At 45.0% G+C, this 72089-nt stretch overlaps 2 protein-coding genes and 1 long non-coding RNA gene across 10 annotated transcripts; 1 reads left to right on the top strand and 2 right to left on the bottom strand.

Annotated features, from left to right (window-relative positions):
- Positions 1-21247: 21247 nt before the first annotated feature.
- LOC109777271 (uncharacterized) lies at positions 21248-25583 on the bottom strand. Of its 2 annotated transcripts, XM_020335918.4 has the most exons (8): positions 25150-25528; positions 24512-24983; positions 24237-24475; positions 23665-23739; positions 22751-22964; positions 22409-22613; positions 22184-22312; positions 21248-21577 (listed from the first exon to the last, which is right to left on the bottom strand). In XM_020335918.4, exons 1-7 carry the CDS (start codon positions 25179-25181, stop codon positions 22191-22193), a joined length of 1359 nt encoding a protein of 452 aa, XP_020191507.3. In that variant the 5' UTR covers positions 25182-25528; the 3' UTR covers positions 21248-21577; positions 22184-22190. The 2 variants fall into 2 exon arrangements, with proteins under 2 accessions (XP_020191507.3, XP_020191506.3); XM_020335917.4 differs by having other exon boundaries at positions 24237-24983; positions 25150-25583.
- Positions 25584-26757: 1174 nt separating this feature from the next.
- Positions 26758-33972, top strand: LOC120976593 (uncharacterized). 2 transcript variants are annotated; one of them, XM_073510229.1, is made up of 3 exons: positions 26758-29661; positions 31022-31179; positions 33524-33972. In XM_073510229.1, the coding sequence occupies exon 1, from the start codon at positions 26992-26994 to the stop codon at positions 28147-28149; it is 1158 nt and encodes a 385-aa protein (XP_073366330.1). In that variant the 5' UTR covers positions 26758-26991; the 3' UTR covers positions 28150-29661; positions 31022-31179; positions 33524-33972. The 2 variants fall into 2 exon arrangements, with proteins under 2 accessions (XP_073366330.1, XP_073366331.1); XM_073510230.1 differs by lacking the exon at positions 31022-31179.
- A 7453-nt stretch (positions 33973-41425) lies between these two features.
- On the bottom strand, positions 41426-48446 carry LOC123497837 (uncharacterized). 6 transcript variants are annotated; one of them, XR_012204620.1, is made up of 5 exons: positions 48171-48426; positions 47951-48050; positions 45101-45250; positions 41937-44729; positions 41426-41807 (listed from the first exon to the last, which is right to left on the bottom strand). It is a non-coding gene; the product is annotated as an uncharacterized lncRNA (long non-coding RNA). The 6 variants fall into 6 exon arrangements; XR_012204617.1 differs by lacking the exon at positions 41426-41807 and having other exon boundaries at positions 41994-42370; positions 42464-44729; positions 48171-48429; XR_012204619.1 differs by lacking the exon at positions 41426-41807 and having other exon boundaries at positions 41994-44729; positions 47951-48044; positions 48171-48439.
- Between the last annotated feature and the right edge of the window lie 23643 nt (positions 48447-72089).

The following is a 72089-nucleotide window of genomic DNA, read 5'->3' as shown; positions in this document are numbered from 1 at the left end:
TATGGAGCGGAAGCGGTCCTTCCTAGCGACATCCGTCATGACTAGCCTCGAGTGGCGGCTTATGTTGAGGCGGATAATGAGCGGGCGCGCCAAGATGCTCTTGACTTGTTGGATGAACAACGTGATGTGGCAGCAGCTCGCTCGGCGATTTACCAACAAGACCTGCGCCGCTATCATAGCCGCCTGGTTAAATCCAGGGTCTTCCAAGAAGGTGATCTGGTGCTCCGGCTCATCCTAGATCAAACAGATGCACACAAGTTATCCCCGCCTTGGGAAGGGCCCTTTGTGGTCAGCAAGAACTTGTACAACGGGTCATACTACCTTATCGATGTTCGGGAGCACAAAGATTCACGTAAGTCGGAGGAAGAGACCCGTCGGCCGTGGAACATAGCTCAGCTTCGGCCTTATTACACTTGAGCCGTCGGCTCTCATAATGTACATATTTCTATAGCCATGTATATATTATGATAAATAATAAAGCAGGACCTCTGTCCTTTTCTCCTCCAAAGGTAAATGTGTTATTTCCATTACAACGTTACATGGTCACTTGGAGGTGGATCCGGCTTACGATCGTATTCGAATCTAGCCGTTAACAACATGATCACTTGGGGGCTTCCTGTTCAAACATAGGTCGTATTCGAACCAAAGAGAACATAGCTGTCGATACCCACTTGATTGGCAAATTGCCGAGCTCATTGGGGAGTTTTTCTTGATCATATTTGAATCATAGCTCAACCCCCTTTGGGGACCGACGTGGATCGTATTCGAATCAGCGTCGTTAAACAACTCTTAAGGTCATTTGGGGGCTTCCTATTCAAACATGGGTCGTATTCGAACCTAAGAGAACATAGCTGTCGGTACCCTCTTGATAGGCAACGCCAACGCCACTGGGGGCTATATGATCGCATTCGAATCTTAGCTTAACCCCTTTGGGACGGTTCTCTGGTCGTATTCGAATCAGAAGCCCTTAAGTTTTGATCTTTTGGTTTGCAACAAGTTGTTTTGATCATATCAACAGTGTGCAAGGGCGGCTCTTGCTCTGCCGGCTTAACTTTGATTAACAATGTTGATAGCACACAATAAGCATTATCGATGCTGGTGAACCGGAGTTGAGTTCTCAACCTCATTATTTGGGTTACATAAACCGGAAGTATACTTGAAGGCTTGTAAGTATGCTATTATGGTTACATCGAGGATATAATTGAGGGCCAGACTTTGGTTCATATTCCGGGTTATATATAAAGTATATGACTCTCAGTGCGGTAAGCCGCCCAGAGACTTGTGATTTGTTTTCTATGCATGACGATTAAAAATAGTTCTTTAACTTAAGGAAAGTAGATGGTCGAACATAACCCGGAGGAATATAAAGAAGCAGCTTCAATGGAGTTAAGCATTCAACACGTGCACGATGGCACGACAAAATTAAGTGTTTGTCCTACTCTATCACAAGACTCCCCGAGTCCAAAAGGTGAGGCATTGTTTTTAAGGTGTAACCATGAGCCGCCTAAAAAATCAAGGTGCTTGTTGGGTCGAAGCTTCCGGCTCATCCCTCTCCGCTCCTCCGGCTGTTCCCATGACCTGGAAGGTTGATGATTTCCAGTCAATGCCGCTCAAAGCTTCAAATTGAGCCTCATCATCAATTAACCCGGCCGGGTCAACTTCTGGGGCGAAGGTGTGCTTACGAGTCGGCGGGATCAGGCTGACTGCTTCATAGCGTGGAGTTGGGATCCTCTGATTCTCCGCGTCATAGCCCGGCTGATACTTGGTAAGATTTGTGTCATTCCCAATCAAGGTAGGCACCGGGCGCACGCTCTTCACACAGGCGGCAAAGTCTTTCTGGTCAAAGGGGGTGTCGTCTTCCTTCAGGCTGGGGTATCCAAGAGCGATGTCGGCCGGGTCTAGCTCCGGGAGAAAAGCCTTGGCCCGGCTCAGAGCAGCTATAGCTCCGGCTCTTGCAGAAGCCCGTCTCAGCTCTTGGAAGCGTTGAGGAAGAACGGCAAGCCGCCTGAGTACGTCCGCCAGGTGAGTCGGAACCTCGTTGGACAGAGCCACAACGGCTAAAGCACGCTGTGACCCGGTGTAGAGTTGCTCCACCAAGGTATAAACAGCCTTCAGCTTGGTCAGAACATTCTGATTAAGATTGGAGCTTCTGGGACCTGTATAACAAAGTCAGGTGAGCTGATGGAAATGGTGGGACTTATGAGACATAAAGAATGTAAACTTGTTAAAAGCTTGCAGAATGACTTACCGAAGATTGCGGAGACCATCTGTGACACATGGCGTTTTAAACCGGAGAGTTCGGAGGTTCTCTCAGTCAGAGCAGCCTCCGCTTGTTCGGCCCGGCTGAGCAAGGCAGTCTTCTCCTCGTCCCAAGTCTTTCTTTCTGTTTCAAATTTCTTCTTCAGTTTTTCTTGTGCAGCAACACTGAATTCAAATTTGGCATTGGCCTTCCGGGTCTCAGTTTCCTGAGTCTTCAGGCGGTTCTTCAGCTCAGAGATTTCAGATTCAAATTTCTTGCAGGCAGCCTGTACAAATTCCAGGTTACAGTTTGAGTAATTATCATGCAATATTAAAGTCCCAAGCACTTTGCAAGCAAAGACACTTGGCACTTGGGGGCTAATGTATGCTGAAAGATTCTATTTATAATTGCCGGTTTATGAAGGTAAGCCGGAAGTTAAGTCTACAACATATTCTATCATAAGTAATAGACTTGGGGGCTAGCATGGTAAGGATGCCTATGGAGTAAGCAAGAGAGTTGTACCTCAGATTTTTGCTGTATCTGCTTTACCATGTCAATCTCCAGGTCCCGGCTGTTGTGCACTTGACCAATGTAACCAGAAACAATGTCTCCAATGCTCAAGTTAGCATAGTGTAACACTCTGAGAATCATGCTATAGTAACCCCCTGTGATTAAGCTAATCACGTTGCTAAACAGGGCTTGATCACATTGGAATCACCTTTCTTTCAAACTCCTAATTCAAACTTCAAATATAATTAAAGTGAAAAATAAAAGTTTTCAAAAGTTTAAACAAAATTGTTCCATGGGTGCCAAATAATACACTGGTAATTATTGTGGAGAAAACTCCTTTTTAGAAAATGCCTAAGTATTTTAAAATGGGTTAAAAGGGTGAAAGAAAACAAATAAAAGAAAATGCAAAACAAAACAGAAAACAGAACAAAAAAAAAGGGAACAAAAGCCCCCCCCCACTGGACATGGCCCAACTGGGCCACCCCAGGCCCAGCCGGCCGGCCCAACCCCCCTCACCTTATCCCCTCCTCCCCCACCGACAGCCTACCCACTCGCTCTCCCCCCCCCCCCCCGAAATATCTCACCTCCCTCCCCTGCCCCCCCCCCCGATCTGGATCGAGGAGGAGGCCGTCGCCGTCGCCGTCGCGCTCGACCCCGCGCCCTCGCCTCGCCGGAGCACTGCATCGCCGGCCTGCCTCCTCCTCCTCGCCGGCCTGCGCCTCGACACCGCATCGCCGTCGCCCCCGTCTCCCCCTCGACCCCCACTGCCGTGACCCTGCATCCCACGGTGAGGCCACCGGCCTCCGTCGCCCGCCCCTCTCCCCTCGGTCACCGCCGCCCCGCTCGCGCTCCGGCGCGCCCAGACGCGCCCCGCCGCGCCTGGCCACGCACGCGCGCCCGCACGGCCTTCGCCCGCGCGCGCCCCGACCGCGCGCCAGCATCGGCCACGCCCCGCCTGCCCCCCTCGTCCTCGCGCCCTCGCCGTCGCGGGCAGGCCCATAGCCTCGACCGCGCCCCCCCCCCTCGCAGCTTCTTCCCCACGCCCGACGCGCGCCCGCGTGAGCCGCGCCGCCGTTGCCTCCCACCGGCGTTGGCCTCTGGCTTCGCCCCGCACCTCGCCCCCGTACGCGCCCGTGGCCGCGCGTGGCCGCCTCTGCCCGTCCCCTGCTGCGGCGCTGCTCCGGCCGGCGAGCCTCGCCCGCGCGCGCCCCGACGGCCTTCGTCCGCCGCGCCCCCTCGCCGTCCCGTTCGGGCGGACGCTCGACGCCGTTACGCCGTTGCGCCCGTAGCCGCAGTGCCCTCTGGGCCACTGCCAGTGGGCCTCGCCCCTCTGGGCCACCGCCAGGTGGGCCTAGCCCCACCTGAGCTACTGGCCACTGGGCCCGACCCCCTGGCCCAATGACAAACGGGCCCCCAGCGCCAGAACGTTTACTAATAAAAATAAATAAATAAAATTAAAATATAAATAAATAAATAATAGTAATAATAATAATAATGATAATAATAAAACAAAAAAAACTAATTAATAAATAATTAAAATAAATAAAATATTAATAATAAGAAAAATAATACTAAATTAATTAATAAAAATTAATAAAGAAATAAATAAAGAAATAAAAATAATTTTAATTAATTCATTAATTAAATAAATAAATTAATTAAGTTAATTAATCCTGTTTAATTTAATTAAATAATAATTAATTAGCTAAACCCTAATTAACCTAAATAGTGAATGACAGGTGGGTCCCACTGGACCCACCTGTCTGGTTTGACTGGTCAGCCGACCTGTTGACTTGCTGACGTCAGCATTGCCTCATGCTGACGTCATAATTCATTTTTGCTTAATATAAATAATTCCAGAAATTCAAATAAACTTTGAAAATTCATATCTTTTAAACCGTAACTCGGATGAAAATGTTTTCTATATGAAAGTTGCTCAGAACGACGAGACGAATCCGACTACGCAGTCCGTTCATCCACCGCACCTCCCTAACCTATCGAACTAGCAACTTTCCCCCTCCGATCCGTCTGTCCGAAAACGCGGAACATCGGGCATACCTCCCGGATGCCCCCCCCCCTTCACCGGTACCACCTACTGTCGCGTTAGGACACCCCTAGCACCGCTCATTGTCATGTCACGCATCGTCATGCTTATGTTTGCCTTGTATTTACTGTTTCTTCCCCCTCTTCTCTCCGGTAGACTATGAGACCGACACTGCTGCTGCCCAGTTCGACTACGGAGTCGACGACCCCTCCTACTTGCCAGAGCAACCAGGCAAGCCCCCCCCTTGATCACCAGATATCGCCTACTCTCCTCTATACTGCTTGCATTAGAGTAGTGTAGCATGTTACTGCTTTTCGATATCCTATTCTGATGCATAGCCTATCCTTGCTACTACTGTTGATACCTTTACCTGCAATCCTACATGCTTAGTATAGGATGCTAGATTTCCATCAGTGGCCCTACATTCTTGTCCGTCTGCTGTGCTACACTATCGGGCCATGATCACCTTGGCGGTGATCACGGGTATATACTTATACACTATATACCTGACACATGTGATGACTAAAGTCGGGTCGGCTCGTAGGAGTACCCGCAAGTGGATCTTTGTGGCGGAGCGACAGGGCAGGTTGAGACCGCCTAGGTAAGAGGTGGGCCTGGCCCTGGTCGGCGTTCGCGGATACTTAACACGCTTAACGAGATCTTGGTATTTGATCTGAGTCTGGCCATTTGGTCTATACGCACTAGCCATCTACGCGGGAGTAGTTATGGGTATCCCGGCGTCGTGGTATCAGCCGAAGCCTTCGTGACGTCAGCGACTGAGTGGCGCGCGCCGTGTTGGACCGCTTTGACGTAACCGCCGTGATCGTGTGGGTTGCTAGGTCTGCTCGCGGCCGCGTTCGCAACGTGCAGGTGTGCATAGGGCGATGGGCCCAGACCCCTGCGCGCATAGGTTTAGACCGGCGTGCTGACCTCTCTGTTGAGCCTAGGTGGGGCTGCGACGCGTTGATCTTACGAGGCCGGGCATGACCCAGAAAAGTGTGTCCGGCCAATTGGGATCGAGCGTGTTGGGTTATGTGGTGCACCCCTGCAGGGAAGTTTATCTATTCGAATAGCCGTGTCCCTCGGTAAAAGGACGACCCGGAGTTGTACCTTGAGCTTATGACAACTAGAACTGGATACTGAATAAAATACACCCTTCCAAGTGCCAGATACAACCCGGTGATCGCTCTCTAACAGGGCGACGAGGAGGGGATTACCGGGTAGGATTATGCTATGCGATGCTACTTGGAGGACTTCACTCTATTCTCTTCTATATGCTGCAAGATGGAGATGACCAGAAGCGTAGTCTTCGACAGGACTAGCTATCCCCCTTTTAATTCTGGCATTCTGCAGTTCAGTCCACTGATATGCCCCTTTACACATATACCCATGCATATGTAGTGTAGCTCCTTGCTTGCGAGTACTTTGGATGAGTACTCACGGTTGCTTCTCTCCCTCTTTTTCCCCCTTTCCTTTCTATCTGGTTGTCGCAACCAGATGTTGGAGTCCAGGAGCCAGACGCCACCGTCGACGACGACTCCCACGGCACTGGAGGTGCCTACTACTACGTGCAGGCCGCTGACGACGACCAGGAGTAGTTAGGAGGTCCCAGGCAGGAGGCCTTGCCTTTTCGATCGTTGCTACTTTTGTGCTAGCCTTCTTAAGGCAAAACTTGTTTAACTTATGTCTGTACTCAGATATTGTTGCTTCCGCTGACTCGTCTGTGATCGAGCACTTGTATTCGAGCCCTCGAGGCCCCTGGCTTGTATTATGATGCTTGTATGACTTATTTATGTTGTAGAGTTGTGTTGTGATATCTTCCCGTGAGTCCCTGATCGTGATCGTACACATTTGCGTGCATGATTAGTGTACGGTCAAATCGGGGGCGTCACACATAGTCAGCGATCTCCAGTCTGGTCCTGCGGCGCTCCAGCAGTTCTTCTTTGGCAGAGCATCTGGCCAGCACAGTGGGTCTTCCCGGCTCAACATATTCGGTCCGGGTAATCACCACATCCGGGTCATCGGCCGGTTGAGCTGAGCTGGGAATCTCCGGGTTGTCAGAACCCGCCATGGTTTGTTCTTCAGTTGAAGCGGCGGTTTCCGGAGCTGGTGCAGATGGCGGCTCAGAGGCAGAGATGTTGGGTTCAGTTAAGTCCGGCTCTTCGACCAGTTTACTTTTCTTTGCCCTCTTGCTGAGCTTGGCTTGGGCACTGAAAGTCAAAAGGTTAGTGCAAAAGACATAAATAAGATAAGCACAAAATGAGATGATCATCATTACCCTAGGGCAGTCTTAAAAGCCGGCAAGTTAGATTGCATGGAGTCACCGGAGGAAGGTGAAGTTTCCTGATAGTTTGAATCAGAAGAATTGAGTGGTTGCCGAGTGATGCCCGCCAAAGGATGAAAAGGATATAAGTTGGAGATAACCTCGGTCCGGCGCTTTCTTGATGCTTCGGGTAAGCCGGAGGAGAGGTCTGCATCCTTGCTGGCCCGGGTTTGCCTCCGGCTCTCATGAATCTGTTGCTTCAAAAGAAATTGAGGATCTTGATAAGCTAAAGGATGCGAAAATCTTACTTTCCGGGTTACTCTTCGGACTTTCAGCCTTGGCAAGGGGTCCGAGTCGGAGGAAAGTATAGTTACCTCTTCAATCACCGGGTTACTCGCTCCGGTGTCCTCCTGCTGATAATCAATGTCAATAAGGTGGTTAAGAACAAACAAAAAACAAGAGAAAAGCGTAAGAATGAAGGGTTACCTCTGACTCGGAGGAGTCATCCAGCTGAAGCAGCTCTGAGGCGCTAGGCTTACTCCCCTTCTTGCGGGGAGCGGCTCTCCTGGCGGCTTTCTTAACCTTCCTGGCTTTCTTAGCAGCCTCATGGTCATACCTGACCTTCCAGAACTTATCATCAGCCTGAAAAATACAACAAAGGTTTCTTGAGGTTAAGATGAAAATTGATAAATTGGAAAGTAAGGTGCTCAGATCAGTAGCTTACCGCCGGAGCCGGGTTAGCCTTGCGGAAGGGACTTAAGCCTGTCCTCCCATAGTCTGCTAAGCTCTCGTTCAAAAGGGACTTGGTCATGTCGTCAACGACGTCCTCAGGTAGGTCGTTGGGGCTGTGCCGCAGAGGATCATCCTTCCGGCCCGTGTAATCACACATTAAGCCGGGGCGGCGGCTCAAGGGAATCACCCGCCAAGCAATCCAGACCCGGACCAGATCAACACCGTTAAGGCCGTTTCAAGAGCCTTGATCTTGTTGATGGTGGGGATAAGCGGTTGTCGCTCAGCTTGAGATAGCTTGTCTGGCAGGGGGTGATTTGACTCCAGACGTAGGGCGCGAAAGCCGGGCAGAGGGTTCTCATCAGCCGGAGAAGTATCCTGGCAGTAGAACCATGTCTGGTTCCAGTCCTTTGGGTGGCTTGGCGGTTCAGCATAAGGAAAGAGGCAATCTCTCCGTCGTTGGATTGAAATTCCACCAAGTTCCAAGCTAGGCCCGTTGGCGCACTCGTTCTGGCGGTTCAGATAAAACAACTCCCTAAAGAGCAGTAGGCTAGGCTCTTCTCCAAGGAATACTTCGCAGAACACTTGAAAGTTACAAATGTTTGACACGGAATTGGGTCCAATGTCTTGAGGTCGCAGATCGAAGAAGTTCAGAACGTCTCTAAAGAATTTTGAGCCGGGAGGTGCAAAACCCCGGCTCATGTGATCAGCAAATATCACAACCTCTCCATCTCTTGGTTGAGGTCTTTCCGATGGGTCAGGGGCACGATAGGACATGACCTCCTTCTTAGGCAGGTAACCCATCTTCACGAAATCATCTAAAGCATCATCAGTAACATTGGATCTCATCCAGTTGCACGTAATGGGTGCCTTGGGAGCCTTGGGCGGCATTGTGAAAGACGAAAGCCTATGACAAAAGGAAATGTCCGGTTCAAATATAAGCCGGAGGATGATTACAGTTCAGTATTCAAGATGGCGGCTTATGAAGGGGCCTAATGATATATGGCTAATTGTGTCGGGTTATCTAAGCCGCTGTGGGCATCATGAGTAATTCAAGTTGTTTAAAACTCTATCATAAATGAGCCGGAAATTTCACAGCGCATGGCCTCTTTCAAGCCGGAGATATGAGCCGCCATAGCTAACAGATGCAATTTTTGACTAAGTGAGGCACAAACAAGTTTCACAGATCGCAGTAATTATTTTGGATCAAACGATCGTCTAGAAAGGAAAAATTTCTAGATCTAGAAAGCTGATACAAAGAACTTCATGAGCTCAGAACGAGGTCTTTCTGCGGACAAAAGGGATCTACTAGCATAAAAATGAGTGCGAAACCACTACCGCAGGAGTTCTACCCTGTTTTCCGATCAAAAGGGGTCGCGGTGGCGGAACTGTGAAGAACTTGAGATGAACTACGAAGAACAGGGGAAGAACGACAGAACCCTAATGCGAATCTACTGTAGGGAGGTGCAAGGACTTACTGGCGCTGATGAGATGCGGAGGTCGCCGCCGTTTCTCTGGACCAGTTCAGGGTGATGCAGCGGCCTAGGTTGAGGAAGACAAGGGGCGCGGCGGCGGCGGCGGAGCTCGAGCTCTCGGGCGTCAGAGGAGGAAGACGATGGAGGAGAGGAGTGAATGAAGGCTTACGGGCCGGGCCTATTTATAAGCGTGGCTGATAAATGGGTGCGAGAAACGAGGAGGCCAAGACGTGATTATCTCGCCATAGAAACGCCTCGATTTTCGGGATGGCAATTAAAGATAAGATCCGTTGGGATATGACAGAATAAAAAATGAATTTAATGGAAGATGACGTCATGGCGGGTTACCAGGAATCCAGAAGATGACGTCACGGCGGGTTATAACTTTCGCACAAGCAGAAGCCGGAAGATTTTCTTTCAAAGGGATTGAAGATTGACATGAACCGGTTCAAATCAATCTGGGGCCTAATGTTGAGGATATAACCATTAGAGTCACCCGCCCAGGAGGGGCCGGGTTACATTATAATGATCATCACGTGAAGCCCAGTACCAGGCTAGAGGACGGCGCATCAATAGTGGGCTTAAGACCCGGAGGCGGCTTAAGGCCCGTAGTGATAAACCGCCGTTATGGCAAGACTTGTAATGTAAGGCAAGAGTAGTTAAGAGTCCGAGCCGGATACTATTATAAGCCGGCCGGGACTCTGAGAGCCGCGGGGCGTCAACCTCTCTATGTAAAGGGACGACCCGGCGGCGGTTCAGGACGAGAGACAATAGATCGAGAGCCGGGCATAGCGATTAAGCTCCCTGGTCATCGAAACCCTAAGTAATACCACCTCAACTGGACGTAGGCTTTTACCTTCACCGTAAGGGGCCGAACCAGTATAACCCTCGTGTTCCTTGTCCCGTTTAACCCCTTTAAGCTTCCTAGCGGCGATGGCTCCACGACTAAGTCCTTGCATGAGGACATCTGCCGTGACAATTCCACGACACTTCCTATGTTTGTTGTTGGACTAGCACCTAGGCGCAAGAGGAAACAAACATCAGGGATAATGCTCGATAGGTTAACTAAATCTAGAGGAGGAAGAATGGAGATCCGTTTTGAGGCAGGTTTAAAAAGGCCACGTGATGCTACAGAGTCAGCCAAGTTAGTATCAGAGGCAGCGGTTGCTGTTAGGTGTCATGTACGTATCCTCCCAACATGGATTCAGTACAGGAATGACAAAGACGAAACCCAGTTCAACACCTTCCTCGACCATTTATCTGTAAGTATGGTTATGTATGGAAACTAGTAATATCGTCTTGCTCTGTCCAATACTTTCTAGGTTGCTGATAATGAGACTCCCATAATTTTCAACAGATGAGGTTCAAGTTGGATAGCCAAGATGATGCAACCAGACAAGCTTGCACCCATGTTTTCAAGTCTGCTCTGCGACAGTATCGGTATAACTTGAGGAAAACTCACTTTGAAGGCAAGGCTAACGGTGAACTTGCCCAAACATCTCCAGTGGAAAATATATCTGATGAAGACTGGAGAGGCCTCGTTAAACACTGGTCCAATCCGAAGTATCAGGTACATTATATATATGTCATCAGATCACATGTTGAAGTCCTATTTACGCATGTGCCACACAAATCTATCTTCTTGTAGGTGAACTATTCAAAGAACAAGGCTAACCGTACGAAAGTGAAATTCCAACACACGGCAGGATCTCGTAGCTATATTGCACACTGCGAGGCTCTTGTAATTAGCTGCTGTTTCACTCTTTTCATTGTACCATATTATCAGATCTATATTGACTTGTTCCAAATGCAGAAGAAAGCCCGCAAGGACCAGAAAGTACCTGAACCAAATGATGTGGAAATCTTCAAGGACTGTCACACCAGCAAGAAGAAGGGCATGACTACACCAGTCAAAGCCGCTGTTGTAAGTCCTTAATCCTCATGCCTTTTAACTACTACTTACTCTGACTTGTGCCTTGAACTGCATGGTTTGCAGCCAATGTCTATTACTCTTTTCAATTTTATACACAATTGTCTTAGCGTATCATTGCACCTTACAAGGTTTAAAAGAGAGGAGTGATGTTCCTTTGATCTTGACCTGTAATCTAGTTCTGTGCTGGACTTGCCCACACAACGTTACAATTGCTTGTTTGTCTGTTCTCAGTTGTTTTGTGATATGAATGATGTCATACTATGCTTACCGTATTATAAACTTCGTCTCTTTATCCTTAGCCCTCAATACAATGTGAAGAAATAGACAATACATTAGCGATGGTACATGGTCATATGTTTGGAACCTGGTTTTATTATGTACTTTGCAATAAAATACAACTATTATTTTACATGGGTTCACCAGAATAAGTTCTGTATATAGACCAAAGCTATTTTGTTTGGTTTTGCTGCCTCCTTAATATCTTCTGTTCTGGTACTACTAATGTAAAACCACAACTTTTCAGTGAGCTATGGAAAAAATGGTGGAACCGCCACCTTCTGAAGGTGGCGAGGCAACTATAACCGCAGTGTTAGCTCTTGCTGCAGTGGGTCAGTACCTGTCCACTAACAGCGCCAAAAGCACGTTCATGCGTAATACTGGGTTGGTTGTTAAGGCAATCTCGTCCAAACTGCCTCATGGTCAAGATATGCAAGCTCAAAACAATGTTGTATCTGCGCTCCAGACACAAGTCCATTCCCTAACAAAGACCCTTTGTGAAACAAGGAGAGACATTGTTCGATGTTGCCAAGATATGCATGGTTTTGAAACCAGACTATCAGACATTTGCTATGTTGTTTAGGAGTCTAGGAGAACTGAAGGCGAAGGTTATGGTGCTCCATCGGACAATACAACATGCAAACGTAACAGTCAGGTCAAATGAACCGAGCTTCTGAACTTCTGGTGGTGCATTTATCTGCTAGACGGTTAACTTTTATGCCAACCTTCCTTTTGTTTTATAGTTGTAATTTGTTTTGGTGCGATACAAAATTTGTTCTTAACGTGCAGCCACCGGCTGAAGAAAACAGCAAGCCATTTTTGTATAGTGTAGGGTGTTCCCTATATTTAAACTGGTGGCGAACTTTGATGCCCACCGGCTGTAGTTAACATCGGCCTCCTACGGGCTGTAGAAACATGGGCCTTCTAAGGGCCATAGAAACAATGGCCTTCTACGTGGCGTAGAAACAATGGGCCTTATACGGGCCGTAGACACAATGGGCCTTCTATGGGCCGTATCATCAATGGGCCTTCTACGGGATTATGATCGGTTGGCCAAATATGGGCCAATAAAAGCCCACATTATGGTCGTAAATGGGCTAGAGTTGAAATCGTCCGTTCATGGGCCGTCGTTAATCGACTGTATTTTGATGACGCTATGAAAACGGCCCAACATATTAACGGGCCACAAACGGGCCGACTGTAACCACAGGCTGAATTCGGCCCACAAGCAGAAAATGACAGTAACGGGCCGTAAGTAAACGAATGTGGAAATGAGCCCAAGAATAAATGGGCCCCGAGAAGGCCGAAAGATAACATGGGCTGGAAACGGCCCAACTGAATAATGGGCCGTTAATGGGTATAAAGCGATACAATGTTCATTATGGGCCTGTTTCACCACGGGCCGTTAATGGGTATAAAGTGATACACTGTTCATTACGGGCCAGTTTTACCACGGGCCGTTAATGGGCCGAGAGTAATAAGGGCCTCATATGGGCCGAAAGACGTCATGGGCCATACATGGGCCGGAAGTTAAAACGGGCTGGAATTATATTGGACGGCCCAGATGACGCTACTGGGCCTAATTCGGTTAGGCCGTAAACGGGCCCTGGGTTAGCGGGCTGTAAATGGGCTATATGCGAACAGGCTGTTAGCAGGCTTGCCGTGGGCCGGCCCGCCACCTTTTGACCAAGTCAAACGGGCCGGCCTTTTCACATGAATGGGCCTCTGTTGGGTCGTGCCACGTGTCGACGTATCATAGGCGCTTTGTGTCCAATGAGTGGATGACATCTGTCCCAACGGTGAGCCGACACGTGTTTCCTCCAGCCAATGATGATTTTACACGTGGAAAATCCCCATTGGTCGGGGCTGTTAACGGGTTATCGGATCCAAAACCGGACCCGATAGCTTAACGGCGTTCCATTACGGTGGATGCCACGTGTCGGTCACCCTTGACGAAAGCACTTCTGTGACGCGTGATTTATCGTCATGGAAGTGGACACTTCCGTGATGATAATTTTGGTAATGTCATGGAACACTTCTACGACAGCACAGGTATGACTATCTTGATTCTGTCATAAATTTGTCATGGATGTACATGCATGAAAAAAAACGCGACCTACTGTGACAAACATGTATCATCACGGAAGTGTATTTTTTTTGTAGTGATGCATAAAGGATAAACATCACAAGCAATCAATATAAGTGATATGATATGGCCATCATCATCTTGTGCTTGTGATCTCCATCTCTGAAGCACCGTCATGATCACCATCGTCATCGGCGCGACACCTTGATCTCCATCGTAGCATCGTTGTCGTCTCGCCAACTATTGCTTCTACGACTATTGCTACCGCTTAGTGATAAAGTAAAGCAATTACAGGGCGATTGCATTGCATACAATAAAGCGACAACCATATGGCTCCTGCCAGTTGCCGATAACTCCGTTACAAAACATGATCATCTCATACAATAAAATATAGCATCATGTCTTGACCATATCACATCACAACATGCCCTGCAAAAACAAGTTAGACATCCTCTACTTTGTTGTTGCAAGTTTTACGTGGCTACTACGGGCTGAGCAAGAACCGTTCTTACCTACGCATGAAAACCACAACGATAGTTCGTCAAGTTAGTGTTGTTTTAACCTTCACAAGGACCGGGCGTAGCCACACTCGGTTCAACTAAAGTTGGAGAAACTAACACCCGCCAGCCACCTGTGTGCAAAGCATGTCGATAGAACCAGTCTCGCGTAAGCGTATGCGTAATGTTGGTCCGGGCCGCTTCATCCAACAATACCGCTGAACCAAAGTATGACATGCTGGTAAGCAGTATGACTTGTATTGCCCACAACTCACTTGTGTTCTACTCGTGCATATAACATCTATGCATAAACCTGGCTCGGATGCCACTGTTGGGGAACGCAGTAATTTCAAAAAAATTCCTACGCACACGCAGGATCATGGTGATGCATAGCAACGAGAGGGGAGAGTCTGTCCACGTACCCTCGTAGACCGAAAGCGGAAGCGTTAGCACAACGCGGTTGATGTAGTCGTACGTCTTCACGATCTGACCGGTCCAAGTACCGAACGCACGGCACCTCTGAGTTCAGCACACGTTCAACTCGATGACGTCCCACGAGCTCCGATCCAGCAGAGTTTCGCCGGAGAGTTTCGTCAGCACGACGGCGTGATGACGATGATGATGTTGCTACCGACGTAGGGCTTCGCCTAAGCACTGCTACGATATGATCGAGGTGGATTATGGTGGAGGGGGGCACCGCACATGGTTGGGAGAGATCAACTTGTGTGTCTAGAGGCGCCCCCCTGCCCCCGTATATAAAGGAGCAAGGGGGAGGCCGGCCGGCCCTCTATGGCGCGCCAGGAGGAGGAGTCCTCCTCCTAGTAGGAGTAGGACTCCCCTCTTTCCTACTCCTACTAGGAGGGGGAAAGGAAGGGGGAGAGGGAGAAGGAAAGGGAGGCGCCGCCCTCCCCCCCTCTCCTAGTCCAATTCGGACCAGAGGGGGAGGGGCGCGTGGCCTTCCCTAGGCCAGCCCTCTCTCTCTCCACTAAGGCCCATTATTTCTCCCGGGGGGTTCCAGTAACCCTCTGCACTCCTGTTTTCTCCGAAACCACCCGGAATACTTCCGGTGTCCGAATATAGTCGTCCAATATATCCAATATATCGATCTTTACGTCTCGACCATTTCGAGACTCCTCGTCATGTCTGTGATCATATCCGGGACTCCGAACTACCTTCGGTACATCAAAACACAAAAACTCATAATACCGACCGTCACCGAACTTTAAGCGTGCAGACCCTACGGGTTCGAGAACTATGTAGACATGACCGAGACACGTCTCCGGTCAATAACCAATAGCGGAACCTGGATGCTCATATTGGCTCCCACATATTCTACGAAGATCTTTACCGGTCAAACCGCATAACAACATACGTTGTTCCCTTTGTCATCGGTATGTTACTTGCCCGAGATTCGGTTGTCGGCATCCCAATACCTAGTTCAATCTCGTTACCGGCAAGTCTCTTTACTCGTTCCGTAATACATCATTCCGCAACTAACTCATTAGTTACAATGCTTGCAAGACTTATAGTGATGTGTATTACCGAGTGGGCCCAGAGATACCTCTCCGACAATCGGAGTGACAAATCCTAATCTCGATATATGCCAACTCAACAAGTACCTTCGGAGACACCTGTAGAGCACCTTTATAATCACCCATTTACGTTGTGACGTTTGGTAGCACACAAAGTGTTCCTCCTGTAAACGGGAGTTGCATAATCTCATAGTCATAGGAACATGTATAAGTCATGAAGAAAGCAATAGCAACATACTAAACGATCAAGTGCTAAGCTAACGGAATGGGTCAAGTTAATCACATCATTCTCCTAATGATGTGATCCCGTTAATCAAATGACAACTCATGTCTATGGTTAGGAAACATAACCATCTTTAATTAACGAGCTAGTCAAGTAGAGGCATACTAGTGACACTCTGTTTGTCCATGTATTCACACATGTACTCAGTTTCCGGTTAATACAATTCTAGCATGAATAATAAACATTTATCATGAAATAAGGAAATAAATAATAACTTTATTATTGCCTCTAGGGCATATTTCCTTCAGCTAGAAGGGGAGACTGACTCCTTTTGAGTTTATTCAAGTGAGAGTGAGCGATTTATATGCGCATGTGAAGCCTTATATGGACTAGGGGTCCTTGACAAATGACCAAGGCTACCATTGAAGTAAGGTGGTGTGAGGGTAGAACTAGGTAATTCCGTCCTTGGCCCACGTGGCTCTAGTTGGGTCGGGTGGTGGGTTGAAGCTCACAAAGGAGGAATCCTTACACCATAGGGAGATTTCCTAACTCGGGCTTGGGAATCTTTACTCTCTCACCTTCATCTTTGACTTATTCTTTTATGTGATCTTCTTTCTTTGACTTGTTGACCATGTAGCCTTACTTAGGCTTTTTGAAAGAACATTTCTCTCCCTAAGTGATTTTGGTGTTGATTACAACACAATTTGCATTCTAATAGTATGATTTAGCTACACAGGCATATTCGGAAGTGGCATAAGACGGTTAGGTTCCCCTCTGAAAGGAAAAGAACGAAGACGGTGTTTCCAGCAATTTTACTTCTTTGGGTCATAGGAAAACCGTACTATTAAGTATTATGAGCAGGTATGCGTTGGAAGGTATGGGTGGAATCAAAACATATACACAAAATAAATATTGCACCCACATTACCTTCCTATGTTTCGAGGAGATATCCAGATTCTACCAATTTGCATGTTCTTGTACGCCATGTAGTAACGCGGTGGTAGGCGCTTGTCCCGCTCCCCTTGTGGGAACAATACTTATGATGACTGTTCTAGGCTGACCGCGTACTAGGCCGGTAGTACCGCTCCTCTGTTGGAGTGGCACTACCGAGCCAAGTACCGCACCTACTACTACAGTGCGATAATTCCCCACTGCTTTGGCAACGATACTAGACCGGAAGTACCACGAAAGTACCAACTATTGTATTTTAGCTCGTACTACTAATGTCCTAAGCGGTTGTACCGCTTGGGGCATATGTACTACAGCTCTACCAGTGGGCTGGTAGTACCGTCCCTTTGACCAAAAGTATGACTCCCTTGTTGGAGCGAAACTACCGGGTTAAGTACCGGAAAACTATCACAGTGGGCTAATTCCCCATTGCTTTGCGCACGACACGATGGCGGTACTACTATGGTAGTACCTACTATTTTTAATAGCCGATACTACCAGGTTTCTAAGCGGTAATACCGCTTAGGCATTCGTAGTGCTATCTGAAAGGGACCAAGTGGGAGTACCGCTCTCCCTAGCGAAAGTACCGCTTAGTGCAAAAAATTGCATGACAGTTGGATTTGGGATGGACTATAAATAGAGGGACTTCTTCCCCAAGTTGACTCACCTCTTTGCTCTCTCTCCTTCATTGTTTCCCAAAGCTTAATCTTGCCCGATCTCCCTCCCTAGCCACTCAAAGTTGTTGATCTTCTTGGATTTTAGGGAGACGACCTAGATCTACACTTCCAACATAAAAATTTGATTCCCCCTACTTTCTCTTGTGGATCTTGTTACTCTTGGGTGTTGTGGCACTCTAGACGGAAGAGGTCATCTCGAAGCCACAATTCATTGTGGTTAAGCTTCTCCAATTAAGTTGTGGAGATTGCCCCAACTTTGTTTGTGAAGGTTTCGGCTGCCACCTCCAAGGACACCACACAGTGAAATCGTGGCACATTGCATCGTGCGAGGACATGAGAAGAATAAGCTGATCACGGTAGCGCTTGGTGAGCATCGTGCCTTCACACCTCTCCAATGAAGACGTACCTCCCCCCAAAAGGAGGGATACATCGTCGTCACCACTTGCGGTTTATTCTTGCCACCACTTATTTGTTGCAAGCTTACTTTAAGTGTTAGTCTTTCTAGCATGTTGTTGTTGTTGAGCTTAGCATATATTTTGTCCATCTAGCTTCATGTCAAGATAACCTATATTCTTGTTGTTTCCTTTCAAATTTCAAAAGAAGTTAAAAAAATAGTCGCCTATTCACCCCCTGTAGTCGACCATACCAATCCTTTCGCCTTTGTTGACCAGGGTGGCTTGCTTGCAATCCTACGTCTCCTACGCTCCAGCTACCTCCTCCTCCGCCGACAAAGCCATTGCAGATGGATTCATCTATACTCCCTCGACCGACGGTGCCAAAGCAAAGGCTTCATCGTCCAAGCATCTTGATCGAGCTTAGTCTTGAGAGTCTTCATCAACGTGGATGTAAGATAGCGCCAACTATCCGAACCACGGAAAAAAGAATTCAACGAACCAACCCGTGTTTGCGCATCTCTAATTCTACTTGTTTACTTTCACCTTCATGTCATTACTTTCCGGTGTTCACACTCTTATAGACTTGCATGCGTAGGATTCTTGATAGATTGATTAAAAAGCCTAAAACTGCCAAGAAAACTAAAATTTGAGAAAATAGTCCATCTTTTGGCTTAGTAGTTTCTTCACCCATCCTCTAGACATACTTATCGATCCTACAAGCATGAAGTTGTTGAACTATACTTATCGATCCTACAAGTACGAAGTTGTTGAACTACCAGATAGATTAGCAACCTGCAGAACCATTAGGTTCTTTTTTTTAAGCTGCTACGGCGGGCAAAAGCCGGCCTGAACCATTTTCATTTTCATCATAAAAAAGAACAAGATACAACGCAACGACTACAAGATGTAGCACACAACACCCACCAGAAGGAACAAGGGAACAGAGAGAGAACCGAAACGAACTATGCCTTAGCAGTACAAGCCTTGAACCTGGCACCCAACAGAACTGGAACAAACCGAGAAGAGAAGGGAGGAGTCTTGTTGGATCAATCGAACAAATACCCGACATCGAGACGATGTAGAGGAAAAAGTCCCCGGCCTTCCCAGCGATCACTCTTGAACTTGAAGACCTAGGAGAGTCGCAACGCCGTCGAAGGGCATCCCATCACCGAGGTGACATCACGGAACGGAAGTCGTTGATGGCACCGAAGGGCAATGTTCCACTGAGACGAGCAGTGCCCCTCCTCTTAGCGTCACATCGACCACCATCACTAAATGAGCAAACCTGGGCACCATGCCAAGCAAAAGAGCCTGCAACATCTTCGAAGGACGTCGAAGACCGAGACCTCACCGCCGCCACGAACATCCCTGAGAGGAGGTCAACCAGAGCTAGAGAGGGAACCAGAACTTAGCATGTCCCGAATCAGCAAAGCACTTCCACCGCCACCACCATGTACAGAACACATGCCCCCGCCGGCCACCCATGAACCCAACCTCCCCTTTCAGCCAGCCGCATCGTGACAGCCCTCCACAAGAACTCCACAAATGACGTCTCCAAGGAGAAAGTGATGGAGAACCAACACAGTCATCCGATCTGGCAACGCACGATCTAAGGTTTTCACCCGGAGTCTGAAGAAATGAGCCGTGGGGTTGCAACAGGCTCCTCAACGGCACCCCCAAGAAGGGAAGCGACGCCCACATACGCCGTTGCGGCCAGCATCGACAAGGTCTTTGCAAGATTTTCATCCGGATCTGTGCAACCCACCCCATCAGCTCCCAATGCAGCCGACGCCACCAAGAGAAGGCCGGAGCAGTCCGGTTCGCAAAGCCACACCAAGTCGGGGCGGGCATTACCAAACCGTGCTGCACATGCTGCAAGGAAATGCAGGCATCTCGCAGAACTCGCCGAAGGGAAGAGCACCACCCACCGCCGCCTACCTCCACCACCAGAGCCGGACGTGAGCAGAACACCCCCGCCGCCGCCACCTGCCCGCCGGGCCCAGATCCAGCCCGCTCAGACCGCGGGACGATGCCCTACCGCCGTCCGCTCTCCACTCCACCACCTCGCGCCCTCCACCGCAGGGGAATCGCGCAGGCTGCAGGCGCCGCCTGCCTTCGCCAGATCCACCGCCCGGCCCGCGCCAGGGTCACGCAGCCACCCCTAGAACTTCCACGCCCCGATGACAAGCGCTGGAAGGGACAGCCCCGCCGCCACCGTCCGCTGGAAGGGGCTTTGCCCGCCTTGCATCCTCCGGCGGCGGCGAGGGAGCGACGAGAAGGAGGGCTCTCGGGTGGCGGCTAGGGTTTCGCCACCCTCTACAACACCGTGAAAGATGAAGCCCGCTTGCTATTCAAATGCAGATTCAAAACGAGAATTTGGTCGATGGTGAAGAGTAGGCTTGGTTTAGCTGACATTCACCCGGAGGTCCGGCAAAACGACAGAGGTAGAAGATTGGTGGGTTAATCTAGTTTGTCCTTGGGGCTCACGCCGACTAGGTCTTGAATCTCTTGCCATTCTCATTTCGTGGCAAGTCTAGAATGAAAGAAACTCGAGGATGTTTTGGCACGTCAAGACCCTGCCGATGGCCATCTTCATGGAGATAAAAGAGGAAGCTAATTGTTGAAGGATAAGTTACTTCAGAATAATTTGTCAAGACACAATAGCCAAATAGGCCGGGCTATCAACGGCCACTGTGTCAAAAAAAAGGCCGTCCCTCTTGAACTTAAACAAGAAAACATAAAGATACTTGCACCCCAATCTCTAGTTAATGGAGTATAAAACCAAGGGCCAAATAGCCGCCTGCGCATAGCCAAAACCCCTCTCATCGATCACATGACCTGATTAGCAGCATGACTCCACCTGCCAAGTTGTGACACGCTCAATTTTACCGTTTCCAGTTTTGTCAATGAGCCGATTACATCTTCAAATTGTGTCACTAAAGTGAGCATACGCGCTAAGTTGTTGCACTGATGGTGCAATTTACTCATTATTTAACCTGATGGGTCCTAACATAATCGCAAACATTAGGTTGTTGCAGATCAAATTTGATGAAACTGCGAAGAATAATTGACATCCGTGCAGCCAGAGAAGCTTTGATGCAAAACTGTAGTCGAAAGAAAACATCTGCAGAATAATCCCGCAATTGAGTAAACATCAGCAGCATGTGGCACCTAGGAAATGAATCGTGAAGTAATAAATAATCATGGGAAATGGCAAAAAACCAAACAGTACAACACGACGCTCGCCGAGCTTTCTTCTGATTGACTCCCAAGTCAGTTTCTTCATATTAACACTTCACACAACATACTATGAGCTCGACCATCAATCCACCATTCATTATACAACACGAGACTCGCTATAGCAGACATGTAGAAATCACTAGCACCACTCTTCTGACATATAGAAACACACATAGGATATAGTCGCAATTAACAACAATACTGCATCCATTGGATGTAATTAGTCCATAATAACTATAAGATGAATCTAGATGTCCTAAAATCCAAGCATAAGGTTCCACAAATCCACAAGATACAAGGGTAGGCTAGATGACCGCTCGGCATGGGCGTTAAGCTATCTCAAATCCAATCAACAAAGGTAGGCTAGATGATTTAGTAAATCAGACGACTACATAATACTTAGATTAAGTCAACTAAAACCTCATGTAAATCTTCCTAAAAAGAACTCATGTGAATCATCTTGCATCAGATTAATTTCAGTGGAGACGCCCACGCGATCGAGGAAATCCACTGCAAAATAACATAATATCAACGTCATTGTCTTGGAATTATCCCATCATGTGCACAAGAGTAGATTGCACAAAAACAATATTTGGAGCAAGTCAAACATGAAACCATACTTTTTTTTTCGACAGAAGGATAAAAAAACTATTGGACTGATCTTTCAAACTTAGGAGCCTGGACTTAACAGCACATCTCACATGTACGGAATATAGCTCTGGCAATAAAATACAAATAAGATGACAAATTTGCACATAGCCTTTGAAACACTTCGCTATCTTATCAGCCAAACAAAAGCTTGGTTTCCAAAACGTAACATATTATCCATGAAAAGCTTCGACAGAGAACAAATCGGAACACAATAAATCAAGCCAATATAAAGTACTAATAAGAGTAAAAGTAAGAACAAATCCCTCCGTTTTCCCCTAATAGTGGTGCATGAATTCAAAGTTTGTAACTTTGACCATTAATGTACAGACATTATTTGGATTTGTCAACAAAGGTTCCATGCAGTTACTTTTTGAATATATTTTCATAACAAGTAGAAAAGTTAATGATCAACCCAGCATATTATAGACCACGCTGAGGAGCATGGGTAACACAACAACACATTACCTAGTAGTCAGTCAGCACTCTCACTATCAGTGTCAAATGGAAATCCAGGGCCTGAATTACCCTTCTCATAGCCGCCACTCTCGGGATGTCTAAGAGAAACGCCAACCTTCCGGCATCCAAAGCAATGACCTTTCAGAAGAGTTCAAAAGTATTTAATAATGGCATATAAATTTAAGAAAGGACATTAAGAAAAGAAAGACAGTGATAGTAGAAAGAGATAAGTACCATGCTCACTAGGCTGCAGCGGGATGCAAAAGTACTGCGTTTTACCCTCCATGGATTTGGCTTCAGCAAAGAATTGCTGGTAGTTCCAATGCTTTGACCGAGACTGTCTTGTCCTCATTGTAAAATTGTAGTGATGGTATGATTTTGAGAAGGTGTCAAATATGAGACACTGGGAGTGAATCATCACAACCTCGTACTCAAGATTCTGAAACATCAATCATTTTATTAGAAGCATTCTCAAATTCATAAATAGGGTTACGAAAAGTTGATGATTTGCTAAAAGGCAAAAAGTCATATGACAATAGTTGTTCATTGGAATTTTAGAGGGAACATTGGACATACTTTATCTGCTGATTTATAGTTTTCAAATGCTCGAAGAACCTCCTTTTTCATCCATTTCATTCCATTTTTTCTTGCTTCTTTCTCCTCCATAAGTCTTTCAAAGCGATAGCATGCTTCCAGGATACCCGGATCATCAGTAGTTGTTGGTTTTAATTTCTCTCTAGCACTAGCCATCAAACTTTTCTCTATAGGTTGTTTAGCGGCCTTGTTATCCCTGCATCACAACATGGTATATAACTAGTAGAAAACATTTGCATTATTGATATCAGTGGTCGCTAACACGTATACATAACCAAAGTTTGAACATGGTGTAAAACGTCAATAACTAACAGGTTATTTCATATATAGATATACACAATGAAAAGTTCGTCTATTTGTATAAGACATACTACTTTATATGTACATACTATAAAATAGAAAAAGCATTGACTCCATTTTACTGCTCCCTCCGTCCCATAATATAAGAACGTTTTTTACACTAGTGGCTCTTGTATTATGGGACGGAGGGCATAGCTTTTATCATGTAGTTTTTGGGGCTTGCTTCGCATTTAACAAATGTAATTAATAGGGAAGAATATGTACCAATATATAGCTAATTTCATTTATGTAGTTACCAATGATTAGTAGTCGCGGCTAGTGGAGAGAATAATTTAGCATTAGGCACATCCCACACTAGCCTAAGCAGAGCGTCCATGTAGCTGGGTTGCACAAAGACACCCACATTATGCCAGTGAGGGACACTAGTGGTGAAACAAAAATGGGATTCATTTGCATACACGGGTCAGAATTTCAGTGGGCATGGTCCTAACAATCATAGGTTATAGGTAGATATATGTTGCATAATCGAAGTCCAATCAATGAGAAAGAAATATTAGACTTTTAATTGGACGTGAAATTAAGGAGAAATTTCTTACTTTTTAGGGTGATTCTTCATCATAGCCAATGTTGCCTTCACAGATCGTAAGCATTCATCAGGGTCAAGCTGAGACCTGCAATGGTCCTTCAAAATATTAGCGATGTCTGTTACTCTCATGATCTGTTTCAGAGAGAGAAAATATATCGCTGGAACTTCTACTTACTTAGATGTATCATATATGTTTGCAAAAGATTATAAATGAAGAACTTTTAACTGTGTTGGAAGGGGATGCACCCCGGAACGTAGAATAACACGGAACCCCACGCAAGACCTAATGTAGTTGTAGACAGTTGGCATGGTGCAGGGGCCATGAGCATGGCACCGCGATCCAGCAGTCCTCCAAATCCCTAGAAGTGCTATATTTCTAAACTTTCGCAAATATATGTGGACTTAGGCATGACAATAATAAATGAATAAATAGTAATACAAAACTGTGATACAATTATACTACAAACGAGCCTTATATTAAGACTTCAACTATTAGAAACAAGTTGTACCATATGACCACCAGAAAGCATGAAAATAAATATAATTTGCGGTAAAATTAATGTCAAAGGCAAGTTTTCTTACAGATATAGCTTGAGTTGGCGACCTTTCTCTCGTTCCTCTGCTCTCCAGTCATAAGTTAGTGAATTAGAAGCCTCAGCAGCAGCCGGCGAAGCAAGGGAAGCCTCCTCGGCAGCAGACGGCGAAGCAAGGGAAGCCTCCTCGGCAGCAGGCGGCGAAGCAAGGGAAGGCTCCGTGGCGGCAGCAGCCGGCGAAGCAACGGAAGCCTCCGCGGCGGCAGCAGCCGGCGAAGCAACGGAAGCCTCCGCGGCGGCAGCAGCCGGCGAAGCAACGGAAACCTCAACAGCAGGTGGTGGATCAAGGGAAGCCTCAACAGCAGGTGGTTGATCAAGGGAAGCCTCAACAGCAGGTGGTTGATCAAGGGAAGCCTCCTTGGGAAAAGGCGGCAGAGCGGGAAAAGGCGGCAGAGCAAAGTAATCCTGAATAGCAGGTTGTGGATCAAGGGAAGCCTCCTCGGCAGAAGGCGGTCGAGCGAGGGAAGCCTCAACAGCAGGTTGCGGATCAGGGGAAGGCTCGGCAGCAGGCGCCGCGGCAAGTGAAGGCTCTGCAGCAGGCGGCGGAGCAGGGGAAGCCTCGGCAACAGGCAGCAGAGCAAGGGAGGCCTGGGCAGCAGGCGGCGGAGCAAGGGAAGCCCGATGGCGCTCAATCGCAGCGACAGCTTCACCTAGGCCTCGAAAAGGCCCGCCAATGTGAGGAGGATAGACATGAAAGAAGCCACCCTTCAAGGCCATATGATACTTCCAACCGGACCTGCATCAATCGATACGAACAGAAAGTGGAATTAATAATAAATAAATATATGGAAGTAGCATTTCTTAAACTTAAATGAATCCCATCAATCGATCAGAGCAAAAGCGGAAATTGAATCCACAGCAAGCATGAAAATTAACAGAACAAATTCTAAAATTATTTTTACCATGGTGTGCAAAACAGCAGGCTTTCCCCCATCAGCGGGAATACTTGCCCGTACGCCTCAGCGCTATGGAAACGGAGCAGTCCAGGCAGGCTCGATTTTGGCCTGGGCGCATACTCTCTGAGCGCGGCCAGTGCCTCGGCGAGGCTCCGGAACGGACCGCGGTCTGGACCGTGGCAATCATGGTGGAATAACCCCTTCGTATCCGTGGTGATGTCCCTCAAGACGGCGGGACAACCGATCCATGGTGCGGCCGGCCGGCACGTCGTCCGGGCGGAGAGGAAGGCGCCGGCGGGAGAAAATGGAGCTGCTAGGGTTCAGTCACCGGCACAGGAGGTGCAGTCGGTGCTTCCTGGAGTAGTAGAGTTGGGGAGAGACAGGGGAAGCGTAGCTTTTGGTCCAGGCCCAATGGGTGAAGAAAACCACACACCGCCACCGCTTGATCGGAAGGGCAAAGGGGCCACGTCGTGTCGTACGTGACCGGACCGGGCTGTGCAACTCCTCCGTCTCTTTTTCACTTCCTCTTTTGCGATTAAGACATAGTGAATCTATTCATTGTAGTACTCCATAGTACTGTACAAAGTTACGCTTAACCAAAGACACTTATTCTAAGATGAAAGGAGTACAAAGCCACGATGGCAATGCTCCGGACGTGTCCACCGCACGACAGACAACACCCTATATTACACCTCAATTAGCACATCTCAAATCCTTGCAACGGGCCCAGTAGAGTGGAGTGGAGTGACCAGTGTTTGGTCTGAAGACCGGATGGCGACGAATATATTAGGGGTCAAGTGGCCCGGCGTGGTCCGGATCCGACGTGGCGGACGCACCCGTTTGCAGCCGGGCAATCATATCTACCTCATATTTGGATTGGATATGAGAGGCGTCGGTCTGCTCGAGCGTTTGAAGTCAATTTAAGACGTTTAAGTCGGGTTTTTTTTTTACCGATCAGTGACCGGATTGTCTGTCCGTTTAAGATTGATTTGGGGCGTCTAATTTTTTTTACCGGTCAATAATTAGGTTCGTCCGTCCGGGCGATTTAGGAGGTTATGGGGTGCCCGGGCTGTAGATGGTCTTATTCTAGAGTTGTACTAGTAATGTGTTTCTCAAATCAAAGTATAAAACGGAACTGAAGGTGATGCTAATAAGTCAAGATGGATAGATGGATGCAAGACAAGAAGACGAAGGAAACGAGAATTGTACTAATAACTGGGACAAAGGAAAGTGAGGGAACAAAAAGTCTTACGGGATCGGGAGCTCCATGCTTGCTACCTAGTCGACCGGAACCGATGGACAATCACGCCGAGAAAAAGTAGGGTATCAACAAGATGCGCGCTGGCTGGATCAAGGATGAATATGTTGCGTGGAAAGGTACACGGTAGATATATATGGGAGGCGCGGTGGATCGAGGTTACAGAGAAACGACGGAATCGAAGGGGACTCAAAATCGTATTCTCATTCCGTTCAGGACTTTGTTAGGTCGGGGGGGGGGGGGGGGGGGGGGGGGGGGGGCTTTATCTCTTTTTTGTTTTGCGGAAACAACAACTCACCGGCAGTTATTGATTCTGAATACAATTACTAGGCCAGAAAAAACCAAAGAAAACTGACCAACCCCACGCTCCCCAACCACGGCGACTGCACGCCTCCCGCTCGCCATTGCCCCCACCGCAGATCTCGCCGCGCTGACCTCGCGGCATGCCTCCACGGCGATGAAGATCGGAGCCCGCGGCCGAGGCCGCTCCCCCTCCCCCTCCCCCTTCCCCCACTCGTTTCCCTCCCCAAGTTCAGGAAGCTTTTGTGGAGTTGGTGAGACTGGTCTCACCGCTCCCGCAGGCGATATCCATGGCGACGGGCGATCGGAGTTGGGTGGAACCGGCGACAAGGATTCACGACGCTACTGCGGCGTGGATCCGGCGAGTCCAGGATTGGAAGGCGGCAGATCAGGTGGTGGCAGTGGCGAGAGATCCAGATACGCGAGCCGCGGCGAGCAGATATGCAGAGACTTGCCGTCTACGAGCAGAGGGAGAACAGAGGATCCTGGCGAAGCGGATCTACGACAAGGCTATGGTGGTGGAGAGACAAAGGATGCCTGCACTCCCCGTTGACCGAGTTCGTGAAGTGGGCGAGGGCAGAGGCGAAATCCGAAGATCCCCGCAGGGCGCTGAGATGGGAGGGCATGCTTGGAGTGATTCCATCGGGTGCGCCGCTGCAAAACATCTCGTGCTGGCCGCCGTCGTCGATTCGGGATTGAGCTCGGCTGGAGTTCAAGTCGCCACGCCCCCAGGCTCACCCATGGCGTACAGAAGAGGCAGTGATGCCAGGAGTAGGCGTGCTTCGCCGTCGCCGATGTCGTTCAGTTCGCCGGTGAGGAGAGCCGTGGGTCGAAGAGTCACTGCCAGGAGGGCCCTGCAGGTCAGTGAGCAGCTAGCGGCGGACCCCACTTGCCCCGTCCTCATACCTTTAGCGGGAGTGGTGGTTGCGACCCTTCAAAAGGCGTCTCCCCCCTCAGATCCGCACCAGGAGGGCCCGGGTCGGGGGCAAGCTAGGGTTCGTCCTATACATAGCAGGTTCAGCAAATCCAATCTGGTGTGGGTTCGAAAGGACAAATTCATTTCTGGAGAATTCACTGAAGCGGATTGCCACCCAGTCGGTAATTCAGATCGTTTGACAGCTCCAAAATTCTTCTCCTTCTCTCAAGATTACTGGGCAAGGAAATCGGGCAAGATCCCGTTCGCTTCCATTGTCAAGATGGCTGGAGGAGGAAGAGATGCTAGCAACCGTGGAGGGAGATATGGCTCGGGGAGGGACCGTAATGGTCGCCCCCTGCTCCCACTCCGTCGGGGCAGGATAGGACCGCTCCGCCGCCGCTGGTTCCTCAGGCGCCTCAAGTTGCACCGCCGTAGATGTCGATCTACGCCAAGCCCCCATTGTTTTCCAGTTGGTTATGCTCAATCTATGATGCAGGCAGGAGGGCGGATGTATGGATATCAAGGGGGCTAGAATCCTCAGATGCAGCAGTTGCAGCAGATGCCACAATGGGCGAATCAGCAGCAGTTCCCCTTCCAGTATCTGCCTCCTACTCAGATTTTTCCCCAACAATTCAGCCCTCAGATGCAGCAGGTCCAGTTTGGAGGAAGTGGATCATCTACTGGAGGAAGTGTGCAGAACATCCAGCCGGAGTCTAGCAAGAATAAGAAAAAGAAGAACCAAAAGATCGAGCAGGCAGCTGCTACTACTGCTAGTGATGAATCCTCCTCCATTAATGTTGATCCTAAGTTCATTGGGGCAATTTGCTACAATTGTGGTCTCCCAGGTCACTTTGTGGGCACGTGCCCCATCCCAAAAGTGTGTTTCATCTGCAAGACCCCTGGCCACCACATGGATACATGTCCTACTTGGTACAAACCCTACCCTGCTGCCATGTACTGGGGGAGGCTAATAATGGTCTAGGATTTTTTTTCATATTGAAACTGGTGGCAAGGAGGACTGCGAGTGGCTAAACTTTGGAAATGTTGGCCTAGTCTTAATTGAAAAAGGAGAGATCACTGAGAAAGAGCTGGGGCTATGTTTCTCTGATAGTGGAACACTAACTGGCCCTGGCAGATCAGAAGATATGATGAGAAAAAATTCATTGTCAGGTTTCCCCCCACCAAGAAGATCAAAGATCTGGTGGAATATCCTTCCATTAACCTGAAGAAAGAAGGAGTGACTATATCTTTCAGTGATTGGAATGGAGAAATGCCATCCTATGACACTCTGGAGGAAACTTGGATTGTGATTGAAGGACTGCCTCCCAAATGGATATCCTGGAGCATTATCTCTCAAATATCTACTATGCTGGGGGTCCTTGTTAATGTTGATTGGCACACTATCTTCAGGAGCTTCTATGAGAAGGTGAGGATCCAGGTAGCTGTCAGAGACCCTGCTAAGATTCCCAGAGACAGGATGGTGGAGATACACCATGAACTATATTTGCTGCAGTTTACCGTGGAGTCTGAGGCTGTGAGTGGTCATGAGTCAGATAATCCTCCAGGCCCTGATGATAACAATCCCTCTTAGAACAAGCATACTGAAGAAGAATTTGATTCCAGTGGTGATGACTTACTTGGAGAAGATATGGATACTGGAAATAGCAACAACAATGCCAAAGACAAGCATCAAACCACTGGATCCAATGGAGCCAGGACTATGCAGAAGTGCTCTACACCTGCTCCCAGAGCTAATGAAGAAAATGTAGTCTCCTCCAAATTCCTGGGTGCACCTATGACCAAAAGCTACCTTGAGGCAGTGAAGAAGAGACACAATGATACGATGGGCACCCCCTCCTGGATCAATGTGAAGCTGCTGCTGACAAGCCTGTTTCTCAGAAGTGCACTAGTACTCAGCAGAAGTGGGGCCCTGTGGTGGCCTCCAGAGTTAGCACCAGGAACAAGAGAGATAACAGACCAGCTCTTCAAAAAGCTCAGGAGTTAAAGCAAATTAAAAACCTGGAAAAACCTACTATAAGAAAAGGTACATATAACTCTTTCGCTTGCTTAGATGATTCTCTTCTTATTAAAACTGCAGAGTGCTCAGGTATTAACTTGGGTGATAGCAGGGATAATATCAGAGATAATATCTGCAATATTAAGCAGATTGAGTTAGATAGACTTGCTAAATTTAATTCTGAAAATCCTGATGTATTTTTACCTACAAGTATAGATATTACTGGTGAGGAATTTAGTGATATTGTTGCTAATCCTGGGATTAATGTTGAGTCAGAAGAGGGGACACATATGAATGTGCTCCCTACTTCAGACTCCCCTTGGATTGAGGTCAATAGGAAATTCAACTCCTGTAGAGGGAGAAGGAAAATTAACTTTATTGTTAAAATGATAGGTATTTTTTGGAACATTAGAGGGTTGAATGGCCCCATTAAAGTTGACAAACTGAAAGAGCTCATTAGAGCCAATAGCCCTGATTTTATTTGTATTTCTGAGACCAAGAAAGAAGAATTTACTCTTCTACAGCTTGAAGCTTTTGATCCCAGATCTGATTTCCAATGGAAATGGCTCCCTGCAATTAACACTGCGGGAGGGATTTTGATTGGATGTAAGGTGGATCTGTTTGAATTAGTCCAATGTGATTTACACAATTTCAGTATTTCTTGCTTGCTTAAAAACAAACAGGATCTCTCTATTTGGAGACTTATTGCTGTTTATGGTTCTGCCTATGACCAGTTTAAAATGGATTTCATTAATGAACTCCACTCCTTGTCAACTGACTGGTCAGGGCCCACTCTGGTTGGGGGTGATTTCAATCTTATTAGAGAGGCTAGTGATAAAAACACTGGTGTTATTAATCAACATTGGGCTGACCTCTTTAATGACTGGGTTAATAGATTTGGCTTATTAGAGCTCAAGATCAATGGGCGGAAGTTCACTTGGGGCAATAACCAGGACAATTTAGTGTTGGCCACCATAGATAGAGTGTTCATGTCCACTGATTGGGCCTCTGCTTACCCTGGTGTGCACCTTAAAGCACTATCTAGATTAGGGAGTGATCACACTCCACTGGTAATTAATACCTGTGCTTTCTCCATTCCCAAATACAAGCATTTCAGATTTGAAAAGTGGTGCCTGGAAGTAGATGGGTTTAGAGATGTTGTGGTTAAAGCTTGGATTGCTAAATGCCCTTTTAAAAAGGCAATAGATGTCTGGTAGTTCAAGATTAGAAATTCCAGAAAAGCCATTAAAGGGTGGATGGCCAATTATGAGGCAGAGCAGAACAGGAACAAACAAGCCTTGGTGGCTGAGTATAACTGTCTGGATATTTTTTCTGAATCAAATCCTCCTTCTCCTAACACTAACAGAAGGATCAAAAAAATTGCAAGGGGGCTGGAAGAAATCTGGAGGAAAGAAGAAATCAAGGCCATGCAGAGATCTAGAGAGAGAGACATACTGGAAGGGGACTTAAATTCTAGCTACTTTAAAGCTGTAGCTAATCAAAAGAGGAGAAAGAAGCAGATCATGGCGCTGGAAGGAAATGAAGGTACTGTAACTGACCCTGAAGGTATCATGAATATTGCTGTGAATTACTACAAAAAACTATTTGGTTTCCAAGATAAAATTAACATCAACCTAAAAGATGACTTTTGGGAAGATGGAGAGAAGGTTACTGATGCACATAATTGCATCCTAGACACCCCCTTCTCTGAAAAGGAAATTAAGGATGCTATGTTTGGCTCATGTGCTGAAGGAGCTCCTGGGCCAGATGGTTTTCCTTTTTTATTTTATCAACAATTTTGGGACCTTATTAAAGGTGACTTATTTGCTCTGTTTAATGATTGGGAGAAAGGTGATCTAGACCTATATAGACTCAACTTCTCCCTACTTACTTTAGTTCCTAAAGAGGCTGATGCCACTAGGATGAAGAAGTTTAGGCCTCTTGCTATGATTAATTGCAGTTTTAAGATCTTTGCTAAATGTGCCACTAATAAGTTTGGCCCTATTTGCAAAGACTTAATTTCTTTGAACCAGACAACCTTTATAAAAGGCAGATTTATTGCTGAGAGCATTATTGCAGCCCATGAAATTATTCATTCTGTTCACTCCAGTAAGCAGTCTGGTTTTGTGTTTAAATTAGATTATGAAAAAGCTTATGACGTGATCAACAGAGAGTTTCTGATGGACATGATGCATAACAGAGGATTTAGTACAAAATGGATGAGGAAAGTTGAATCCCTTCTATATAAAGGCTCTGTTGGAGTTAATGTTAATAATAGTAACAGTGATTTCTTTGTTGCTGGTAAAGGGTGAGACAAGGGGACCCATATTCCCCTTTGCTTTTCAACCTAGTAGCTGATGTTTTTACTAGAATTCTTGTTAAAGCCTCCAGGAATAATATCCTAGAAGGTCTTTTCCCTAGCTCCAATCCAGCTGGCATCATAAGTATGCAGTATGCTGATGACACTTTACTTTTTCTCAGTAATAACACATCTCATGCCAGAAACCATAAATGGTTACTTTCCTGCTTTGAACAATTATTTGGTATGAGAATTAATTTCCACAAATGTGACCTGGTGCCCATTAATATTAATGAGGATGATGCCAATATATTTGCTCAAATCCTTGGTTGCAAACTAAGTGAGTTCCCTATTAAATATTTAGGTGCTCCTCTCCATCACAGAAAACTAAAGAAAAGTGAGCTCCAGCCTACTGTTGATAAAATTATCAAGAGAGGGGCTGGGTGGAGGGGAAGATTGTTGTCTTCTGGCAAGAGACTCACATTAGTGAAGACTTGTCCATCCACTATTCCTGGCTACCTTATGGGGATTATTAAATTCCCAAAATGGGCCATAAAACTAATTAATTCTCAACTAGCTCACTGCTTTTGGGATGATTATGAGGGGCATCATAAATATCACCTTGCTGCCTGGGGGAATGTGACTCTACAAAAGTAGCATGGGGGTCTAGGTATCCCCAATATTGCTGACATGAATCTCTGCCTCTTAGCTTCCTGGATTAAAAGATATTTCCTGGACGAGGGAAAGATTTGGAAGCAAATTATTGATGCCAAATATAGAACGCGTAGTCCTAACATTTTTACTTGCCCTAGCAATGGTGCTTCCCCCTTTTGGAAAGGGATCCTTTGGGCTGCTAAAGCCACTAGTGTGGGTTATTCCTGGACAGTTGGGAATGGTAAGAGCATTAGATTCTGGGAAGATCAGTGGATTGGGCATACCACCCTTGCTACCCAATATTGGGACTTGTACACTGTTGCCAATGACCATAATATTTCTATTAGTGAAGTATGGGATGGCACTAACCTTAAGATTACTTTTAGGAGGTGTTTCACCCAAAAGATGCTAGCTGATTGGAATGATCTGTTTAGTCGCATTATTAATATTAATCTAAATGACAGGGAAGATACCATCCACTGGAATTATGAAGCTAAGGGTGTCTATACTGTTAAATCTTTCTACAACATTGTTAATTTTAGGGGGGTTAGGCCGGGTAACTTAACAGTTATTTGGAATATCAACGTTCCCCTGAGGATTCAGATCTTTCTCTGGCTTATGGCCAAAAACAAGTTGTTAACGAGAGACAATCTACAAAAAAGACAGCAAGTAGAAGATGCTACTTGTCTTTTCTGTGGTGAATCTGAATCTATTGAACATCTATTTTTTGGTTGTGTTGTTGCGATAGAACTATGGAGAGTGATTTTTGATATATCTAACAAGCAAGCTGGAATGTCCGTTGATGACATGCTGGCCTGGTGGTTTAATCACAAAAATCACTCAGCGGACTGTTTGTTACATTCTGCTGTCTTTTGGACTCTGTGAAAGCATCGTAACGACATTTGTTTCAATCATGTTCCCTGGCTTGGGATGCAGGTGTTGTGGAGGAAAACTGCTACTATGCTAGGCAGTTGGATGGTTCGATGCTCTGGCCCTGTCAAAGAAAGGGTGATACACTTGGTGAGAAAGCTGGAGCAGGAAGCGCCCCCCTCCTGATGTGGCCAGACCCTGGCTAGGCCTTCTGCAGTGCTCGGAGGTGCTGCGCGAACCGTGACACTGACTGAGATCTGGGTGGTCCTCTGAGCAGCTCCCCCAGTTTCTCTTTCTCTGCCGGTTGTTAGTATCTTTGAGTGTAGCTCCTAAAACCTTTAGTAGTTTAGTATTTGGCGCTCTGCCTGTTGAGGCTGAGACAACTCTTTTGCTGGGGCAGCGTGTGTGCTGTTTTATCTCCCCCGCGTGCTTGTAAACAGGATGATGGTTATCTGTGGTTTCATTTGGTAATACAAGTGGAGCCGGGGCCGAGAGCCCTTTTCCTCTAAAAACAATTACTAGTACTAGTGTATATCTTTTTTGGCAACAAAAGAAGAAATACAGGAGCCCCTGTGCCCAATTGCCAGTGGCAACAAAAGCGTGGGGGTTGCCTAAAAAAGAAAAAGGAAAAAACAAAAGGATGGGGAGCGGCCTGCTTGCAAACGCCGCTGACGCTGGCACTGAGATTTGGTGCTTTAACTTTTCTCATCTGTCCTTTTGCCAACGATAAAGCTTCCTTTCCCGTCAAAAAAGGAAACAATAAAGCTTCCTTCCGGTAAAAACAAAAAACAAAACTGAGATAGGCTTCTTCAAGTGAGACGTCTATTCGACACCAGTCAAGGCTTCAGGCGTTCCAAAACGCACTCTCGGATTGCTTCTTGGAGGATATAGGATTTACAGGTGACAAATTCACCTAGTTTTGTGGAGGTCTAAAGGAGCGGCTTGACCTAGCTGTAGCAAATTCTGAATGGATGGCTATGCACCCGTTGGTTGGTCTAAACAATTTAGAGATGGGTAAATCTGATCACCACCCAATCTGTTTGGACACGAAATATATGTCGGGGGTTGCGGAGAGCAGGCCTAAATATGGTCGTAAATTTGAAGCAAGATGGTTAGAAGAAGAAACAGTGGAGGAAATAGTAAAAACTGCTTGGTTGAAAGCTGTCCATCAAGGCTTGTGTCCATCGGCTAGAGAAAAACTGGAGTCTGTCCATAAGGACCTTCACGCTTGGGACAGGCAGGTTCTCAAGGGGCCTCGAACCCATCTTAAGAAGGCACACAGGGAGCTTGAAAATCTGATGCGTGCTCCATACACTGATGAAGTAAAGATGAAACAAAAGGAACTCTCGGTTCTTATTGAAAATTTGCTTGATCAAGATGAAGTTTACTGGGTGCAGCGTGGCCGTGTTACCTGGCTTCGCCGTGGTGATCGTAGCATGAAGTATTTTAACCAGTTTTCCTCTGCTAGGTGTCGGAGAAATTTGATCAAAAAATTGAGAAATAGTAATAATGGGTGGGTTGAGGGTAATGATAACCTCAATCCATTAATTTGTGATTATTTTGGTAACCTTTTTAAGTCTGATTCAGCCGAGATCAACCAGGAGCTCATGCATGCGGTCAAGCCACGTGTATCGAGCAGTATGAATAGGCTTCTTATTGCGCCATACTCTAGGGATGAGGTGCGCAAGGCTCTGTTTCAGATCGGGGACATGAAGGCACCCGGCCCGGATGGCCTGCATGCAATTTTCTTCAAAAGGTTTTGGCATATCCTTGGAGATGAGCTTACTAATGAGGTTCTTGATGCAATTAATAACAAGAAAATCCCAAATGGATGGAATCAAACAAACATTGTTTTGATCCCAAAGGTAGAAAGTCCAGAGGTAATCACTCAATATAGGCCAATTAGTCTATGCAACGTTGTCTATAAAATCATCTCCAAAATGTTGGCTAATAGACTAAAGAAGATTCTCCCAGAAGTTATTTCCCCAACACAAAGTGCTTTTGTGCCGGGTAGACTGATTACAGATAATGTGTTGGTGGCTTATGAGTGTTTTCATGCAATAAAAAAGAAGACCCATGGATCCAATGGGTACTGTGCAGTAAAGCTGGATATGCTAAAGGCATACGATAGAGTTGAATGGGGTTTTTTGAAACAGATGATGTTGAAGTTGGGTTTTCATTCGCAGTGGGTTGATCTGATTATGGAATGTGTTTCCTCCGTGAGCTACAGAGTAAGATTTAATGATACAGAGACTGAGGAATTCTTGCCAACTAGAGGCCTGAGACAGGGGGATCCCTTGTCACCATATCTTTTTCTGTTATGTTCTGAGGGTCTTTCATGCTTGTTGGCTCATGAAGAGGAAGTTGGTGGAATTGAAGGCATACAAGTCTGCAGAAACGCTCCATCTATATCCCACCTCCTTTTTGCCGACGATTCCTTGATTCTCATGAGGGCTAATGTTCATAATGCTAATACTTTGAAAAGAGTGTTGGATACCTATTGTGGAAGTTTGGGACAACTGGTGAGTAATGCAAAATCTAGTATTTTCTTTAGCCCCAATACTAGTGTCAGTGTTAGAGAAGATATTTGTAGGGAGTTGAATATTTTGACGGAAGCGCTCTCTGATAAATATTTAGGTTTGCCCACCATGGTTGGGGTAGACCGTAGTGACTGCTTCCAACACCTCATTGATAGAATATGTCAGCGTTTGAAAGGTTGGAAGGAAAAGGTCCTCTCAATGCAAGGAAAGGAGATACTTTTGAAATCAGTTGCACAGGCAATCCCTTCGTATGCTATGTCAGTTTTTAAACTTCCAAAAGGGATCTGCAAATCTATTACCGATGAGATTGCGGGATTTTGGTGGGGTGATAAGGAGGAGAAAAAGAAAATGCATTGGTTTGCATGGTGGAAGATATGTGTTCCAAAGAAAAAAGGTGGTATGGGCTTTAGGGACCTTCACAGTTTTAACCTTGCTATGTTAGCAAAACAATGTTGGCGACTGCTCCAGAATCCAGACTCTTTGTGTGCACGTGTTCTTAGTGCAAAATATTATCCCGACGGAAACATCCTGAATGCGGGACCGAAGAAGGGTTCTTCTTACACTTGGCAGAGCATTGTCTCAGGTATCCAAACCTTTAAACGGGGTTGCATATGGCGTGTTGGCGCGGGATCAAAAATCAACATTTGGCAAGATCCCTGGATACCATCAAGTGAAACTCGAAGAGTAATAACACCAAGGGGTGATACACTACTTGGAAAAGTTGAAGAATTAATTGATCCACACACTGGACCGTGGGACGTTGACCTTATTCAATCAGTTTTTTCGCCTGTGGATGTTCACCGAATCCTCCAAATACCTCTTCGGGTGGAAGTGTTAGAGGATTTTCTTGCATGGAGTGGTACTCGATCAGGGACGTTCTCTATTCGGTCGGCCTATCACGTGGAATATGAACATCAGTTCGGTCATCAATGGAATTGGCCGGAGGGTCAAGGCAGTTCCCAACTGAACACTATATGGAAACATATTTGGAGTCTTCATATCCCAGGTAAAGTGAAGCATTTCGTTTGGAAAGTGCTCAGGGGAGTACTACCTTGTTTCGGAGTTCTTGCGGGACGTCATATCCCAACAAGTGGAGAGTGCCCAATCCGTCATGTTGGGTTTGAAGACATCCAACATTGTTTATTCACTTGCCCTCGTGTTATTGAAATTTGGTCTGAACTTGGTCTGGTAGATGTTATCACAAAGGCGGTTGCTGAAGACCAGTCTGGATCAGTCACCATGGAGATCATTGTTAGGGCTCAAGTTGTTGTAGGAGAGTTGCCATTGCCCCAATTAGTTGCAGTTGCAGCCTGGTACATCTGGTGGCAGCGATGGCAATTCGTGAAGGGAGAAAATATTCTGGCCCCTAACCGCACTGCTACTGCTATTAAGGTTATCTGCACTGACTTTGTTAGAGCGACAACTCCTAAACAGCCAGTTCGAAAACATGATCATATGTGGAAGAAACCAGATAGAGGGGCAGTTAAAATAAATGTTGATGCCTCCTTTTGTGCTGAAAATTTATCTGGAGCTACAGGTGCTGCTGCTCGCGATGACAGAGGTGATTTTATTGCAGCGGCTAATTGGTTCATACCACATGTTAGTAATGTTGATGCAGCTGAAATAATTGCAGTTCGAAATGGGATGATTCTCGCAGAAAGGATTGGGTGTAATTCACTGATCATTGAATCTGATAGTACGGTTGCAGGGGAAGCCTTTAATCAACAAGAAACATACTTTGGTCCTGAGGCGGCTATCATCAGGGAGTGTAAGCAAATGGAGTTGGAATTTGCAAAGACTTCCTTTGTGCATTGTTTTCGTGAAGCGGATGAGGTAGCAGATAGCCTAGCTAGAAATTCTCTTACCATTAGATCTTCGGGATTTTGGGATAGTTCTATCTCGGACTTTATTTCTCCTTTTTTTTGTAAATGACTTGTCTATTATGTGAGGAATAAAGTCTATTCGCTGTCCAAAAAAAAAAGAGACGTCTATTCGATTTATAAAACAAGATCAACACATGACAGGGAGATAGCTCTCTCAACTCGGTCGTCCCAACCAAACTTGTTTCCATCAACTGCAAGAGAAATTACTACAATGGCGGTCATGCATAGTTAAAGAACACACTGCGTCTGCGCAAGCGGAACCAACATACTACAACCAGGCGAGAGGTGGACAACACTCACATCACACAAATATACTCTATAAACTACTCCTGCCCCCTGCCCCTGCTACAGCTGCAGGCCTTTAGACTGGCAACTGCTGCTGCTGACATTGCGTGCGGCATGGAGGACACCGGACTTGTCCAACTGTCTTTTTTTTTGGTTCAACGGTCAAGGCAGGTCTGGTTGCCACATCTTCTTTTCCGATTCCAACTTGCCAAGCCTTGTGGGTTGCTCTAGCCTCTAGGCATTGCGCATGTTATCTATTCAAACACGGTAACGAATATCAGCCATAATTCTTATTTTTTGGACACATTCAGGTACTCCAAGTGGAGTATAATGTACAGCGACCATGCTCAACACTTGGATTACTTCAAGTGGGCAGTGGGCCATGTCGTCGCAGCCTACACATGATCAGCCAACCACAGTATCTTGTTGCGCATTCCAGCTCTTCGTGCATCCGGTATATTGTCAAGAGTATAGCACGGGTAGGAATGGTGTAAGCTCGACATAAAATCATGCATGTATACATTTTCCTCCCCATCATACTGCGGTGGTTTATTCGAGATCGTGACCTCTCCAATATCCGTAATCCGGCACGGTGCATTGCCTCTTGGGTACATTTGCTCTTGCATCAATAATAAATAATAATCACAATAATTCTGTTTTTTTTAGATGTCCATGTTAGTGTCCGAAGCATGTCTGACAATTTTCATGCGAAATAAAATAGCAATGCTTTGTCCATGAAAAAGAAAATCAGTGGTCAGACAATGCCAAAAAACATTGTTTAACTTGTTTTCTTTTCTCTGCACATGTCGAAATGTTTATATTTCCTCCCTAAAAGTTTGCATATAAAGATTTGAATATGAACTGAATTTTTCCCACATTTGCAAAAAAAAAATCGCACTTGGAGCAAATGCTGCCTAGAGCCGAACTGAATTTCTGCCTAAATCCATGCAAATTATATCAAATATCGCTGTTTTGAAGATGTCATGACCATAGACAGAAAGGCTCAAACAAATCATAAATCTGACATACGATTTGAAAATAAAGTTGTTTCAGATTTCATGCATGCCATATTGGAAGGAAGAGGAAAAAAACTTAAAATAATCATGTATGGATACATGTATTCGAAAACATCCATCGGTAGTTGAATGAAAGACATATGTGTTTTTGGACCTTGCATGACTATGTAATAAGTAGTGATCTCGCAAAAAAAGAAGTAGTGGAATTTATTTTCATGCAACCTTGGTACGACTATCCAATACTGCCTTTCAATTTGAAGAGAACGTGACCTCCTTATTGGACTAGTTTCATCACGTACTTTGACAACTCCAATACCCGCAACCCGCCACGGTGCTTTGGCTCTCGAGTGCATTTGCTTCTGCATGAATAATAAAATAATAAAATAATAATAATTATGTTTATTTTGTAGATGTTTATGTTAGTGTCCGAAGCGTGTTTGACAATTTTCATGCAAAACAGGATAGAATGTTTTGTCCGTGAAATTAACAATATCCAGTTAGAAAATACCAAAAAACAATGTACAACTTGTTTTTTTTCTCTGCACATGCTGAAATGTTTATGTTTCCTCCCTAAGGCCTCCTTTGGTTCATAGGGTAGGAAAATTATAGGAACAGGAAAAATTATAGGAAATGAGATGACATGTATCTAAAATCCTATAAATAGAAATATGAAAGAAAATGCCCTTTGGTTCACATCATAAGATTTTTTCCATTGAGCCTAGGCTAATGTTTATTTTTCTATGAAAGATGGAGGATAGAAAGAATTCCTCCATAGGAATATGATTCTATTCCTACAAACCAAAGGGATCTAAAGGAATATTTCCTATACAAATCATATCCTATGAGATCTCCACAAAATTCCTACAAAGCAAAGGAGGCCTAAAAGTTTACGGATAAAATTTGAGTATGAGCATGTCTAAAAGTTTTTGTATTTTTTCCCACATTTGCAAAAGCCATTTTTCGCACCCGGGGGTCAATGCTCACTAGAGTCGAACCGAATTTTGGTAACCTAAATGCATAATTTTGGAGTTGGGGGATACAATCACACTTGGCAAAATGTGACCCCCTATAAGTCAACGCACGCGTCCGCCATTGCAACCACACTCTCCATTTCCAAACCCTCATTTTGACACTACTATTGATCACATCGGAAGGTTGGTTCATTGGTTTATTTCTTTTGAAATGTGGTTCATTGGTTTGGGTTGACTGGTCGAGGGGCATACATTCCCACTCGCACATACCGAGGTGTTGGTGCCAGTTTAGAAGCTTGAAATGGGTTCTGTATCTTTTGCTCCCCCTGGCTCTGCTATCTTTACTTTGTCTTTCCAGTACCCGGGCAAGTGCATGCATGACCCACCCACCCAAACAAACAAACGTTCGAAGAAAAGAAAGGAGGCGGAACAGGGCAGACTTTTTCTTTTGCAGTCTAGTACCCCTGAGCCCTGGCAGGCCTCTCCGTCTCATCTCTTCCTCTCCATCTCCATTTCGACCACCTCCTCCTCCATCTCTGCTTCTCCCAAGCGAGAAGAAACCTAGGCGCGCTCTCTCTATCCCTATCTCGGTTTGGCAACTGAGAGGTAAAAGAGCAGGGTACGAGCTAGATCATCTCGTTCTGATTTTGAGCGTGTTCTTGAGTCGTGCACTACGTTCATACTCCTGATCTTCTCCCCCAAAAATGCTACTTTTTTTTGCAGATGGCAGCACCTTATGATACTAGCGATGGCTTAGAACGACGGATCCTGTCGTGGTCTTACTCAGACCTACACAAAGAAGAAGCGGTAAGATTAGCAAGCCATGCCCGATTTCCTCTCCTCTCTATGCCGGTCGCAATGGTGGTGCTTCTCCAGAGCTGGTTCGTCCCTGCCACCTTGCCCAGGGACAGCGGATTGATACGAACGACCCCAGCGAGTCGTTTCTTCCTATTATTGCTAATAATCCCACCGACTACTTGCCCTCCTTGTCAAACTCCTTCGGGAGTGGTGTTGAGAGCGCACGGCCGCACGGCGGGCGCGTCCCGTAATTTTGTTTTCCTCGGTTCCAGTGTGAAGGGCCGGATGCTGAAACAAGATTCATCTTTCTATTCTCCAATAATCGGCTGACATGGAGCATAGGCGCATTAGTAGATAGACCATATAAAGCAACCTTCTTTTTCAACTATATCCCTCCATATCAGCCTTTGTAATATCAATTGCTTTCTGAGCAGCAATGTCATTACAGCAGTCTTTTAAGGCCATACAGCAGATCAAGATAATTCAAAATGGCATTTTTCTTATCATTCATTCAAAATATTGCTACAACTCAATCAAAGAAATCATAAATTGGGCCCAAAAACAAAGTAGCCAAAAGAAGCACTTTTTTTCAGCTTACAGACAGAAACAACACCAGCAGATTTACAATATTACTGTTACTTGACATGCAGGTTGAGAAGATCCCTACAACATTCCATTCAAGTGAACAATATTTGACAAGCTTCAAGAAGCCCTTGATAGAAGAAGTACGATCAGAAATAAAGTCTAGTCTGAAATCCATCAGCACATCCGAGTATTACAAGCTTCTTGGCATCTTACCAGTGCATGTGGGTGATTCTTCTTCAAAAGAAATGCATGTGAATACCTCTTATGCATACCTGGACATCAACACATGTTTTGAACAAGGTGGTCATCACATCACATTACTCGCAATGCTGATCAAGAACCAAAAGACTTGCAGCTAAATGATGATTGTGGAGTGTTTGTTATAGCAGCTAATGCCACACCTGATGGATACTTCATCAAAAGTTTCGAAGCTAAAGTCTGTGCTAATGTAAACTCTGGCAAGTGCAAATTTGCAATATTCCTTTGCAATCTCAAGGATAGCCTGTGCATGTGGAGGACATTACATTTGGGCATTGGTGAAAACACCATCATTAAACAAATATCGACATTGCCTCTGTCCCTCAGTGTATGTTCTTAAAAGACTAATCTTCTGTATATTCACTGTAGTTTTTATCCATGACATAGCTAATGCATCTGCTTGCCTTTTTCATAACAGGGAAAAAGCACTTGTGGTAGCTGCGATGCCGATAAGGAATCAAAGTCACTTGATTTCCGGTTTGATCGCTATCTCAATGAAGGACAGGCCAATCTTGCACTGAGCATTGCTTCTAATGCAGAATGCGATCATCGAGAGAGCATAAATATCATCTGGGGCCTGCCAGGAACAGGAAAGAGTAAGACCATAGCAACAGTCATGGCAGCTTTGCAAGGTTTACAAACAAAAACCCTGGTTTGTGCTTCCACTTACTCAGATTTCTCATCATTATGCTGTTGCCTGGATGACCTTATAAGGAAATCAGGAAGATATGATGGAGCTGACCCAAAGTTTGGGGATGTAGTTTTATTATGTGATTTGTTAGAAGTAAAGAATGACAATGCCAAACAATTCTGTCTAGAGTGGAGGCTCCAGGAGATTATGCCATGCATGGTGTGGAAGAGTAAAATTGACGGCTTGATCTCCCTCTTAGAGAAGGAATTCAGAGAGATGTACACAAAAGTGACAGCAGAAGCAGATAAGAAGAACCTATCGGCTTTGGCATTATTGAAAAAAGTATTCAAGTACAAATCAGATGTACTGATCAAGTTGCTGGACACAATATGGTTGCACTCACCAAGTGACGTTTCTTCTCAACGAGTAGCAAAAGGGCTAGCAGCTCTTTTTGATGCTCTAGCAACGTTCAACAACCTTTTATCAATAGAGGCTGTCACTGAAAATGATGTGAAGATCGCATTTGAATGTGCTTCCATCACATCTTCTCGAGTTAAATTTTCCACAGTTAAATCTAGAAACAAGCATCGCCAGCCAATGTCTGCAAATGTGAAGGAAATCCGTCGCTCTAAAGACAAATGTGTTGAGCAGTTGGAATATGTCAAAAGAGTTCTTAATTTCCCCCATACGAAGAATGTTGAGTGGATGAGAAGATATCTGATTGAGGAATCCAAAATTCTCTTATCCACACCTTCCGATGCACATGGCTTGCATTATGTGTCTAATGACAAAATCAGAATGCTAATTGTAATAGGGGCAGCCCAAATAAAAGAATGTGAGGTAGTTGCTGCATTTTCACTTCCGTCAATTGGACACATATCACTGATAGGAGATGATGCACAACTATGCTCACCAACTAAGAGCGAGGTATCACATGTCATTTTACAAGCAAACTCTTGAACCATGTTTGTATTTCACATTGCTATTACATGTAGTGACTTCTGTATGCCCTTTTGTCTTGCTAGATGAATGGAGAATCTGGTTTTGGGAGAAGTCTTTTCTCGAGATTCATTTTATTGGGATCCAGCAGATATTTGCTCAGAACACAAGAAAGAATGCATCCATCTATTTCTTCTTTTCCTAACAGATATTTCTATGGAGGGCAAATTTCAAATGCCATGGCCTACACCAATACGATCCTAAAGCTGAGATTGCAGAGCTACATATTTTTCAACGTGAACACTGAGAAAACTCTTGATGCCTTATTACTTTTGATCACTTACATTAATGAAGGTATTTTTTATGGAATATAAAATTGACCCTAATTTATGTTGTTGACCTCTATGGCAAATTTGATCTAGCTCATTCACCACTTTGTTGCAGATTGGATAAAAGGGGGTCGAGAGTTGGAGCCGGAAGTCGGAGTGATATGTTCTACGCCAGAGCTTAAAGTACTGGGACATCATAGTCAATTTAATCTGACCGTTCAATCAGCTGATACATTCCAAAACAAGAATTATGACATCTTAATCATTGCAGCCCATGAAGTGCCAAACAATGGCAAGTACATTAATTATATGATTACAAGAGCAAGGTATGTAACATCCATTTTAGTTAAATATATTTCATCAACAGTTCATTTCAGTAAATATAACAATAAATGTCTCTTATCTAGGCACTACCTTTGGATTGTTGGTGATGCGACCGAACTTGCAGAAAACATGATATGGAAAAAACTGATGGAGGATGCTAAAGACCGTGGTTGTTTCCAAGAGATCTTCCCACGTTACCCGGGACAGTCTGCTATCACCGACGAATATGGACATCTTAGCACTTGGGATAATCCGAGTTCTACTCATGGGCTTACTAGTTCAAATGTAAGTTCTAACTATTTGTTAAAAAGAGCTAGGTGTCAATGTGGTTCACAACATGGTTATTGCACAAGTTGTCTTTGAAGTTACTTTTGATTCAATACCTCGGCTATTTTGATTCTTCCGTACCAGCAGGAATATGAAAGTGATATATTCCAAATGCTAGTTGTAGATAAAAAAATTCAAGGTATCAACAGTATCTCTGCAAAAAAAAGTATTACCAGTATGAAAGAAAACATCTAACTGTGTTACATACACTTAGCTGGGTTCATTGCATGAGTACATTTTTCTTTGAGGAATGCATCAGTACGCGTTGGTTGCAGTTACTTTTGATTTCAATACCCGGCACAGATTCTTCAATAACATCAGGTTGAAATTGCTAGCTCCCAATTGCTAGTTCGTAGATTACACATGAAAGGGAACCAAAAGTATCCCTGCAAAAAAGAAAATTCATTATCAGTATAAACATGATGAAAAGTTCAACCGGGTTACACTTCCATAGGAAGATGATTTTAACTGGCTTATTAAAGCTCGAAGGAACGTAAACTAAGAAAAATACATGGAAGGTACGTAAACTAAGAAAAATACATGGGTAGATGGAAGATACAAATATATATCTAATTATGTGGTAACATGTGAGCAAAGTTCAATGCAATGAAAGGAAACGCAAAAGTCGTTTGCGTTTTCTCGAAAAAAAAAACATGCGAGCAAAGTTGTTCTTGTCGCCAAACCATATTTGTGATGATCTAAAGTTCAGTTTAACAATGCAAAAAATTCAGGTCAAAGTACCAGCTTATGAGGTTACCTGGGTTGGCCGGCCATATCATCAGAAGTCCATTCCTCCTCCAGTGCGTGACCAGGGAGGTGAAAGTAAGTGCAAAAAACTCCAGAACTTTCTGTTTCATGTTTTATTAACTAAAAACCCACTCATCTAACTGTTGTGTCATGCAGATCACTGTACCATACATTCGAGTTTAGCAACAATGGAATTTCACATCAATTACATATCAGCAGCACTCTTTATGTCAGAAGATTTCAATGCTAATTTATCAAAAGACAAAGTGTTAAAAGAATACAACAAAAGGCACATTGGAATTGGGAAAGAAATAGATGGTAGAGGAAGGAAACGATTGGAGAATGTATTTGGTATTCTTCAAACAGAAGGGGCTGTATCTGAGTCAAATAATAAGGTATTATGCAGAATTTCTGTGGATTTTATTCTTAATCTTAAAGTCATATTGCAATATTTGTTGAACTGTACTCTGGATATTTCAGTGGCAAACAGGGTTACACGGTTTTTCTATCATTGACTTTATTTGGCAAACGTAGTTTAGATGCCACATTTGTTGAATTGGCCTTCAGCAAGTTACTGTTCATGGTTATTTGCCGAATATGACATTATATACCTTTTAGTTTATAATTTCGAATTTCTCATTAAATAAGGAGAACTGTTCTTGTTTTAACCAATACAGTGGAGTTCCACAACATATCCTTTCAGGTGTATAAGATATCCAGATATAGGCGAATTTATGACCGCCATGACACTGAGCACAGGGAAAGTTCTCTTGAGATTGCGTCTCAACAGCCAAGAAAGGGCAATGCATTGGTCGTAACTGTTCCAATATCTCAGAACTTCCAGAACTATAAGCCTGGTGATGTGTACGAATTCGACCCAACACTGCCTGTTCTTAATCCTTTGAGCGACCGGTCAGCAAGCCATGCTATGATGGTCCTTGGTGGCGCAGAAGGAAGAGGTGACATCCTGTTGAAACATGGACACATGGTTGTACAAAATAGCCATGGGGAGTCTTTTGGCCAAAACGGGATAGGTAGAATAAAGATCAGTTCAGTTAGATTATTGTATGAAATCACCATGGTTTAGAGTCTTAGCAAAACATATGTATTTCTTTTGGGATTAACAGACAAACTTTACAGTATGTGTACCACTTAATTAAAACTGCAAAATTTGCTACTCCCTCCTATCCAAATTAATTGTCGCAGCTTTGGTACAACTTTAGTACGGATGGAGTACAAGAAATGACACTAGTATGTGGTATGTGCTGGATCACAATATTCTTATGTGGTATTTCCAAGATATAATCTATAATAGTGTGCTCAGACGGCATTTCTCTGCAGGATAACATCAATTGCAGATCTTCATCTTTTCATTGTCATGGTAGTTACAAAAGAGGATGCACCATATTTAAGAATATATTAAAGAGTCAATTTTGGTGTGTCGGGTCCAATTTCCTTCCACATGGTTGGTGAGGTGTCATTGATTTCTCCGAGGAAGCTATGCCTACCCACAATTCGCTGTCATGGCCTTCACAGAGCACTTGTCCAGTGCGCACCTTATGCGGACCATCCTTTGTTCTTGAGGCAATCTTGATGGACAAATGCATTTTAATATCGTTTACGATCTAGTGAATGTGTGTGATTTTGTGGGCACTCTTGAAATCACCACTCGTCCCTGATCACTTCGTGCATGTGTTTGTGCCAAGTTCTAGGGGTGGATGTGAATATGCGATGGAGGATCCAATAAAGACTAGGCACTTTATCTTTCCTACTTATAAAGGTTGGAGTTAATGGTGAGTTCACTTCTCTTCCTCCACTATCACTCATATGCGGGACTAATAACTTTATAAGACCCACAAATAAACAAATGAACTCAGATTCACTTGTGGGACTAGCAACCGTCTAAGGGACATAAATAAACAAATACACTTTTACTTGCATGTGGGGACCTAACACAAACAAACAAACATACTACTACTTTCATGTTCCTTGTTCTTTACAAGCATTCCATGTTCGGTAAATAGCGTCTCTAGGGGAGAGAAGGGATGTGTTCCATCATGGAGTCACTGGAGTGAGGTACGGTTCAACCTTTTTTCTTTACAAATATTGGATGTTGGTAAACAAAGTCTCTAGAGTGAGGGCAATTAGAAACAATGGCGTTGCACATCGTTTTGCAAGTCAATTGCTTGAAGAATACCTAAAAAAATGGCTTGAAGTAAAAACAAGCCTGCCCGCCACCAAAAAAAAGCCGCTCCTTACCCTGCTGGTATTCTAGTTACTTCACATTTGCAGTTCTCTATCACTTCAACTGAGGCCGATTAAAATGTAGTGCAAGGAACTCGAACATGCAAATTTCTTCCGAGTAGCATTGAAAACTCATATGTTTAAGGTGCACATATTATTCATTTGAAAGAACAATCCTATGTTGCACAATATTCAAACATGTTGCAGTGATCCTTTCAAACTTTGGTTTTGTGTTTTGCTTTCTAAAAAATATTCTACTATCAACGAGTAATTTGGGGTTTGTGATGCATTGCATATATATTTATTTTATAGTAAGAACACATAATCGGTAATGTTGTGCAAATAAAGGGCCACTATTTTAACTCTGCACAGGGCCCACGGCAAATGTCAGGATTGGCCATGGAGGTTGCGTTCGGCAGTCAGAGGACGTGCGAAAAACAATAGCTGGGCCACGCCAATACAAATTGACTACCCTAGATACAAACTAGAGCAGTAGTCGAATGTCAAAGTTCAAAATACTCATTGATTTTAGTACTTAAAGAGTAAAGATCCATACACAAATCTATAAATAAAATATATAAATTGGTTTAGTCGATGATCGATGAAGTGAACTTACAATGGGCAAAATACCGCGCCACCACAATCTGTTAGCACCGCGTGCTCGACGGCGCCAAGGACCAAAACCAATCATCACCATCTCCCTGCCCCTGCTAGCACTTAGAACAAGGAAAGGCCAGCAGCTAGGTTAGTTGATGCCCAGATACACACACACACACGCAGAGATCGAACATGCGCCAAATATAAAGGACAATTGGAGATGAGAGGGGGATTTTTACCTGATCGGCGTATGGCCTAGGTTTTCTCCGATTTGAGACGCGAAGGGCGAGAAGGACAGGAAACGGCGACACTCGTGGATCGGGGCTCATGATGTGACGGGGCACGGGGGCACTTGGGCGGGCGGCGGAAGTGGAACGAGGGGAATCGAGAGGAAACACCATAAAAAAGCCTAGATCTTTATTTAAAAAAAAGCCTAGATCGACTTCATATGATGACTGATCGATTTAGCCGAGCGGGTTCACAGTTTCATTCCCGGGTCGCATCGAAAGTCGAGTGCCCAACGCGGCAAAATGTGGTGAATCTTTAGACATCGTGGTATCCCAGTCTACTAGGTTTAAATCCTAGTGCTCCTATTTATTTCTGTATTTATTTTAGGATTTCCGGCGATGTGCATTTAGTGGTAGGAGATGTTTCCGTCAACGACGAGGTGTCTATGGCGACTTCATAAATTTCAAGATGATATGCCGACTCAGTCTTTCGGAGGTGCTCATAGGGGTAGGGTGTGCGTGTGTGCGTTCATAAGGGTGAGTGTATGCAAGTGTATATGAGCGCTTGTGTCTGTATTTATGTTTAAAAAAACCGGCAAATTATGGTTGCTCGTGCGTTGGGTGATATGCCCCGCACTCTAATGTATACCCCTTTAAAAGAAATCCTTCTCGTATTTTGTTGCTTTTTAATTCATTTTATTTCAATAATAGTATAGACATCGTATATTTATTCTTGCAAGCTCAAGTGCTTGATTGTTGACAAATTCTTCTCTCACCTTAGGTACCTGTCTACAATTTCCTGTCTTGAAGAGGAAGGAGGGTATTTTCTTCAACAACGTGCCATTCAATGTCGGAGCGAATTAGATGACCGGCCGAGGGCTGCCCCCTCTCCCCCTCGCTCTCCTTTCCTTAATATTCACACATTGTTAATCTATAAAGTATTGCTTTGCCTTCCATAAAAAAATAGGCATGATTGACTGCCCAACCGCCAGCGCAAACCCAAAAAATGTCGGTCCATTTTGACCCAAACCGGACGTATTTTTGGCCGGCTTTGCGCTCAAACAGACACTGGACGAACGCGCACATGTCGGCTCGTTGTTCGCCTTTGGGCCCGCATGTCGGCCCCTCAACCACTCCTCACCGGCCCCATTTAATCCACACGGGTGCACGGGCCGCACGTCAGCCTCCCAGCCGCCCACGGCCGCGTCCTTTTTAATGGCAAAGTCGTGGACCGGCCAGTCCACTTCCTATCCGCGTCCACATACTCCCACTCCTCTTCCCCCTCCCGCCCCGACCAACAAACCCTAGAGGCGCCCAGCTCACCCCTCCTTGTGTTGGGGAACGTTGCATGAAAAACAAAAAAAAATCTACGCACACCCAAGATCGCTAAGCGGAAGCGTTTATCACGCGGTTGATGTAGTCGTACTCTTCGCGATCCGATCACGATCCAACCGATCTAGTGCCGAACGGACGGCACCTCCGAGTTTAGCACACGTGCGACTCGATGACGTCTCTGAAGGAAATATGCCCTAGAGGCAATACTAAAATTGTTATTTATATTTCCTTATATTATGATAAATGTTTATTATTCATGCTAGAATTGTATTAACTGGAAACTTGATACATGTGTGAATACATAGACAAAACAGAGTGTCCCTAATATGCCTCTACTTGACTAGCTTGTTAATCAAAGATGGTTAAGTTTCCTGACCATAGACATGTGTTGTCATTTGTGAACGGGATCACATCATTAGAGAATGATGTGATGGACAAGACCCATCCGTTAGCTTAACATAATGATCGTTAAGTTTTATTGCTATTGCTTTCTTCATGACTTATACATATTCCTTTGACTATGAGATTATGCAACTCCCGAATATCAAAGGAACACCTTGTGTGCTATCAAACGTCATAACGTAACTGAGTGATTATAAAGATGCTCTATCAGTGTCTCCGAAGGTGTTTGTTGGGTTGGCATAGATCGAGATTAGGATTTGTCACTCCGAGTATCGGAGAGGTATCTCTGGGCCCTCTCGATAATGTACATCACGATAAGCCTTGCAAGCAATGTGACTGATGAGTTAGTTGCGGGATGATACATTACGGAACGAGTAAAGAGACTTGCCGGTAACGAGATTGAACTAGGTATGAGGATACCGACGATCGAATCTCGGGCAAGTAACATACCGATGACAAAGGGAATGACGTATGTTGTCATTGCGGTTTAACCGATAAAGATCTTCGTAGAATATGTAGGAACCAATATGAGCATCCAGGTTCCGTTGTTGGTTATTGATCGGAGATGTGTCTCGGTCATGTCTACATAGTTCTCGAACCCATAGGGTCCGCACACTTAACGTTCGATGACGATTTGTATTATGAGTTATGTGTTTTGGTGACCGAAGATTGTTCGGTGCCCCGAATGAGATCACGGACATGACAAGGAGTCTCGAAATGGTCGAGAGGTAAAGATTGATATATTAGAAGATGGTATTCGGACACCGGAATGGTTTCAGAGTGGTTCGGGTATTTTTTGGAGTACCGAGGGGTTACCGGAACCCCCCGGGAAGTATTGGGCCTACATGGGCCATAGGGGAGAGAGGAGGCAGCCCACAAGGGGTGGCCGCGCGCCCCCTCCCCCCATAGGGAGTGCGAATAGGACTAGGGGAGGGGGCGGCGCCCCCCTTTCCTTCTCCTCCTCCCTCTCCTTCCCCTTTACTCCTCCGTAAGAAAGGAAGGGGGCCGAATAGGACTTGGAGTCCTATTCAGTTTCCCCCCATGGCGCGCCCCCTAGGGCCGGCAGCCTCCTCCCGTCCTCCTTTATATACGGGGGCAGGGGGCACCCCAAAGCACAACGGTTGTTCTCTTAGACGTGTGCGGTGCCCCCCTCCATAGTTTACTCCTCCAGTCATAGCGTCGTAGTGTTTAGGCGAAGCCCTGAGCGGATCACATCACCATCACCGTCACCACGCCGTCGTGCTGGCGAAACTCTCCCTCGACACTTTGTTGGATCAAGAGTTCGAGGGACGTCATCGAGCTGAACGTGTGGTGAACTCGGAAGTGCCGTACGTTCGGTACTTGATCGGTTGAATCACGAAGACGTTCGACTACATCAACCGCGTTAACCTAACGCTTCCGCTTTTGGTCTACGAGGGTACGTGGACACACTCTTCCCCTCTCGTTGCTATGCATCTCCTAGAGAGATCTTGCATGATCGTAGGAATTTTTTTAAAATTGCATGCTACGTTCCCCAACAGTGGCATCCGAGCCAGGTCTATGCGTAGATGATATGCACGAGTAGAACACAAAGTGTTGTGGGCGATCATAGTCATACTGCTTACCACCAACGTCTTATTTTGATTCGGCGGTATTGTTGGATGAAGCGGCCTGAACCAACCTTACATGACCACGTTCATGAGACCGGTTCCACCGACAAACATGCAACTTGTTTTGCATAAAGGTGGCTGGCGGGTGTCTGTTTCTCCAACTTTAGTTGAATCGAATTCGACTACGGTCGGTTGCTACCTCTTGAGCATGCGTTGGTTTTCCCTTGAAGAGGAAAGGGTGATGCAGCAAAGTAACGTAAGTATTTCCCTCAGTTTTTGAGAACCAAGGTATCAATACAGTAGGAGACTACACGCAAGTCGCCTAGTACCTGCACAAACAATCAAGAACCTTGCAACCAACGCGATAAAGGGGTTGTCAATCCCTTCACGGGCACTTGCAAAAGTGAGATCTGATAAAGATAATAAGATAAATATTTTTGGTATTTTTGTTGTATAGATTGGAAAGTAAAGATTGCAAAATAAACGACGACATAAATTGGCAAGTTGACGATAAACTAATATGACGTAAAATAGACCCGGGGGCCATAGGTTTCACTAGTGGCTTCTCTCAAGATAGCATATATTACGGTGGGTGAACAAATTACTGCCGAGCAATAAGCGCATAGTTATGAGAATATCTAGGCATGATCATGAACATAGGGCATCACGTCCGTGTCATGTAGACCGAAATGATTCTGCATCTACTACTATTACTCCACACATCGACCGCTATCCAGCATGCATCTAGAGTATTAAGTTCATAAGAACAGAGTAACGCATTAGGCAAGATGACATGATGTAGAGGGATAAACTCAAGCAATATGATATAAACCCCATCTTTTTATCCTCGATGGCAACAATACAATACGTGCCTTGCTGCCCCTGCTGTCACTGGGAAAGGACACCGCAAGATTGAACCCAAAGCTAAGCACTTCTCCCATTGCAAGAAAGATCAATCTAGTAGGCCAAACTAAACCGATAATTCGAAGAGACTTGCAAAGATATCAAATCATGCATATAAGAATTCATAGAAGAATCAAATATTGTTCATAGATAATCTTGATCATAAACCCACAATTCATCGGATCTTGGCAAACACACCGCAAAAAGTATTACATCGAATAGATCTCCAAGAACATCGAGGACAACTTTGTATTGAGAACCAAAGAGAGAGAAGAAACCATCTAGCTAATAACTTGGGCCCGAAGGTCTGTGGTAAACTACTCACACATCATCGGAGAGCTATGGTGTTGATGTACAAGCCCACCGTGATCGAATCCCCCTCCGGCAGATCGCCAGAAAAGGCCCCAAGGTGGGATCTCACGGGTACAGAAGGTTGCGGCGGTGGAAAAGTGGTTTCGTGGCTCTCCTGGATGTTTTCAGGGTATAAGAGTATATATATAGGCGAAAGAAGTAGGTCGGTGGAGCTACGAGGGGCCCACGAGGGTGGGGCGCGCCCTCCTGCCTCGTGGCCGCCTCGTTGCGTCTCTGACTTCCACTCCAAGTCTCCTGGATTGCGTTTGTTCCAAGAATGATCCTCGCGAAGGTTTCGTTCCGTTTGGATTCCGTTTGATACTCCTTTTCTGCGAAACACTGAAATAGGCAAAAAACAACAACTAGCACTGGGCCTCCGGTTAATAGGTTAGTCCCAAAAATAATATAAAAGAGCATATTAAAGCCCATTAAACATCCAAAAAAGATAATATAATAGCATGGAACAATCAAAAATTATAGAGACGTTAGAGACGTATCAGCATCCCCAAGCTTAATTCCTGCTCGTCGTCGAGTAGGTAAATGATAAAAACAGAATTTTTGATGTGGAATGCTACCTAACATAATTTTCAATGTAATTTTTATTGTGGCATGAATTTTCAGATCTGAAAGATTCAAGACAAAAGTTTAATATTGACATAAAAATAATAATACTTCAAGCATACTAACCAAGCAATTATGTCTTCTCAAAATAACATAGCCAAAGAAAGCTCATCCCTACAAAATCATATAGTTTGGCCATGCTTCATTTTCGTCACACAAAATGCTCTCATCATGCACAACCCCGATGACAAGCCAAGCAATTGTTTCATACTTTAGTATTCTCAAACTTTTTCAACTTTCACGCAATACATGAGCGCGAGCCATGGACATGGCACTATGGGTGGAATAGAATATGATGATGGAGGTTGTGTGGAGAAGACAAAAAAGGAGAAAGTCTTACATCGACGCGGCTAATCAATGGGCTATGGAGATGCCCATCAATTGATGTCAAAGCGAGTAGTAGCGATTGCCATGCAACGGATGGACTAGAGCTATAAATGTATGAAAGCTCAACAAAAGAAACTAAGTGGGTGTGCATCCAACTTGCTAGCTCACGAAGACCTAGGGCATTTGAGGAAGCCCATTGTTGGAATATACAAGCCAAGTTCTATAATGAAAAATCCCCACTAGTATATGAAAGTGAAAAAATAAGAGACTCTCTATCATGAAGATCATGGTGCTACTTTGAAGCACAAGTGTGGAAAAAGGATAGTAACATTGCCCCTTTTCTCTTTCTCTCTCATTTTTTTGGGTCTTCTTTATCTTTTGGGCCTTTCTCTTTTTTTATTTGGCCTTTCTCTTTTTTTAGCCTTTTTCTCTTTTTTTATTTCCTCACACGGGACAATGCCCTAATAATGATGATCATCACACTCATATTTATTTACAACTCAAGGATTACAACTCGATACTAGAACAAAATATGACTCTATATGAGTGCCTCTGGCGGTGTACCGGGATATGCAATTAATCAAGAGTGACATGTATGAATAATGAGTGGTGGCCTTGCCACAAATACGATGTCAACTACATGATCATGCAAGGCAATATGACAATGATGAATCATGTCATAATAAACGAAACAGTGGAAGGTTGCCTGGCAATATATCTCGGAATGACTATGGAAATGCCATAATAGGTAGGTATGGTGGCTGTTTTGAGGAAGATATAAGGAGGCTTATGTGTGATAGAGCGTATCATATCACAGGGTTTGGATGCACCGACGAAGTTTGCACCAACTCTCAAGGTGAGAAAGGGCAATGCACGGTACCGAAGAGGCTAGCAATGATGGAAGGGTGAGAGTGTGTATAATCCATGGACTCAATATTAGTCATAAAGAACTCACATACTTATTACAAAAATCTACAAGTCATCGAAACCAAGCACTACGCGCATGCTCCTAGGGGATAGATTGGTAGGAAAAGACCATCGCTCGTCCCCGACCGCCACTCATAAGGAAAGCAATCAAAGAACACCCCATGCTTCAAATTTGTCACACAACGGTTACCATACGTGCATGCTACGGGACTTGCAAACCTCAACACAAGTATTTCTCAATTTCACAATTACTCTACTAGCATGACTCTAATATCACCATCTTCATATCTCAAAACAATCATCAAGTATCAAACTTCTCATAGTATTCAATGCACTCTAAATGGAAGTTTTTATTATACCCATCTTGGATGCCTATCATATTAGGACTAATTTTATAGCCAAAACAAATTACCATTCTGTTCTAAAAGACTATCAAAATCATATAAGTGAAGCATGAGAGATCAATAATTTCTATAAAATAAAACCACCACCGTGCTCTAAAAAGATATAAGTGAAGCACTAGAGAAAAATTATTTAGCTCAAAAGATATAAGTGAAGCACATAGAGTATTCTAATAAATTCAGATTCATGTGTGTCTATACAAAAGTTGTGTACAGAAAGGATGATTGTGGTAAACTAAAAAGCAAAGACTCAAATCATACGAGATGCTCCAAGCCAAACACATATCATGTGGTGAATAAAAATATAGCCTCAAGTAAAGTTACCCATAGAGGAAGACGAAAGAGGGGATGCCTTCCGGGGCATCCCCAAGCTTAGGCTTTTGGTTGTCCTTGAATTTTACCTTGGGGTTCCTTGGGCATCCCCAAGCTTAGGCGCTTGCCACTCCTTATTCCAAAATCCATCAAATATTTACCCAAAAACTTGAAAACTTCACAACACAAAACTTAAACAGAAAATCTCATGAGCTCCGTTAGTGTAAGAAAACAAACCACCACTTTAAGGTACTATAATGAACTCATTCTTTATTTATATTGGTGTTAAAACTACTGTATTCCAACTTCTCTATGGTTCATACCCCCTGATACTATCCATAGATTCATCAAAATAAGCAAACAACACACGAAAAACAGAATCTGTCAAAAACAGAACAGTCTGTAGTAATCTGTATCAAACGAATACTTCTGGAACTCCAACAATTCTGAAATAAATTGGTGGACGTGAGGAATTTATCTACTAATCATCTGCAAAAAGAATCAACCTAAAATCACTCTCCAGTAAAACATGGCAGCTAATCTCGTGAGCGCTAAAGTTTCTGTTTTTTATGCAAGATCGCAAAGACTTCACCCAAGTCTTCCCAAAGGTTCTACTTGGCACAAACACTAATTAAAACATAAAACCACATCTAAACAGAGGCTAGATGAATTATTTATTACTAAACAGGAACAAAAAGCAAGAAACAAAGATTGGGTTGCCTCCCAACAAGCGCTATCGTTTAACGCCCCTAGCTAGGCATAAATCAAGAATAGATCTAGGTATTGCCATCTTTGGTATCCAATCCATATGTGGCTCTCATAATAGATTCATAAGGTAATTTAATTTTCTTTCTAGGAAAGTGTTCTATGCCTTTCCTTATCGGAAATTGGAATCTAATATTTCCTTTTTTCATGTCAATAATTGCACCAATCGTTCTAATGAAAGGTCTACCAAGAATAATAGGACATGTAGGATTGCAATCTATATCAAGAACAATGAAATATATGGGCACATAATTCCTATTTGCAACAATACAAACATTATTAAGCCTTCCCATATGTTTCTTAATGGTGGAATCCGCAAGGTGCAAATTTAAAGAACAGTCATCAAATTCACGGAAACCTAACACATCACACAAAGTTTTGGGAATCGTGGAAACACTAGCACCCAAATCACATAAAACATAGCATTCATGATCTTTAATCTTAATTTTAATAGTAGGTTCCCACTCATCATAAAGTTTTCTAGGAATAGAAACTTCTAATTCAAGATTTTCTTCATAAGATTGCATTAAAGCATCCACGATATGTTTAGTAAAAGCTTTATTTTGATCATAAGCATGAGGATAATTTAACACGGATTGCAACAAGGAAATACAATCTATCAAAGAGCAATTATCATAATTAAATTCCTTGAAATCCAAAATAGTGGGTTCATTGCTATGTAAAGTTTTGACCTCTTCAATCCCACTTTTATTAATTTTAGCATCAAGATCTAAAAACTCCGAATCATTGGGACGCCTTTTAACTAAAGTTGACTCATCGCCAGTCCCATCTTTATCAAGATTCATATTGGAAAACAAATATTTAATAGGAGATACATCAATCACTTTTAGATCTTCATCATTATTATCATGAAAATTAGGAGAGGACGCTTTCACAAAGCAATCTTTTTTAGCACGCATCCTAGCGGTTCTTTCTTTGCACTCATCAATGGAAATTCTCATGGATTTGAGAGACTCATTGATATCATGCTTAGGTGTAATAGATATAAGTTTCAAAGAATCAACATCAATAGAAATTCTATCCACGTTCCTAGCCAACTCACCAATCTTAGGCAATTTTTCTTCAAGCAAAGCATTGAAATTCTTTTGCGAATTCATAAATTCTTTAACACTAGTCTTAAAATCAGAGGGCATCTTATTAAAATTTCCATAAGAGTTGTTGTAGGAATTACCATAATTATTAGAGGAATTACTAGGGAACAACCTAGAATTAAAGTTTCCTCTATACGCGTTATTACCAAGGTTGTTCCTACCCACAAAATTCACATCCAAGGATTCATTATTATTCTCAATCAAAGTGGACAAAGGCATATCATTAGGATCAGAAGAAACACTCTTATTAGCAAACAATTTCATAAGTTCATCCATCTTTCCACTCAAAACATTAATCTCTTCTATCGCATGAACCTTTTTACTAGTGGATCTTTTGGTATGCCATTGAGAATAATTAACCATAATATTATCTAGGAGTTTAGTAGCTTCTCCTAAAGTGTTTTCCATAAAAGTGCCTCCCGCGGCCGAATCTAAAAGATTTCTAGAAGCAAAATTCAATCCGGCATAAGTTTTTTGTATAATCATCCATAAATTCAAACCATGTGTAGGGCAATTACGTATCATTAATTTCATCCTCTCCCAAGCTTGTGCAACATGCTCATGATCAAGTTGCTTAAAAAATCATAATATTGTTTCTAAGAGAGATGATCTTAGCGGGAGGAAAATACTTAGAGATAAAAGCATCTTTGCACTTATTCCATGAATCAATACTATTTTTAGGCAAAGAAGAGAACCAAGTTTTAGCACGATCTCTAAGCGAAAACGGAAATAGCTTCAATTTAACAATATCATTATCCACATCTTTCTTCTTTTGCATATCGCACAAATCAACAAAGTTGTTTAGATGGGTAGCGGCATCTTCACTAGGAAGGCCAGAAAATTGATCTTTCATGACAAGATTCAACAAAGCAGCATTAATTTCACAAGATTCAACAAAGCAGCATTAATTTCACAAGATTCAGCATCAGTAATAGGAGCAATTGGAGTGCTAATAAAATCATTGTTGTTGGTATTGGAAAAGTCACATAATTTAGTATTATCTTGAGCCATCGTGACAAACAATCAATCCAACACACAAGCACAAAAGAAGCAAGCGGAAAGAAGCGGACGGAAAAAGGGCGAATAAAACGGCAAAGGTGAAGTGGGGGAGAGGAAAACGAGAGGCAAATGGCAAATAATGTAATGCGAGGGAGAAGAGTTTGTGATGGGTACTTGGTATGTCTTGACTTGAGCGTAGATCTCCCTGGCAACGGCGCCAGAAATCCTTCTTGCTACCTCTTGAGCATGCGTTAGTTTTCTCTTGAAGAGGAAAGGGTGATGCAGCAAAGTAGCATAAGTATTTTACTGGTGCGCGTCGGTCCTAAACAAACGGTTTAAAACCCCTTTCCGCGACGGCATTTGGAACCATCGCCAAGTGAGTGTGGGCGATAGGGGGGTCCTTCCCACACGACCTAGAAACCGTTGGGGATAGGGCCCCTACAGTACTCCTACTCGTTTCTGCTCGCATTGCCATCGCAGTCGGTATTCTGTGGTGCTACGTTTACGATGCACGACCCATCACAAACGGTTCACTATTATAGAACGTGTATGATGCGCGGCCCATCACAAACGGTTCACCATTAAGAAGATTAGCTAATCGTCGTACGAGTGTCGGACAAGATTACGGAATGTCGGACCGTCGTAACATCGTCGTACACGACAACTATCGCACACGCTATTCTGTGGTGCAACGTTTACGATGCATACTTCATCAGAAATAGTTCATGATTGCGAATCGTGTACGATAAGGCAACTAACACAAACATTTAGTTTGCCCGCACCGTTTGTGATATTGTCTGACATCGCACACACTTTGCAAACGGCAACTGTGTGCATGCTTGCACACGTTTCCTCTCTGTGAACCGTCTCGGATTATGGTGCATATCGCAAATGTTTGTGTTTTACCAACCGTGCGTGCCGTAACAACCTGGAGAGCGTAATTTCACCGTAATTTAATTGCTGCTTTTCCAAATTGTACCGGATTTGGATTTGAATTTGAATGTATGCTACAGCTTTATTCATATCCATCTGGTTCAAACAACCAATGCATTATTCGATTCATAGGTACATATGTTCAAGAATTACATAAGAACCAAATAAAGAATGATGAACCACAGTTGTATACTTGTACTATTAAAGACGGTAAAGAAAGAGGCGAAATATATTCTGGTTGCTGAACAAGGTGAAGCGGAATGCCCATATTGTGCCCTCCTCCATGCAGAAGGCACGCACGACTCTAGTCCAACCCCTTGTGATGGCCGACCGCCCATCCTTCACGGTCTTCATGAAAACATCTAGATAATCATCGTGTTCTAGTAGAAATACTTTAACCTTTGCATGCCCACCAATCATGTAGTTTGAGAGGTAATCTTGAGTAAATTTCTTTGGCAACCACTGCAAAGGAATAAGATTTCAGACATTGTCATCTTACACAACTCATTATGGGTAGTAAAAAGAAGGCTGCAGAGTTCTTACTTACCATCCTGCAGTTTGTTGTTGTCTTGGATAAAGTGTAAACAAATAGTTTAATTGCCATCTTTGGACCCATTTTACTAACAATCTTTATCAGCTTCCTCACTTGATGCTGGTTCATCGATATCTCATTGCCCCATACGTAGAAAGGGTCGAAACGCGGATCTTTACCAATGACATATGTACCTAAAAGCACCAAGTTAATATTAGAAGCTAAACATCAATGGCACAATGATGTAGTACAACTCTCTTTTATAATATGTCTATATACATCCGTATGTGGTATAGTCCATTTGAAATCTCTAAAAAGACAAATATTTAGGAACGGAGGGAGTATCTTATAACATCCAATATACTCACATATTAGATGAATTAACATCTTATATTATGGGCTGGAAGGAGTTTAGTTCATTCTTAAAAATTATCGGCTGCTGTATCCACGGGTTATAGTTAGTTTGAGCTAGTTCAGGCTCAAATAGCCCTAAAGTATATCTAAACATGAGGGCTAGTTTGAGCTAGTTGCATCTATAACCCACCCAAAAAAACTAGTATCCAACCCAAGAGGTGCTAATTGGAGCTAGTTCTCCTAGTGCATTTATTGTCAATCTAACCCTGCCATCCAAACAACTCATTGGATGGAGTTAGTTCAGAGTTAGTAATGAGCTAGAAACTAACTCTAACCTCTAGCTAAGTTGAGTATCCAAACAAGGCTGTGTTGTTGCTGTTGCTGCTGCTCTTCTACGTATATCTAGACATCATTAGAACATTAATGTAACACTCTTCCTTGTTGCTATGTAGCCTAGGATTGCATATTTAGACATTAAGTATAGTTCATGTTGCTATGTAGCCTCAGATATATTACATATGGCCCTAGTTAACCTAAGGAAAAATGGGTTGCAGATATATTCAGTTAAAAGTCTGATTCACCGATTAGCCCCTTATCAGTCGCCGGCCTATATGGTACCAGCTACGGATATCTTGAACAGTGAGCAGATATAAGCCATGGGATGAAACTAACCTCGATGGAAAACAGCAGTCGTTCCCAAAATTGTCCTGTGTAGGTACATCAAGAAGCATGTTAAGCACAACAGGCTAAACATCAACCAAAATTACACATGGCAGACAAAATAATCTACAAAAGATAGCTTCAGTGTGCAGGTTTAAGCACGCTAGTAAAGCAAAACAAGTGGAAAGGTGTGCTAACTGCAACAGGCCTAACATTTAACAACAAGCAAACATGGTCATTCAAACCAGTATTGTGCTGGTCTAAGTACACCGGTTATGGTTAAATAAAAATGGAAAGGCGTGTTAACTACAAGATGCAGCAACCAAAATGTAGTCATTCATAATGGTATTGTTGAAACTGGTACTGATGAAATTGGACTGCACAGTTCATACTTGCACATATAGAACACCACGTTGTGAATAACTGGAATAAACAAGGCATACTACGAACAACCAAAGATAGCATTTGAAACTGAACATATGCTAACTACAAACAAGCAAACAATCGAAAAACTTTAAAAGAGGCATATGCTAGCTATAACAGGCTTAAGAGCAAGCAAATATATGCATTCCTATCGGTATGTTTAAAACTGGATTGATGAAATGTACCGCACAGTAAATAATTGCACATATAGAGCATCACATTGTGAACAAATGAAATAAACAAATCATGGGTTTCCTCACTTGTCACAGATGGGCTCGTTCCCATGGGAAGAGCACGGACCCTGGATGCGCTCCATGTTGTCACAGATGGGCTCCTTCCCCTTGGAAGAGCACGGCTGTAGGGTGCCCTCCCTGATGTCGCAGACGGACGCTTTCCCCTTGGAAGAGCATATGGGCTCTTTCCCCTTGGAAGAGCCGGAGAGGGTTCCCTCCTCATGGTCACCGTCGATGAGGTCTGACTTGGAAGCTGTGGATCCCAAGCCAGCGTCGCAGAACGTGTCCTTCAGAAATGACAAAAGGGGCTCGATGGCGATGTAGAATGGCAAATTGTTGACAGCGAGCCAGAGGAGATCAGCAGCGGGGCCATGGATGAGATCGACGGCGATCGAACCCGAGGGGTTGGGGGTGGGCCACTTAACCTGTGACATAGCCCGCCTCAGGGCGTCGCTGTCGATGACCTCGATGTCGTAGCCGGCGGACGAGACATGCCTGCATACTCTAGCCCGTTGCTTGAGTGCCTGCCGCCAGTAATGGTCGTCAGCTTCCTCGGTGACGTCGGGCGAAGAGACTGCTATACACCTCTTTTGGGCCAGTCACTCCTCGAGCTCCATGGGAAGCGTAGCCGGGCTAGGCTACGACGCTCTGGAGTGGGGGATGGGGATGGGGATCTGTGGGAAAGGGGGCGTTTGGCAGGCGTCATCTAAGAAACTCAGGGCGGCCTGGGTACGAAGATCGGTGGGTAAGCTTCACGGGAAAACCAGCAGGTTGACAATGGAGGCCTTGCAGCGGCGGCGGCAACGACGGCGGGGACTTTGCTAGGGTTTCGAGTGAGGGAGGGTGTGTGTGTGTGTGCACGCGCGCACGCCTGAGGAGGTTTTGGTGTGTGTGTGTGTGGTGGGGGGGCGCGGGGTGTTTGAGGAAATGACGCAGGTACTGAAAATTTTACTACGCGGGAGTCAAACGCGGGAGTGAAATGCTGGGATATTGAAAAATTTGATGATAGTGCATCGCACACGGTCTGGAGATAACAACCGTGTGTTATGAAAAAGAAAAACCCTCGAGGCGGGCAGATATTTTCGATGCAGGCGGGATTGGGAACAAGAAACATCGCACACGGTCCGGAGATAACAACCGTGTGTTATGAAACAGAAAAACCCTCTAAGCGGGCAGATATTTTTGAGAGGGGGAGCCTCGTGTAGCCCAATGTACTGTGCGGATGTGTGCGTGACAGGTGCACCGGCGTGGCACACGGTTAGTTTGAGTGAACCGTGTCTGTTGCGTCATCCGACTTGTCTAATGTTCATAAATTTGGCGAAAAATGACGCGGGAGAGGGTCAGAACACGAACACACTTGCATGTGGACCAACTTTATGTATCAAAAGGGTGGTTTGATTTTCAAATACTAAATGCAACTTCGATGTGGCACCTCTCTCGCAAAGCGCATGGTATTTCTTGCTCCCACTCTCTCGTGTCGGCACGAAGGGAATCGTAAGCTATGAATGCATGCCCCCTCCCCCTCAACCGAGGTTCACCTAGCAAAGTGCGAAGTAGCTAGCAGGCCCCTCCTCCCTCATGTCGGCACGAAGGGAATCCTAAGCTATATATGAATGCATGCCCCCTCCCCCTCAACCGAGGTTCACCTAGCAAAGTGCGAAGTAGCTAGCAGCCCCCCTCCTCCCTCGTGTCGGCACGAAGGGAATCCTAAGCTATATATGAATGCATGCCCCCCCAACCGAGGTTCACCGTAGCAAAGTGCGAAGTAGCTAGCAGCCCCCTCCCTCGTGTCGGCATGAAGGGAATCCTAAGCTATGAATGCATGCCCCCCAACCGAGGTTCACCTAGCAAAGTGTGAAGTAGAGCTAGCAGCCCCCCTCCCTCGTGTCGGCACGAAGGGATTCCTAAGCTATGAATGCATGCCCCCCCAACCGAGGTTCACCTAGCAATGTGCGAAGTAGCTAGTAGCCCCCCTCTCTCATGTCGGCACGAAGGGAATCCTAGCTAAGCTATGAATGCATGCTCCCCAACCGAGGTTCACCCTAGCAAAGTGCGAAGTAGGTAGCAGCCACCCCTCCCTCGTGTCGGCACTAAGGGAATCCTAAGCTATGAATGCACATGCCCCCCCAACCGAGGTTCACCCTAGCAAAGTGCGAAGTAGCTAGCAGCCACCCCTCCCTCGTGTCGGCACGAAGGGAATCCTAAGCTATGAATGCACATGCCCCCCCAACCGAGGTTCACCTAGCAAAGTGCGAAGTAGCTAGCAGCCCCCCTCGTGTCGGCACGAAGGGAATCCTAAGCTATGAGCATGCCCCCTCCCCCCCAACCGAGGTTCACCTAGCAAAGTGCGAAGTAGCTAGCAGCCCCCCACCCCCCTCGTGTCGCCACGAAGGGAATCCTAATTAAGCTATGAATGCATGCCCCCCAACCGAGGTTCACCTAGCAAAGTGCGATGTAGCAACGCCCCCCACACACTTGTAGTCGGCAGGCCAGAGAGGCATATATCTCACCAAGATGGATCTAAAACGGACCAAGAATAATCCACCTTGGTTGTACAACCTCTCTCTTGTTGTTGGTCAAAGTGATGTTCGTCCATGCGACCCCGGAGATGGGCTAGCTCACCAATAATCACGCAAGTAGCTAGTCCCTGAAGACAACCATTGCATGCGTGTGGCCCAAACATATGTATGGAGAGGTGTGTTTTTGAGTAACAATGAACAACTTTGATGTGGCACCGTGATTTCGAACTAGAAATCCCCAAACTGAGTGAGGGTTAGGTTGACGATGCATATGTATGTTACACCACACTTCAAGCCAACGACGGGGATTCATATATGCATGCATGCGTGCATAGTATATGCGCTCGAACTTAATAATGTCTGAATCTCACCATGACCTATACTACGATAACACTAACCAAATGAAGAATCCGCCATGGTAACCTATCTTGTTGTTGGTCAAGGTGATCATGGATGTCCACGCGGGCCCACGAATATATAGGCTTGTCGCCGATAACCACGCGAGGGAGTGTATCGTTCGAAGGCAACCACTACATGCATATGTATGGAGGTGATGCGTGCATTCATGTTTGAATACACAACATTGATCTGGCGCGTGTGCCAAAAATCATACACTAGCTCCCCACACAGAGCGAGATCGGTTCATGATGGTGTCGTTGTACTAGCCACTTTGACTCGATGGGAGGGATTCATGCGTACACATGCATATGTGGGTGCTCAAAGTGTCTCATGCATGTCAGCCCAAAGCAAAAATAATAATCCCCTCCTAAGTCAAATTAACCTCTCTTGTTGTGAGGCAAAAAGAAGTGATGGACCAAGCGGGCCCACAGATGGAAAGCATCGATATCGCCGATAACCGCTTAAGTGGGTGCGAGAGGACAACCACCACCGCTTTGCATGTGGGCCAAACATATATATGTTGAATACCCAAAATGCACAACTTTGATGTGCCACATGCCTCAAAAACCGTAAACCATGCACCCACAGAGAGCGAGGTTCATATCAAGCGTACTACATATGATGGTCCCCTTCCCCCCTCTACACCTCATACTATATGCTCCTGCCGTAATATATGTACAACCCAAAAGAATCCTCATCGATGGTGAAATTAATTAACCTCTCCCGGTGTAGGTCAAAGTGATGCATGCATGCATGGATGCATCGACGATGGCCTCATGGGCCCACAGATGGAAGCGTCACACATGAGTGTCCTAGCTAGGATATATATGCATGTGGCCCAAAAAGGTGTTGTGTGATGTTTGAATAACCAATTTCACAATTTTGATGTGGCACGTGCCTCGGTAACCAAAAAGTCCCGACACTGAGTGAGGTGTACTTGTTCACGGACGCATACGTATAGTATATATGCTAGTCCCCTCCCACCTCTTCGACGCGTACTATATACCACCATAACACAAACAAAAAAGATTATACCTTGCTGGTCAAATTAACCTCACTGCCGGCTGTTCGTCAAAGTGATGGACGACGACCTCGTGGGCCCACAGAAAGCGTCACATGCGAGTATCGAGTGTTGTGTAGGACAACCATCGACTGCATGTGGCCAAAACATTTATGTATGAAAGGGTTGTGTAATGTTTTAAATAACGATTTCATGACTCTGATGTGGCACCAGCCTGCCTAACAAAATAGCCAACCCACACGGTGGCTCACAACTCGTAGTGTACTGCGAGCCACCCACCACCCCCAGACGCACACACCCACACACACACCGCGAATCCACCGCAACTATGATGCATGTTAAATTAATTATCCTGCGGTGAACATACATGTTACCAAAGGAGGGACGTTTTAATTTCAAAAAATTCACAAAGATCATTAAGACGTTTTAGTACATTGATTGATTGATTTTCTATGGGTATAATGTGCAAAAATCAAATTTGAGCTACATGCACACGTGACAGTGCACCTAAATGGATTGCAAAAACACATGTGTCTCACTGGGTGCATGTTTACTCCCCGTGCAATAAATTTCAAACATTGAGAATCTTGATTTTTAAATTCTAGTACATCCAAAACTTATTTGAAGTTCATGAAACTTATCGTGTTGTCATATGGACACCAATACAAAGTGGCATTGTACTTTTTTTTGTCAAATTTGAGACCAGTTTTGATGTAATCTTTATCTAATTACAGACGGGAGATTATTAATAATTGGGAACCAATATCCCAAACGGATTATTTATTCGAACCGTGAGTGTTAGACCAACAATGGATACGTGCCATGCTTTGGTTAAGCAATAAAGCGGCAACATTAATCATCCAAATAGAAAAACAATATACGTGCCGCCACGCGACCCGTGTGGCGTGCGAGCAGGCGTGAGTTGACGGGACGCATGCGAGCAGTCCGCCGCGCAGGCAGACGGGGGAGGCATGCGTGTAGGTGTGTGAATTGACGGAGGCGTGCTCGCTGCACAGTGTCATCGGGAGGTGTGCGAGTAGCTGTGTGAAACTTTGGTAGGCATGCCAGCAGTCCGGTGCGCAGGCTCATCGGGAGGCGAGCCATCGGTTTGACCGCCGCCCGCCTCTCTCCCACAACTCCCACAACTCCATATTAATGGTGCGCCCGAGCGGCCACACCCCCATCCTCGCTACGCACACACAATCCTCTCTCTCCGCTTGCAACCTCGACGCCGCTCTCTGTCCTCAAAGCCGTCAGTGTATGAGGATGCCGCCGAAGCACCCCATCGGAGGGAGTGGCGACGCCGGGGCTGCTAAAGCACCGAAACACGACGTGGAGATGGAGACAGAGGTTGCAGTCACCGTCGGCGAGTTATTGCTGCACACTGACATCGTCGACGGCGTCGAGCTTCCACAGCCGGAGGCGGAGTTCCACACCGACTCCGATGACCACTCCGGCGACGACTCCGACGACCACTCCGGCGACGACTCCGACGACGACGGACAGCTGGTTAGTCATCTATACCCATTTATGTGTCAAATAGATCATAGGGTTTCTCTGGTTACTCCTGCCTCCCCCCTTTTGGAATAGAAATCCTGTGGTTATGTTCTCCCAACCCATGAAATCTGAGTAAGTTTCGTTAGATCCGTGTAGTGTATTGATTGTTTGAATGGTACAGGTGATAAGTGATTAGTTGTTCCATCTGTGCAAATGATTTCTGCCAGTAATCCGACTAGGGTTAGTGTTCGTGCTAATAATTCCTAGCCAGGACTTGACAATTGATTTTGAATGACCTACATATGTTTGTGCCATTATTTTCTTCAAGATTGGTCTGTACATAAACGACTGCGCTTAAAAATCGAACCATAATCTCTGAATATGTATAAATAAATTGTCATAAATCCCTAATCCTACTTCACGGCATGTAATCAGTGATTTGATGCCAAATTTGTTTTACTATATGTATAGGTGTTGTCTGACGATGTGGACAGTGAGGATGAAGATGCCCAGAGGAGGTACAAGAGGTGAATCCTGAGGGAGCTTTATGTGGGAATGCATAACAGGCGTATTAGGACCTGGAACGACGACTATGGATGCCCATTTTGCAACCACAAGATTCATGATGCGTATCTAAGTGTTCTTGCGCATGCAAGAGGACGGGCCGTTGGCTCCTTCAAGAAGAAGTATTCTCGCAGGGTGGCGCACGGCACGTACGCCGAGTACCTGGTGAAGCTTCAGGATCGTGCCGGCCGCATGTGAGATGAGATGTGGGATGGATCGAACTATGTACGCTTGAGTATGCTTAATGACGGTTGAACTATGCTTATGTACGTGTACGCTTATTATCTATGTCTGAGTATGTTAAATATTTTGCCAAATTTTGGTAAAAATTACAACGGGGGACCAATAAACCAGGACGGAGGTAGTACGTCAATCACACACGGTTCCCAAAATTGGAACCGTGTGCAATGACTATCATTTTGCCTGCTGCGTCAATCACACACGGTTCGCTCTAGCAAACCATAGCCCCCAAAATTCTTTGTGGGACAGAAAACCCTCACCACCCAATTCAAAAAAGAAAAAAGAAAACCCTCACCATCCCCGCGTCACAAAAACCCTCACCCCGCCCGCCACCCACACCTTAGCCCCTCTGGTATGTTCCCCATTCACACCTGCACAAGCTCCTCCGCGTCTATGCCATGGCACCGCCTATCGCGGCGGTAAACACTTAGCTCGACGCCTGCCGCCGCCGCCAGGCTGCCGGCAAAGCCCACCGCATTTCGCCACTTCTGCTTGCCGCCGCCTATCGCCATTGAATTTCTCGACGCTGCTCGCGGTCGACCCAGCTCCGCTCGGTTGGGGAATCTGCCGTACTGAGGGTTCTTTCTCATGGACGACAAGGTAACTAATTTAACGAGATATTATCTCACCTCTTATCCCAGTTCATCTGCCTCCTTTAATCACCCGGCGGAAATCGCCGTGAATTCATTTTTATTCGAGCTGATTTGAGGGTTTTCTTTCATTCATAGAATGTATAGTGCGCTGGTACTTCAGGACTTGGCGACCGCCGCCAGAGATTCCATCTCATCATACCAGATAACTTGAGGACGCGCGCGGTATGTTTAATCTCACCCTAAATCGGTTGGCATGGCCTACTTTCCTGAACATATGCTAAATATTGCTACATTTGGATAAAAGGTGCCACATGCACCATATACGTCAAAGGGGATTTTCCCCCTCTTCTTTCTATATTAGGCAAATTAATGATGTATTGTTCTTTCGATTACTCTCATATTTCCATGACATCATGTTTACCCTATCAGTTTAATTATAGAATTTTGTCCTTCGATTTCAACTGTTGTACAGTTCTTTCAATTTGGGCCCATATTTGCATGTTACCATATTTTCTTTAACAACCCTACCATTTTCTGCAGGACATCCCTCGCTATGCAACAGATTATGTAGTGCACAATTTTTCCCTTTACATACATCAAGGCTCCACGAATGTCATACTGCACACAAACCATGGATTTACAATCGTTGCTACTGTAAGACTTGATGAACGCGGTGACTCCTATTTTGGCACTTGCTTTTGGAATGAAATTGCAAAGTTTTATGTACTGAAAGCTGGCACTAAAATTGCACTGCACACAGAAGGGCCTGGTCATGAGATATATGCTAACTTCCCCGACAAAATCATCCGTTCAGACTTTGTTCGAAGTAAGTTTTCTTTTCAACTATCTGCATATGTTGACTTACCCAGCAATGTCAAATGAATTGTGTAGGATTTAAGAAACCAATTTTTATTCGCTTATCTTACTATATTCCTACCTAATAACTTCTAGTTACCAATACACTTTTCTATTGCCCTGTTTTAACTAAATATTCCCTGTACTCCCATTTCTATCAGAAAGTGCCGCTGATAAGGAGACTCCGGAGGTGGAGAACGGGGCTGCCAACAAGCGGAGGCGGGGCGAGCTAGAACCGCAAGCGACTTCAGCAGGCCTAGACTTAATCAGCAGCCTCCCCGATGATATGTTGAGAGTCATCATCTCCCTCCTCCCAATCAAATATGGGGTGCGGACAACCCTCCTTTCCCGGCGGTGGCGCCCCCTATGGAACTCCAGCCCTCTCGACCTCATCGACACCCACGAGCTCTGCCATGGCTATCGCAAAAGCTTGGATGCGTTCTCCAAGATCCTCGGCAGTCACCTTGGCCCAACCAAAGGCCTTAGAATGGGCAAGTTCCGTTCCAACGGCAAGGACCGAGCCAAGCTTGACGACTGGTTCCGATCCCCTGCCCTAGATCAGCTCGAGGAGCTCACTTTTGATGATGGGCATATGCGGTGGCTGCCAACGTCCGCACTCCGCCTCGCGCCCAGCGTCGCCAAGTTCAAGAATTGCCATTTCGCGCCCCTTAATGACGCGCCCGCTCTTATTCTACCATGACTGAAGCACCTCGAGCTCGTCCCCGTCTGCCTCTCAAAGGGTGACATGGAGCGCCTGCTCCGTGGCTGTACTGCACTCGAGTACCTTCGTCTTTAGGCGATCAATGGTTTGAGTACCTTCCACATCACCTCCATGACTCTCCAGACTATTTATGTGTATTGCTGGTGCGGCAGGAAGACATCACAAAAGGAGGACCACGGTATGGTCATCCAGGACACACCTACACTTGAGAGATTACTTGTAGTTGATCAAGAAGGTCCAACAAGAATCAATGTCATTTCTGCGCCGAAATTGACAGTGGTGGGCTACTCGTCTGACAAATACTCCGAACTTGTTATTGGATCCACACCCATTCAGGTACAACAGCCGCCTTCTACCTCTCCTTCTACAAATTAACATTATTTCTAATTTTGAAGATGTTTGTTCGTCTGTCATTCAGAAAATGATTCCGACAAGCTTGACCTCAAAACTGCACACAGTGAAGGTCTTGGCACTAGAATCTATCGGGCCCGACCTGGAGCAAGTTGTCAGTTTCCTGAGATGCTTTCCGTGCCTGGAGAAGCTATATATCAAGGTGATGCTCCTTTCCTGTTAAATGTTAACCATAAGGGAGTTCAATTTGTGACACCTTTTTCGAAGTTTACAATGACAATGTACTATGATTTCTGAAGGTTCTTTTGGAGGATTTCAGTACATACACGCCCCCCATATTGGTTGCTTGATCCATATGGTTACAATCAATAAGCATTTCTCCTTTGGATTCATCTGTACTAGTTTTCTTAGGGAACTTTTCATCCACTCCAACCTCTTGTGAAGAAGGCTACATTTTTCTAGAATGTAATCAAATGCCCATGTTAATCATGTCAGATCGAATATGGCATGTTAGTGCATTTTACAAATCCTGCAAACCAAATAGCTAGTCCTGTAGTAATGTTCAAAACTACATGTAGGCACTAACACGTTTTCTTCTTTTGCAGATAAGATTAGGCCCAGTGGTGGATAATGTGATACAATATAACAATCACGTCGAATGCCTAGATCTGCATCTCTCAGAAATTACTTTGAACTCCTACCGAGGGACCTTACCGGAGATTATATTCGCCAGGTTCTTTGTCAAAACACCGCTGAAGGAAATGAGGTTTGCCCTACATTTATTTTGCAAAAATGAATGGTCTGTTGATCAACACCGGCGCCTGCGGCAGAATGGAGTAGGTTCCAAAAATGCTGAATTTCATTTTGGAACTTCAGATGTCAGAGTAATCGGAATTCACTGGGTCAACCCCATACATGACTTCTTAGTGTCCGACCCCTTTGCAAGAATTGTGAGGTTTCGAAGCCAGACTTAGAAGCGGTGATATTAGTTTGAACCTCTCTGATATCCATGTTCAGCTCACCAGCGCGAGCGTTTGCAGCTGATGAGCTGAATTTCATTTCTAATATTAGTTTGAACCTTGTAATCTTTGAATTTGAGCCATATAACTCTGGATTTTGAACCTTGTAACATTTCGAGCTTTTGTGGTACAATCGTTGAAATGGCATCGTATGAGACTCGTAGATTGCTAGCACTATTTTGACCTTAATATGCAATGGTCTTAGATTTTATTAACCATTCTCGAATCAGTTTACCTTGTCGATCTCACAGCACACGATCTGTATAGCTAACTCGACTGCGATCTTCGACATTATTGCACACAGTTGGTTTCTTCCACCATGTGCACTGTAGAGCGCAGAATTAATTATCGCACTCGAGTGTCCACGCCTGGGGTGCGGTGTTGTCAAGCGTGCACTGGATTCTGGAATCCTCCGCTATGAATGCCGTGACAAGACGTGACGATTACAGGCCGGCCGGCCCCCATTTATTATTACAGCGGCCATTTAACCTACCCTTGTGTCTCTTCAACCTTTCGATCGCGCCCCACCATTGCAAGAAGCACACCCACCACGAGAAATTCTTAGAGGGTATCCTGCGCGGCTACAATGGTGCTCCGAGCGGCTGCCGACGACGAGCAGCAATTCACCATGCGTGCCATGGTGGACACCCACAGAAGGTTCATGGACCTCTTGGTGGTGTACACCAACGACCCGGTTTGGGCGGAGCACTCCATCCACATCATGGAGTTGTTGCTTGCCGGGGAGAAGTACAAGGTGGTCGGGTTCGACCTCAAGTACACCCGCGCTCGTGCCGGGTCTCGTCCCAAGGTCGCCGTCACCCAGATGTGCGTGCGCCACCACGTCCTCGTCTACCACTACTGCCTGGCCACAAGGTCTTGCGAGCATTTCGCCAGGTTTGTCAACATCACCAACAATGTAAAGGTGCTCGAGAGTTCGGGCATCGCCTGCCAGAATCTTGTCGACATCCAGGGC

This window comes from Aegilops tauschii, chromosome 3 (genome assembly GCF_002575655.3).
Source record: "Aegilops tauschii subsp. strangulata cultivar AL8/78 chromosome 3, Aet v6.0, whole genome shotgun sequence".
Lineage (NCBI taxonomy): Eukaryota > Viridiplantae > Streptophyta > Magnoliopsida > Poales > Poaceae > Aegilops > Aegilops tauschii.
The sequence above is the reverse complement of the archived record's forward strand: the minus strand, read 5'-3'. Positions and strand labels throughout refer to the sequence as shown.

Coding starts and splice junctions, on each gene's coding strand:
- LOC109777271 (XM_020335917.4), bottom strand. CDS start 25,181: ATGGGGGAAAGCCTGCTGTTTTGCACACCATG. Junction 24,984..25,149: donor CTGCTGTTTTGCACACCATG/GTAAAAATAATT, acceptor CGATTGATGCAG/GTCCGGTTGGAAGTATCATA. Junction 22,313..22,408: donor GCTGCAGCCTAGTGAGCATG/GTACTTATCTCT, acceptor CTCTTCTGAAAG/GTCATTGCTTTGGATGCCGG.
- LOC120976593 (XM_073510230.1), top strand. CDS start 26,992: ATGGCGACGGGCGATCGGAGTTGGGTGGAACCGGCGACAAGGATTCAC.